The 59,911-nt window shown below is 38.7% G+C and overlaps 1 protein-coding gene across 1 annotated transcript; it reads left to right on the top strand.

Annotated features, from left to right (window-relative positions):
* Nucleotides 1–23,163: 23,163 nt before the first annotated feature.
* Nucleotides 23,164–41,786, top strand: VCAM1 (vascular cell adhesion molecule 1). The gene is made up of 9 exons (XM_032302034.1): nucleotides 23,164–23,392; nucleotides 23,920–24,195; nucleotides 26,349–26,669; nucleotides 28,207–28,473; nucleotides 31,823–32,098; nucleotides 33,888–34,208; nucleotides 35,121–35,387; nucleotides 36,864–37,130; nucleotides 40,821–41,786. The coding sequence occupies exons 1-9, from the start codon at nucleotides 23,302–23,304 to the stop codon at nucleotides 40,979–40,981; spliced, it is 2,247 nt and encodes a 748-aa protein (XP_032157925.1). The 5' UTR covers nucleotides 23,164–23,301; the 3' UTR covers nucleotides 40,982–41,786.
* Nucleotides 41,787–59,911: the final 18,125 nt, after the last annotated feature.

Genomic DNA, 59,911 nt, shown 5'->3' with positions numbered 1-59,911 from the left:
AGTCTTCCCATTTGAGGCCATTAGACTGCGATGGATAAAATAAATTTATTAGCTCCTTACTTCCACTTTACCTCTATTGCACTTTCTGATTTTGAGAAATCCATATGAGGATAACTTTTACTTTTATGGTAAAAGATAAAAAAGCTAGGACTTTTTTTTTTTTTTTTTTTTTAATTCTCATGTCTTACCTTCTGCGGAAAGGTCTGAGATTGAAATGTGTTATTTAGGGATGCCAGAGTGGCTCAGCTGGTTAAGCCTCTGTCTTTGACTCAAGTCATGATCCCAGGGTCCTGCGGTTGAGTCCCGCATCAAGCTCTCTGCTCAGCAAGGACTTTGCTTCTCCCTCTGCCAGCCGCTCTTCCTGCTTGTTCTCTCTCTCTCTCTCTCTCTCTCTCTCTGACAAATAAATAAATAAATAAGTCCTGAGATGTGTTATTTCATTATAAAATATCATAATTTATGTTTGTTTTTCTCCTAATTCTGGCTCAATCACTCCTGGCCTAAAAAAAGCAAAAAAATCCAAAACAAAAACCAAAAAATAAAAACCAACCAAACAAAAAACAGCAGAGCTGTATACTTCAATAGACGAAGATATAAATTTCCTCTTTGTGGCTGGTAAAATAGGCCAACTACCCCAATGGAATTTTTTTTTTTCCTTCACTGACAGGTAACCACACAATTTCCTTCCTCAAAAGCCTCAGCGGGTAAGCGGTGGGAGCTGGAGCTCACAATCGGCAAGTGAAAAGGGAATTGTTCATTGCTTTGCCCTGCAGTCCTGGGAGAAAAAGTCAGCTAGCCTCAGCTCTGAGATCTCAGAGGCCTGGGGGGACCCTTCACTTTTCCTGCCCAAATCTGCTCCTCTTTCTCTGCACCGTTCCTCTGAAGAGGTGATTGAGTTTCCCAGTCAGTGATTATAATGATGTTTTAGAATATAAATGAGGTTCAGTGGCGGTGGGGGGGCAGTCTAGAGCTGATGACTAAGAAAGAATTCTTGAGACATCTTTGGTGCAAAATAGTGGTTTATTAAGGCAGGGGGACAGGACCCGTGGGCAGAAAGAGAGGTCGCTGGGGTGGCGGGTTCTGTAGGATCGGGTTGGGGGAGGGGGTAAGGAAAAAGGGAGGTTTCTATAGAACTTTCATATGCTAAAGAGGACCTGTAAGATACCAGGTGCCTTGAGGCCTTGTCATTGCCAAGGTTTTTCCCTCTAGCAAGGTATTAACATTAAGATAGTTGGGAGATTCATAAAGAATGTCACAGATGTCCCAGCCAGGAGTGGGGGTGGGGGAAGGTTGCAGGGTGCCCGCTTTTGCTTTGTTTTCAGCCAGGCTTCTGTTCCTTCATCAATTAGAGACAAAGCTTGAAAAGCAAGTGATCCCGGAATAAAAGCTTTTGTTTTTACTCTGAGGTGTAAAATACCAAAAAGAGGTCGGTCGCCAGAGCAGTAAGGAAGCGGGAGAAAGTGGGCCAGTGAAGGCAAGGGGAAAGGGGGATTTCCCAGCGAGAAGATTCTGAATCTGGGATGGGGCTGGGGGCGAGGAGGAGGAACTTATGTAGCCCCCGTCGCTGTTTTAACTAAGTTCTGCCTTTCACTAACACTGAGAAAAGACGCTTGGCAGAGGGAGATGCCTTGGGTATCTTCCAAGCAATTCCAACACTGAGACTCTTGTTATCTTCTTGTCTCCACTGCATACAGATTGTTCTTTCCTGCCTAGAAAGGGAGCAGGTTCCTGGAGGCTCTTGATAAATCAGAAAAGAACAGAGCCTGGATGATTCAGTTGGTTCCACCCCTGCTCAGAAAGGCCATTCCTTTGTTCGTGCATCAGGTTTCATTTTCTGCTCTCTGAGGAAACTCCAGGGCTGAGAGGAAAACGTTCCCATACGTTTCTTCTGAAACAGAGCGTTGTGTGGAGTGGTTGACTGTATGAGGCCTTTCTGGGCCATTCTTGGCTGCCATTGGCCGAAGACTCAGGAGCTGGACGCCTCATTGCATTTATGACACTGCAGTTTCTCTCACGCTCTGAGCTGCAATGAAAGCTGACTGCCTCTCGATTACTTCCTTATGCCCTCCACACCTCTTCAGGGATTAAGGAACTATTTCCTCCTCTAGTTATAACTCACTTCAGAGAGTTACTATTTGGTTAGAATGGTGAATGTTTTTTATGTATATCTTTCTGGGTAAATGTAGTGTTCTTTTGTTTTTCGGTTTTTTTTAACATTGGAGTCTGAAAGATACGAGTTCAACCAAATTTCTTAACCGGGTGCCTCTTGTCCAGTTCATGGCCTCTCTGACTTACAGTGCCATTGTCTCTACAATGGAGTTATCAGTACCTACGTCTTTGGGTGGTGAGAAATAATGGGGAAATATGTGTGTTCAGTGTACATGCATGATGGTATTATTTCACGGGTTCTAATTTTTAGAACAGTACAGCTGAATGGATATCCTTACCAGTGTAGAACATCACATTTTCCCAAACACTTTGAATACATTTTAAATTTTAACTAAATAAATTCTTTTCTTTAAAAAAAATTTTTAATTTAAATTCAATTTAGTTAACACACATCACCCAGTGACCCCATCCCCCACCCACCTCTCCTCCACCAACCCTCAGTTTGTTTCCTATAGTTAAGAGTCTCTTATGGTTTGCCTCCCTCTCTGTTTTTATTTTCTTTTTCCTTCCCTTTCCCTGTTCATCTGTTTTGTTTCTTAAATTCCACATGATCAAAATCACATGGTATTTGTCTTTCTCTCACTGACTTATTTCACTTAGCATAATACACTCTAGCTCCAGCTATGTTGTTGCAAATGGCAAGATTTCATTCTTTTTTTTTTTTTTTTTTAAGATTTTATTTATTTGACACAGAGAGATCACAAGTAGGCAGAGAGGCAAGGAGAGAGAGAGGAGGAAGCAGGCTCCCTGCTGAGCACATAGCCCGATGCGGGACTTGATCCCAGGACCCTGAGATCATGACCTGAGCTGAAGGCAGAGGCTTAACCCACTGAGCCACCCAGGTGCCCCGATTTCATTCTTTTTGATGGCTGAGTAATATTCCATTGTGTATATTTTTCAAACTATTTACTTATTTATTATTTTGCTGACCTGGTGAGTTTGGCAAAGTAGGTATTTTTAAATCTTTACTTTAAAAATTAGAAGTTGAGAGAGAAGCAAATTTAAAACCTCCAGTAGGTTAACTAGGTGTAGTATGTCCTATTGTTAAGAGGAGCATGCTGATGTTCAAAGATAAGCCCCTTGTTGAAAGGAGCAGGGCCAATAAATAGAGATAAATAGAGATAAAAACTAGAACCCAATAGAAATGATATCATTTGGAATTGATATCAAATCCCATGCTCTTTTCATCATAGAAAGTTAATTATATTTAACCAGAATTTTCTGGGGGCTCCTGGGTGGCTCACTCAGTTGGGTGTGTCTGCCTTTGGGTCCTGGGTTCTGGCCTCGCATCAGAGAGCCTGCTTCTCCCTCTGCCTGCTGATCCCCCCTGCTTGTGCTCTCTCTCCCTCTTCCTCTCTGTCAAATAAATAAATAATATAAAAAAGAATTTTCTGCTTCGTGTATCACTTTCTGAGAGGGAGTGCTAATATTTCCAGTTACGAATTGCGACTTCTTAAACTACTGTTCATCTTCTTGAATTATAAAACATCCCTTTTCAATTCTTATGATATTTCTATTCTGATGCTAAAATTTCTACCCTGGTTTTCTTTTGATATATATTCTCCTTTTCTCTATTTATTTTAAACTCTCTTTATCATTTTTGAAGTAACTGTGTGATTCTTATAAACTACTTACTCCTGGTCTTGGTTTTACAAACACAAACGGAGACTTTCCTCTTTGGATCATTAAGTTTATCTATATATTCTTATTTTAATTACTCTTATATTACAACTTACTTCTAACCCATTTCATATCTTCCAATTATCATCTTTTCCCTAAAAGTAATCCCTTCCTGACTCTGTTTAGGTAGGCTAAATTCTGTTTTGGCCATCTAAAAGTTTTTATTCTATTTTTGGCTTCCGTGTGGCTTACTTACACACACTTATTTTTTCCTATCAATTTACTACCTTTTATATTTCCCCCCATGCAAGCAGACATGCATCAACCCATTTTCACATGCATCTCTTTAAAAAAAGAAAAAATTTTCCTTTGTCCTCTATCTTTGGTTTCCCCCTACTTAAGGATCACTATTACTCACTCTCTGATTCCAGTGTCTCTGATTCCAGTGTCTATTACTCACTCTCTGATTCCAGTGTCATATATTTTGTCCAGTTTGCTTGTTTCAGATAAAAGAGTAAATCTGTTCCTTGTCACTCCATCTTTGTTGGAAGCACAAGTCCCTGCGGCTCAATCTTCCATCAGTAAATATTGATCCTTTGGACAAATAGAATGCCTTTGGAACGAAATTCCTGAGAGACAATTCTCTATGGATCTCTTGCATTTCATTATTTCTTCCAAACAGAGGCACTGACCACATTTGTCCTAGACTAATTTTTTAAAATTTAGATAGAGAGCATAGAGGGGAGAGGGAGGGGGAGAGGGAGAAAGAAAGAATCTCAAGTCAACTTCACGCTGAATGAGGAGCCCAATGTGGCACTTGATCCCAAGTGCCATCCCAAGATCATGACCTGAGCCAAAATCAGGAGTTGGATGCTCAAATCACTTGTGCCACCCAGGCAAACCCCACCCCCAAACCAAACTATTTTTTGAAGGGTGTTTGAATAATGAACCAACTTAGAAGACAGAAGAGTATTGTCTCCTGGAGGAAAGGGCAGGGGTATTTAAGGTCTTGGAGAGTAAGATAGCATCTCTCTCCGGAGCAAAGGACAAGAATGTTTCCTGTCCAGTAAAATCTATTTGAGTTTTTAAGCTCAGTGCTCTTCTGCAATACAACCCAGTGTGTAAGAAGTCGTCACTGGACCTCTTTGCATCACCCTGTGGGAACTGGAGCTCAAGGAGTCAGTGAAAGAAAAAGGTTTTTTCTCTGTCTATGGCTGTTGCTGCAAGTAATGAACTGTCTTTTGTCTCTGAGCCAGGAGTCTGGTGCCCCTGCCAATGATCCTGGAACTGTGGCAGCCTAATATGTTAGCTTGCAAGTAATGTGCAGTCTCATCCTCTTCATAGTTCTTGACAGACAAGATGGAACAGACTAGGTTAAAAAGCAATCCAACTTCTGTCTCACTTTCTCTCGAGGCAAATACCTCGGGAGTCCTAAGTCAATATGTTATTTGGCTACTTGAAAGCCACTTGGCTGCAAAGATCACCTGGAGTGTCTACATTACATTTGAGATACAGAAGGGGCTCCAACTGTTCCAATCCCCCGCTGAGTCTCCTTAGCCCAGATACCAGTCATACAAGGGAATGGGCTTTCAGATCATTCCTAACACCAGGCTTAGAGACATACAGCGAAGGAGACAGAGCTGTCCCCGCAGCCCTGCCTAATTTGCAAATTAATGGTCAAAGAGATGCTACTGTTATTTTAAACCGCTGAGTTTTGTGGAGACTAATCATGCAGGGCTGGATAACTGAAACACTGTTTATAACAACCTTCTGGATTTCTTGCTCTATTGGCTAGCATGCTTTCTCTGAAAGATGTTTAAAGAAGTTCTCGTGTAGTGAATTTCTGAGATCTTATATGCCTAAGAAGATATTTTTCTATCACATTTAAATAATACTACCCGAGTTAGTTGTGAAAGTATAAACCTAAAATTCTTTTCCTTCAAAAAAGGATTTATTGTTTTCTTGTATCCAGGTTACTGTTGTAAAATCTGACATTAGTTTTATACCTATTTTTTTAATGGGTGACCTGTAGTTTGTGCCAGCAATATTTGAGATTTTTTTGTGTTCTTTCATTTCTTTAGTATTTTATTATACTAAAAAAAATACAAAAAATATATATATACAAAAAATATACAATATAGGATGTTTAAGTGCATGTTTTTCCTTATTTATATCTTTTTGTACTTTATGAGCCTTTTCATTTCAAGGTCTTATGCCTTTCTCTAATTCTGAGAAATTCTTATCTTTATTCCCGCAAACATCCCTTTACTTTTTGTTTTTCTCTCTAATTCTGTGACTCTCATATAAATGTTGATTGTTCTAATTCTATCCATCGTGTCCCTTACTAATTTTTAAAAAACTGCTCTCTACATCTTTACTTCTTCTTAGTGCTCTCCTAGATTTCTTCACTCTCATCTTCCAGCTCAATAACTTCTTCCTTATCTGTATCTATTCTTTATTTTACCATGCACTGCATCTTTTATTTCAAGTCTTATATTTTTATTACAATATTTAAAATTTTGCATTTCTACTACAGTATTTCCATGTGTTTATCACATATAACTGCTTGTTCTTTGTGTTATTAATATCTCCCTCATCTTTTTGAAGGTAATTCTAATACTTTAAATCGTTTATCTCTCTGATTATTTTTAAGATATAGATCTTGTTGCTTAATGCGAGTATCAGATGTCCTACAAGTGTGCCTGTGAGCTCATATTCTCCTGAGAGTATTAATCAACTTTCATGGAAAGGTGAAATTCTAGGTCAACTGTGATCTTTGCGGTACATTTCAGGAATAGGGGTTGGGTGGGAACATCATCCCAGGAGGTCTAACTGGAAATATGGGTAAATTAATTCTTAGAAATGTGGTTTATCCTAGCCAACCTGGCACGTTGCAAAGTCACCACGACCTCAGCTTATGGAAAGGGAGGCGCAGAAAGAGTTGAAGGAAGTCCCAGGAGCCCCTGTTCTGTCTGCATCTGTTGTTACTCATTTCTCTAGCTGGGCTCTGGCACTGCTCTCTTGTTTCTGGCCAGCACAGCATTGACCTGGCTGATTTTTTTTGTCCTACATTGGCAATATAGCACACTGGAACAGCCCTTCTAATGCAACAAGGTGTGGGTGGTGGGGGGGAAAGAACACGACTCCTAATGGCTCTCTCAGCTTCTTTCTTCCCCACGTTTTCCAGCTTTCTTCAAGCCTTGATGGTTTCCCAATCTCTGCTCCTTATCATCTCCCTTAACTGCAACACAACTGCCTCCCAGTGGGGCCCTCACTCAGTTCTTAAGCTAGTGTTTGGCTCCATCTTCTTCCCGATCACATGTGTGATGACATCAAGGCTGGTGGGGGAAAAGCTAGTGACCCACGCGTTTGCCATCACATCAGCTGTAATAACATTTGAAATGTAGGTTTTGAATTTCCTTGTACAAAGTTATTAAAGTAATATGAAGAAATGATAAAAGAAACGATCAACTTTGTTTGTTATGTTGCTTAGTTTTACCAGAGATCTGTTTACCATAGTTCTTTTCTGACAAATCTTTTTTAAGAGAAAGGGACAAAGGGGATTTTGCTTTGAATTAGTAGAGTTTTTAAAGAATTGTATATTTTTGGCCCAGGTATCAGAGTAGAAATGCATTTAAGGAAAACTGTTTATCTCAATTGCTTCCAAAGATAATAAGGTAAGGGATACCATGACCAACACCTGCTCTTATTCTGCAATATTAGTCATCTAACCAATTCTTCCCTTTGGGTCCATAAATTGCAACAGTATTTCCTTAGAAACCAAAAGGAAAATAAATCCTTCCTGTATCTTTAATTTCTAATCTGGTCTTATGACTGGTTAGAATGCAGCATCCTGCTTGCCCAACACATTTCTGAGTGTGTTTGAGTTGGATTTTCCAGTGCCCCGAAATACTAAGCCATGTGAAATTTAGACAAATAATAGAGATGAAATTTTATTCTTATTTGGACATCATAAGAGAATTTAAATTCCCTCAAATTACCAAAATTAAATTCAAGCACTTAACACAAAATGCCAGGATTAGAAGTGACTTCAAATTGTTTATTTTTTTTTTTAATTTAATTTTTTTTTCAGTGTTCCATACTTCATCATTTGCACATGCAGCTAACAACTCAGTATTTGGATCTTTCTCAGAAATCACAGAGCATGTGGGGCAAATAATTATTACAGAAATGCCCCTGAATCGATTAAAAAGAGAGGGAGAGAAAGAGCGAGAGGGAAGGAGAAGAGATGTCAATACTCTTACTTGTAAATCCTCTTATTATAATCTATTTTTGGAAGATAAACCTATTGAGGGCAGGCTGGATACTATGCTCCTTCATTGCCTTAACACACCTGGAAGACTGAATCATCAAGATGGAGCCAAGGACAAGAAGAGCATCCTAATATCTTAAACTTCACAGAGAAGTTATCAGGTAGAGGGGACAAAGGCAGTGACTGATCTTCCTGACAACATGACAGGGTCTTGACAATGGTCATGAAAGCTTGATGACCCTCAACATCTTGTGGAACAGAGGAGTCAGGAAAACAAGGTGAAAATGTTAAAGGGGGAATATAAGAAACACAAAAGAAAGATGACAAGTTAAACATAATCCACAGAATAAGAAACGTCAGAAGCCTCCTCCGCAGTACACCTACAAACACCTGCCCTTTTGTTAATACATAAAAGAGAGCCTCTTGCTGTAACCCCTTCACGTCCTTGGTAGGGGGAATCCAGACGCCTAGGCAGTGTGACATACTGTGGGGAGAAGATCTCACAGGACAGCGATCTGGACAATGCATCCAGCAAGCTGTGTTGGATCTTAATCAGTCTTTTATTTGTTATCCCCAAATCCTGGGGATAACTTTATTGCTCTACTTCAAAATTCTCAAAGACAATTAGTACATTAAAGTGGACATATTCACGGAATGACCCATGTGTGTGCTGGGGAGGAATGATGGGGGACCACCTTGACGTGAAAACGTCGACTCTGACCCAACTTTCAAAGAGAGAGAGAAAAAATAATCTGTCACTTATGAGATTCTTTTGTTAATCATATGAGATGCGATTCAAATTTTCAGTCAACACACACAGATCTCTGAAGACCTTTGATGTCTGTGACCTGCCTTCCATGAAGTACTCTCTATGGTCCCGAAGAGTTCACTCATTCATCTTGGCCTTAAATCCACTGTAAAGGGACGGGCCTTTTATTCGAGCATTTCTTTCTATCTAGGAGTATAATTGTATTCAGGTGAATAAGACAATGGGATACAAAAAACAATATGAAAGAGTTATTCATATTAGTTCTCTAATGGCAGAATTGCTCTTGTTGATGAATGAGGATCAGGGGAAAGGAGATTCCTCAAGGAGGAGTTGAAAGAAAGAGATAGAGAGTTTGAAGCAGACCTGAAACAAATTATACATTATATGTTAACTAAAAAAAAAAAAGAGTTTGGAGCAAGAGGGTAGCACTTACCTCAACAAACATCCTTTGTGTAATAATTGTTTTTCTTTTCCTGGATAGCAGATGCAAAAGATTGAATTAATGATTTCCTCCATTTATGGCATATGATCATCACTGGGCTAAGTAAGATTCCTCTTTTGTTTAAAAACTTGTTCCATTTTATTTCTATGCCTCATTCCTATTCCACCTTCCCACAGGTAGCCATTCTGATATATTAGATGTGTCTATGTTTTCCCCACATGTTCTTGCAGAATGGGTATTTTTTTGTATATTTAATTTACAAAAATAACATCTTGTTTTATATTTCTATTTAAAAATTTTCGGGGCGCCTGGGTGGCTCAGTGGGTTAAAGCCTCTGCCTTCGGCTCAGGTCATGATCTCAGGGTCCTGGGATCGAGCCCCGCATCGGGCTCTCAGCTCAGCAGGGAGCCTGCTTCCTCCTCTCTCTCTCTGCCTGACTCTGCCTACTTGTGATCTCTGTCAAATAAATAAATAAAATCTTTAAAAAAAAAATTTTCTTATACTCAGGACCATATACTTTAGATTCACTCATGTCACTTCGTATACAGGTAGTGCTTTGATTCTAACCACCACACAATGTGTACATTTTCTCTATGATAAATTTTCTTAACAATAAATAATTTTCCCTATGGCCTCTCCCAGGTATGTGCATCCGGATTTCCTCTGGTTAGGTCACCCCAGAGGTTGCTGAAGTCCATATCCATGTAAATGACCCTTAAGGACCTTGTGTGAGAATCTCTTTGGACTTTATAATTCTCTTCCAGCAGTAGAATTGTTTATGTTAAGGTTAGAGTATATTTGAAACACTCCTGGTTTTTTTGAGGAGGTGCCACTTTTTCTTGCAAATGAGGTTGGTAAGTAAATGAGGTGAGCAGACATTAAGGGAGATGCCACAGTCACTAGTAAGAGCAGAACTTACTCTTCTGACTATAGGGATTTTCTCTGTTCTTTGCACCACATCACATTCCGTCCACAAACTTCTCCCATCCTCACACTAAAGAGTGGGTTAGAATCATTGTGTTATATTTCCTGTGAGCTGCCTAACCACTCTCTCCTTTGTGACTATAATGTAACTAGCAGCTCACAGAGCTATGTTAGTGATGTAGGATATACGAATTTCCTGTTGGCCAACAGCAATGCTTAGTGATCTCATTTAATTGTTTTCTGGTGTACTGGAAATAGTATTAAAATCAGGGACGATCAAATGCATACAACTGGCTGGCACAGGTCTTAGAGGTGAATTTCTAATAAGATGGCTGACTTTTCAAGATCTGCTAAGGCTAAAAAGAACAGTGAAGCATTGAATTAGTATCCTTTGTATGTGAAACACATGGAAAGCTTGACATCATGGGCTTGGTGAAAGAGAGACTGGTTTTAAATCTGCTGGGAAAAGAAATAGGGCAAAGCCAACTTACAATTGATTCCTCAAGATTAATTCATAAATACTTAATGATAATCAGAGTGTTAGGGCAACTGTATTTTGTAATTCACTCAATTATGTATATATCATTTTGTTTGTTTTTATGAGACTGACTCACTACCTACTGCGCTAACGAGGCACCTCATTTTGTTTGTTTTTAATGTTGTTTCACCCAATGCCCCCACATTCTTCTGTTACGGTCACATGGCAGCTCCAATGACCACACTGCAGTACCTCTCTTATCAATGTGAAGTTCTCAGTCAAGAAAGCCTGATACAGTCATTCCAGACATTCTTACACAGACATTTCTATCTTTTACAGGGGCTTTGAACTTTGATGCTAAATCAGTGGCCTCTTACAAGGGAGAATGCATTCTATAATTCACAGTGGAAACTTACTCCATCAAGAGCAATGACCAAGGCTCAACTTGGGGGAAGGGAGAATGAGACTCCTCTTAGAGTCTCCTGGGATGCAGGTACATGTTTGGGGAGTGGGAAGTTTTAAACACTGTAAGCCTTTACCTAGGAGATTCTCGTCCCCCTCCCCCACCATTTTTGACCCATCTACTCACCACCTAACCTCATAACATTCAGGACAACTTTTTCCATGACTACTTGGACAATCAGCCCCTTATAGACATAATGGTGCCATCGATCACTTGAGCAAATGTCTTTTGTCTGTAAGACAGGCATTAGGAAATTCGGTTAAGTGATTGCCCAGATGAGAATTTTTGAAGAAAAATTCTTTTATGTTCCTTCAGTTGCCGTGACATTTTTGTTTTTCAAAAAGTAGCACAGTATATTAATCCATTGGGAAACCCGCTAATTTTAGGCCAGAGGCCTGGGTATTAATTGTGCTCTCTGGTGCAAACAGCCTTATTTGGTAACATGATGGCTCTTTGAGGCTTTAGTTGGATTAGAGAAATGTCAAGATTTTGTCTAGTTCATAAGTTATTAAACTACTAAACCTACAGGAAAAGCAAACTACAACAGGAACTTAGAATATTGTGGCTCTTTTTTCCTTCATTTTTGAATTTTTTGGATCAAGAACACAAAGTACTCTTTCCTTTCATCTTAACACATTTTTCTGTGGTTAATCTTCTCCAAAACTATTAACACATATGGAGGCTCTACGCTAACAAGCAGTTGGCACAGCTATGTGTTTCTGGTCCCCTTTATTGGATAGCCTAAGCAGAAAAAGAGATCTCCTTGGGATAGTCTCTTTGGAGAGTAGTGGTTTTTATACTTTAGAGCATCAGAATCACACAGATTGCCTTTCCCCTCTGCCCTGCATTGTCACTAATTCAGTGGATTTGGGGTGGGGTCTGAAAATTTGTATTTCTAACAAGTGTCCACCCAGGTGAAGTTGATGTTGCTGGTCAGGGACCATACTTGAAGAACCACTGTTCTAGAACACCATTTGCCCAGCATTGAGGCATTGATCTGAATCTCTCTCCATGTCAACCTCATACCCAGGTTGTAGTATGTGATGGGTAGCTTTGAGATGATGCCTCAACCTTTTGTTCTGGATTCCAGAAAATTCTGTTTTCCAAAAATAATCACCACACACACACATACACATCCCAGCAACACAGAAAATGGAGAGTGGGACAAACACATATAGCCACTCAATTTCTCTATTCTTCCTCTCTTTATGACCCAAACTGTAGACAGTCTGGTTCACATAATTGGTCTAAGATAATAAAAAGATCTGATGTTTTTTGAATGGTGCATCATCCGTTTTCAGCAGAATCCAACAGAGAAAGATAATCAGAGTTCAGATATGATCTCCTTTTCTTTCTGGAAATCCGATATTTATATTTTCTGTTTACCATGAAATGTGTTATTCATTCTACCTGTAATAGCTCATGCAACCCTTGAGATAATCCCGTTGGGTAGGTAATACTTTTTATCCCCATTTTATAGATGGGGAAACCAAGACCTAGAGAGGCAAAGTAACTCACCTGAGGTTGCTCAAAAAAGACATGGTGGAATTAGTTTTCTGTTCTATACTGCCTCCAACTGTATAATACTGGAAAACCATGACACACTTTCTTTGCTGTTTACACAGTTTGTAAAATGGGCCTATCTCCCAGAGATAATGTGGAAATAAATAGGATAATAAATGTATTAAGTGCAACAGAGAAAGGATGTCTTGTGGCTGCTAAATACTAATTTTTGAAATATTTTAGATGTTACTTTCCTTTCCCCAAGAAATCAAGTTACATTATGTAAGTTTATTATTACCTGTTTTATTCTTTTGCATGTCTGATCCTTAAAGATTATTTTTACGTCCTTTCTCTCAAAATGGTCATGCATTTTGTTGCACTTCGGTGGCTTGGTGGGTTAGGTATCGGACTCTTGGTTTCTGCTCGGGTTATGATCTCTTGGATTGTGGGATCAAACTGGCTTGGAGTTCTGTGCTCAACGAGAGTCTGCTTGGGGATTCTCACCCTCTGCTCCTCCCCCGAATTGCTCAGGGGCTTTCCCTTTCTCTCCCTCAACTAACTAACTAACTTAATTAATTAATTAATTAAATCTTTTAAAAAAATGGTCATGCATTCCTTTTTCCTGTTGACATTTAATGGAACGACTAAAAATTATTTTATTTTCCATGTGTGACACTAAAGGCAGATGTTCTGATGTCATCAGCAGTTGGTGGAAAGAGAGGTCTCTCAGGATCTGAGTTCCAGCCCCAGCTCTGCAGCTACTCACCATGATTCTGGCAGTCCCTGAATCCTGCATTACATCTGATGGTGTTGGGTTTGATCAAAAGAACTGGAATTTTTCTCACCATAGTTTAGGATGGATGATGTTCACATTTACAGACCCAGGTAAGGGTGAAACCCATTAATACTTCACAGGGATGCAAAACAAAAATGATTGCAAACACTTTTTTCCCCTAATTGCAACAACTAGAATAATTAGCACCATGTTGGTTATTTTACTCACCCTGTCGTAGCTGAGATAGACCAAGAGTTAGGAGCAATCCAAGGCAAGCTGGCTGTGATCCCACCTCCTTACTCCTAATCAGGAAAGCACTTCAGAATGCAAATGGGGAAGCAGGATGTGTTTGTCATGGGAATCACCTGCAATCTAATCTATTTTTTAAGAATAAATCATTTCCAAATGGCAACACATTATTATGAATGATTAATTACTGGTGTTAGCACTCGCACCTGCTCACCACTCTTCAGTTGAGAACCACAGGTTTAGATCATTTGCAGATCTCTTCCAGCATATACATGTCATTTATAGTCTTGGAACTTTCATCCAATAGACTGTCTCAGTGGTCTTTCTGGACTCATTGCCTTGACGATGAGTTACACGGCACAATTACTTCTGAATTCTGTACAGTTTGCTAATTCAAAAAAAAAAAAAAAAAAAAAAAAAAGGAGGGGGGTGTTGTAGCAGTTCCTTGAAAAAAACATAAGAAAAGCCCTGAGAGGAAAATAAAATTTCTACCTGAATCATTTCTCCTGCAGAATCCTGAAAGTCATGGAAAATGTCAGGCTGCCCAGTGCCTGTTGGCTTCTGAAGATTCCTGTCGTCTGACACAAACAGGGCCTCAGCCCTGGAATGGAGGAAATATTGGAGTCCACTGACCTTAGGTGCCCAAATCCTCCTGATGGGAAATCTTTTAGGTCCAAGCTGTCTACTTTTATTTTTATATCCAGCGTTTCTCCTCAATTATGTATTTATTCCCTTTGGGATTCATTAATTTTCCCTTTGGGAATTCCTGAAAGACTGCCTTGGGAATTTTTAGAAAGTGTTTTAATCTCCATAAGGACAATGCAATATTTGTGTTATAATTTCCCTTTTAAACATTCTAATCACTTAGTATTTACCCTATTTATCCTGGCACAAAGTCTTCAAAAACAGGATATTCTCCTCAAGTCCCATTTTAGTTATATTGTGGCAAATCACAAGCAAGCTTTTCTAATTTTTTTATATGGAAGTCTTGGAATTTCCACAGCTTGTGCCCTGAGCCAAAAATAATAGAGAGAGATCGAAAGTAGGGAATTTTTGAATTCAGCTGATTTACTTCAAATTACTTTTTGCAGATACATTTGCTTAACAGGGCTGTGAATTGTAAGTGTGACTAGGGAATGGAAAGTTTTGTGAAATCAAAAGAAAAAATGGCAAAAAATAGTTTGCATCTGACAATATCAATCCCAGGAAAAGGTGATGCCCAAGTTATTTACAAGATTTCCTGGACAACTACTAGATAGGAAGACCAAAAAAGGGCTGGGGTTGAACTGAATTGAGACTGTTTTGAAACTAGGCAATGTGTTAGAGCAAAAAGAACACCATAGAATAAGGAAACTTAACTTCGAGCCCTGACTTTCCTATTACCTAGCTGTGTGATTTCAAGCAGATCAGCTAATCTCTCTGACCCTCAGTTTCCTTCTAGATCTAATGGGAAAAATAAATAAATAAATAAATAAATAAACTCGCCCTGTGTACTTAGAATTGTTAGGAAGCTCATGTGAGATATAGCATATTAAAGAATTTCAGAAATTATAGGAGCACTTGGATGGCTCGGTTGAGTGGCTGATGTCAGCTCAGGTCATGATCCCAGGGTCCTGGGATTGAACCTGGCATTGGGCTCCCTGCTCAACGGGGAATCTGCTTATCCCTCTGCTCCTCTCCCCTCCTTGTGTTCTTTATTTTTCTCATTCAAATAAATAAAATATTTTTAAAAAAGAATTTTAGAAATTATAAAGTACTTTACAAATGTGACATGTCTTTATAACATCTTTCAACAATTCAGTTACTCTTTTGAACATGTGATATTTGAATTGGAAGAGATGATGAGATTAATGGGGCATTTTAGCAGGCCAGGACATGCTGTATTATCATCAGTACTTATACATACCCTCAGAAGTTTTTACAGACATCTCTCTTTGGAGCAGAGTCAGCAAATATTAATGATTCTTTTACAGGACTTCGGAGAAACCTACTGATTTCCTAGTATCCATTTCCAATGGATAGTGACCCCACATGCCACTGAGCCTGCACGTTAGTTTAGGGGTCCTCCTTCTTCTCATTGCCAATTCCAAAACATAGCTCCGCTCTGCTACTGTCCAAAACCTGTCTTCTTTATCCTCCTGATACACCCGATCCTGCTTCATTCATTAGTGATTTTGATGGTTGCTTCCATCACTTCTTCTCCACTCCTATCTTTATTCTTAAGAATTTGAATATCTTCATGGACCTGGTCTCTGAATTCCTTGATTTTCTGGTTTGTAATAATCACTGCCTCTACCCAACCTTCACTATTCCCTCGTGTAGTCATTTTCTAGAACTTGTCATCACTCCTGATATTTATTCTTCTTATTATGTTCAGTTAGCCAACATATGGTACAACATTAGTTTTTGATGTAGTGTTCAAACTCCTAATATTTCTAATTCAAATCCTAATATCAAGATTTAATTGAAATCCTAGTATCAAGATTTTCACCCAGAAAATGAAGGAATTCAGAAACTAGGTCCATTTTCTGGTCACTCACTACCTCCTTGTTTTTTTCTAATTTATTACTACAATCCCAAGGTAGCAGTTCTTTGTCTCTGTCTTATTGTTCCTAGATAGGATGTTCCAGACTCACCCTCACCTCCTGTGCCTCTCTTTTGTGCCATTGTCCTTGGCTGGGAAAATCCCAACTTTGGTATCCAGCATTATACCATGTAGAACCTGCACTGCTCTAGCTAAAACTGACTGGGGCAAAACCAGTGACTTCTTAAGATATTTATTTAGGTGTGTCTTCTTAAGATATTTATTTCATGCCACTTTCCATATCTCAGGCCACTAACAACACTTTAAATGTCTAAACACACACACATACAAGTACACACATTCACACACACGCACACACTCATACTGAAGAAAGGGGAAAGGAGAAGAGAAGCTTCTGAAAGAAATTCATTATCCTCTTGTTCAAACACTTTGTGCTTCTACCTGGTGTTTACTTTGCTTCGCTGCTGATAATTTCTTTGTCTCATTACTCTATAATAGAAACTCCGTGAGAGTAGGGATATTGTTTGCTTTGTCACCGTTGTATTCCTGAGTACCTGGAACGGCGCTTGGCACATAGAACAGAAAAAAAATACTCATTTTGTCACCAACCTTGGCTGTGGAGGGGAAATAGACACGTCCATGTCTAGGGTGCAAACACAAACATTGGGGAATGAGTAAATCCTGGAGCCCAGAGCCTCAGCCAACAGCAGAAGGTCTACCCAAAGCATAAAAAGCAACAGCAATGATCTAAAGCCATCAAGTAGGGTTTCCATGAAGTTTCTGCAAAGAGAACGTGCCTTGCAAGAGGGTCAGTGTTGGTTCTGCTTAGAGTCGTAGTAACTGACCAGGTGATATTTGGCCAATTTGTCTACAGTTCTTTAGTAGGTAATTTTTAGCCCAGAAATCATACTGATGAAAGGGAAGAACTTTGAGACCACCTATCCTGCCCCATTCTTCTTCGCAGGTGAAAAAACTTGGACCTTAAAAGTTAAGACTCTTATCTTAGATTACCCTTTTATTTATAGAAGAGAAGCAAGAATCCAGGTGTCTCTGCTCCTGGCTACTTTTCTCTTCATGGTACCCTGTAAATGTCAAGATGTGTCTAAGCAGTTTAACAGTGCAGGGCTGAGCTACAGTTCTTGAAATGGCACTGGGTTCCAAAAGAAAATCTTACGCATTGTTTATGAAGACTGAGACTTTAATTTAGCACAGAAATTTAAAATATTTTAAAGGGAGATTTCCAAAGTGTTATGCTTTGGGAGAAAGTTTTCTGAGCTTTCGTTAAATGGAAGAAAAGTCTTTCCTTCTTTTCCATACAAAACTCTGATCATTGTAAATTGTGAGATCATTCCCAAATTAAATGTTTAATTAATAGACCAAACACATTTTGGTTTAAAGTGATTTTCTCTTGTGGTATTTGTCTCTTTTATCTTTTCTGTGTATTTGTTTGTCCCTATTTACCCCAGTCTCATAAAATGTCCTCTCCAAGTCTCCTCTCACAGTGTAAATAGATGTTTCGTAATCATTCTGGAATGAGAGGAACCCTGAATATTTTCATCTCCTCTTTTCTTAGTGTGGCCCATGTTGCGAGTGAAGAATGGAGTTGGATTCTTTTGGGGCCAGAAGGTATGGTGGGCTGGTCTCACAGTCTGGCTGCCAAGAAAATCTCCCTTAGGGCTAACAGGAGACAGCTATAAGAACCTGGGTGGAAAGTGTGTTTTGATGCTCAGGGTTCCATTATTATTATTTTTTTTTCCTAAGCTCTAACAAGAGACAAAGAGAATTCCTTTTCTGGAGTTAGACCTTGGGCCCCCAGGGAAGAATCCAGACAAGGTGCGCCCATACTCTCTGCTCATTCCTCTCCTTCTTGTACACTTGCCACTGAAGGTGTGTTTAAACTTCAGAAATGGCCCAGAAAGCGGTATTGAGAAGCTTACACTCATCAGCTTGAGGAGAAGTGGGCACAGTCTCCTGGATCACGTGTCATATTCATTGTGTCAAACTGGAGTTAGACTGGGAAGCTTCTGGGTCCTCTAAATGACAACATCAAGGGGAAGGTATGTCTTTCAACCAACACGGAGACGGAGGCGCCTGGGTGTAGGGGTGTAGGGAACGGACGGTGAAGGGGGTGAGCTTAAGACCCCATCCTCTGTCTGGGCAGTCTTGCTCCATCAAACTTCTTTGAGGCTCAATTTTCTGAGCAACGCCATGAAGACAAAAAGAGTCACATCACTCCTCTCCTAGGGTTGCTGGGAGGCTCAAAGAAATAATCTCAGAACACTCTGGAAAACTCTTCAGGGAAAGAGTTACATAAATGGGAAGTGTTACTAATAACTGAATGAATTGTCCTGATTATTGCCTCGGCAATTAATTATCTATGGATAGGATAACACCCAGCAGCCCAGAAGGCGTGCACTTTTTAATTTCTTTTCTCATCACAGACATTTGGGGGCTGTCAGAGCATCAGACCAGGTAATACGTAAAAAGGCAAGACTTCTACACCCTAAGTGTTAAAATTTGTTGGGAATGCAAAGCCCATGCTGGAAATAGTAAGTACGGGAACAATTTCAAGGCCAGGTATGAAAGGCCAGAGATGGGGATTAGTAGAGAATAGAGGAGGGTCATCCCAACAGGAGAAATGGAAAACACAAAGGCACTTTTGTCCAGATGAAATGCTTGAAAACATGCAATAGTCAAAGCATAAAGGATTAACATTCTGAATTCTGCTAAATAAATTTACAAAAAGGGAAAAGAGAAATAATTTCTATAATAGCAATCTTTTTTCTGTTATTATTTTATGTAATAATTCAGTGCTATATTAAAAATTTCCTAAGTCACTCATATCAGGTACATATGTAGTATTAAATATGCATTTTTCTACTCCCAATCATGAGTAATATTTTTCTCACAATTCCAGAATGCCACAATAAATCCACGGTGAATTAGGCTTTGAACCAATGATTCTTCCAGTAGCTTGTTTTCCAGAAAACTTCAAACTTCTGTTTGTTTGTTAAGATACAATTTATTCCCTAACTACAGACAAGAGGTAAATAAATGGCTCCTCTTCTGAGTCACAAGTTGAACTATGTGAAAGTTCTTTGCAGATACTATGCAGTTCTTCATTCTAATAATACAGGAACTGAGTCCTTGTCTTCATTTGTATATTCCCAGGGCTGGCACAGTGTCCGTGCAATAGTTCCTCAATAAACACTTGTAACTTGAACTGAAGTAGGAAATTGTGACCAATACTGCTAGTCACCTAACCATCATCCATTCTTCCCTTTTTTTAAAATAAACAACATCCTTATTTATTTGGGAGCAACAATGTATTCAGTTAAAATATTCAGTCTCCCACCTTTTCAATGAGCTGTAAGAGGAAGTCACTCCCTGGAATTTATTGAAAGCTCTTTTAGAAGGGGATAAACTCCACTGGCTTTGTCCTCTTGTCCTTCATTTTTCTCTAATTTTCCTGCTTGAGATACAGATGTAATGTTTGGAGATAGAGCAGCCATCCTAGGATCATGAGGATTAGCCCCATGCCAAGCATGACATACTTGATCCGATAAAGAAAATCTCAAAGGATGATGAGGTGAAATTTAATATTTTACATATTTGATTCGATAGTCATAAACATCACGTGAATCACTTCAGCTGGGACTCTTACCCATCCGAGTATGTATAAACAAGTGCAGAGACGCTAGCTACACTTGTGCAAGGATTTACAATTCCTGAGCAGAGGATCTGCATTTGAATTCAGGACTATCAGGCTGTGAATTAAGTTCTCTTTCATATTTAGTTATTTATCCATTAGATATTGATTTACTGAGCCCCTACTCTCTACTGGTCACTATGTTCAGGGCTGAAGCTCTCCCGGTAAAAGGATACACATATTCCTGGCCCTCCCACAATTAATTATCTAGTAACCACATACCAGTGTGTGCTACCTTTAGCTCTTGGTATAACACAGAGTAACAAGCGTATTCCTTCCTCTGCATGTCAGTCATTTGGTTATTACATAACTTACAGTTTTCTCTTATCTAAACAAAACATACTCATCCTTTAACAGCTGCCGAATCAAGGATTTTGGAGCTGTCTACCATCCTCATCACTTTCCTCTGAACACTCTCTACTTTTGTCTCAGTCATAAGAAATGACTGAATCAGACACCTTTGTTCCCAGCATGGTCCTGGATGGCCTCAGGTGATCTATACTCTGAGTATAGATTGAGTTTACTGCATCTATTTTCATTTCTCGTGGCAATGTTGGCTCATGTTCGCTTTATGGATCACTGAAATCTGTCTTCCTACGGACCGTGGTCAATCAACTCTCCACTACCCTGCACTCAAGAATTTTATGTTTCACATTTAAATACTAGATTTTTAATGCATTCCTATTAAATTTCACTTCATCATCCTTTGAGATTTTCTTTATCTTGATTCTGTCATTTCTAAGGTTAACTATCTTTAACAGTCTTTTATTATGAATAAATTAGATAATCATGTCTTCTATGCTACTGATAAAAATGTTGAACTGAACAAATTTTAAAGACAAAACACAGTAACACCCTTTCTAAGCAGAGTAGTCCCAATCCATTGTACTTACACTTACAACTCTATTCATTCATTCCTTCCACAAAACTTAATGCTTTATCTGCCTTCAACTCAGGTCATGATCCCAGGGTCCTGGGACTGAGCCCCACATAGAAGCCTGCTTCTCCATATCTCTCCATATCTCCATATCTCCATATCCCCTTGCTTGTGTTCTCTGTCAAATAAATAAATAAGATCCTGTCAAATAAATAAATAAGATCCTCAAAAAAAAAAAGAGTGCAATCAATTCAATCTGGAAGAAGCAGATGGGACCTCAGCTGGTGTGCAACTCAAAGATATAATGAGGGACTTCAAATATCTTGCTGAAAGCACTATGAACCAATTTAACAGATCGGATATTTCTTCAATATTCAAAACTTGGAATCATATCCAAACTCAGAACTGAAGTTATTTGCCATAACTTGATCTTTGGGATCCCATTAGATCCTATCAGTCTCTTGTTTTTGTACCTCAGAGAAATGCATTAAATATCCTAATCCTTGCAAGATTTCTTCCCAAAGTTAAGCAGTCAACATAAATGGTTTGGATCACCTTCCATGATGACTGCTTTGTGAAGGACCACTAGGTTACTAGTTTACCAGCCACTTTTGCCTGCAGCCACTCGGAATCGCTTCTCCCACTTCTTTTTCTTTCCTTGTCCATTAGTGAGTCTATCCTCATCAGTATCCAGAAGGATGTCCGGAAGCCTCTCCAGCCATGCAGGGACAGGTGCAGTTTCCAAACCTTAGTTGTGGCCTTCGTTACATAGCTTGTTACCACCCCCACCATGAGTCAATGAGCTCAGGTATTTTCTGGTAGAATTCAATTTTTTCTCATGCAGTATTTACATATGATTGCTAGCATCTTGAAATTCTCCTTCCCAAATTTTAATTTACAGTATTTATTACCTTACTTTTGTTGTATCTACTAAGTGTAAAAGCATGGATTAGACACCAGAAAGGCAGAGGTAGATACAAGGATGTATGAGAACTATTGTCCCAGTCATTTAGGGAACTGATGATGATCCAAAGGAGGAGGTAAACCAGCACGTGTGTAATACAAGGAAGTGGCTATTCCATTCCGGTTTCTTTTTGATTAGCAAGCATTTTGCGAAGACTTGAGCTATGTGTGTGCAAGACTCAAACAATCATTTTTAAAACAGCTTTACAAAAATAATTTCACTGGGCAGGGATGGGGTGGGGTGGGGTCAGAAGAGCATCAGATTGGTGAAGATAACCAATATATATATATAACAAAACCAAATTATTTATCAATATTATATATTAATATTATAACCAATATATATAACAAAACCAAATTATCCCATATAACGAAATCGAATTATTTTTCATGTTTTGACTATGTCTGTGGTCCAGTCCAAGAGAGTCACCACTTCAGATGAATTCCATACATTTGCATTTAAGTCTGTGAAAGACTTTCAGTTCTTGTTGAAGTAGCTGAACCAAAGGATTGGTAACTTTTCTGAAACAAAAGGGAAAAATTATTTCTCTTGTTTTAGTACTGTTCCTTTATTTTCCACTCCAGAAATCATTTCAGAAAGTTGATGTTTGTTGTCAAAGGAATTAATTTTATTAATATTTTTATGACTAGAGGGGGCGCCTGGGTGGCTCAGTGGGTTAAAGCCTCTGCCTTCAGCTCAGGTCATGATCCCAGGGTCCTGGGATCGAGCCCTGCATCGGGCTCTCTGCTCAGCAGGGAGCCTGCTTCCCCCTCTCTCTCTGCCTGCCTCTCTTGCCAACTTGTGATCTCTGTCTGTCAAATAAAAAAATAAAATCTTAAAAAAAAATTTATGACTAGAGAGAATAAAATTAAGAGGTTATGTGGTCTCCCTTTTAAAAAATAACTCATCAAAAGATAAGGCCTTTTCCTTACTCTTGTAAGTGAAAAATTAGACCCAAGTTAAAAATTTGCAAATATGACTTAATGGAGAATAATCAGTTTTTATGACATAGTGGTTATTTAGCCGCTTCAAAATCCAGAGTATAATTTACTGTTCTTTCTCTCCTCCCTCCCTTTCTCTCTCTCTCTCTCTTCCCCCACCCCACCATCTCTCTCTCTCTCTGTTCCCTTTTTGTCTCTCTCTCCTCCTCTCTCTTTTTATTCTGAAATGAGCATTATTCTGAAATGAGAGTTCCCTTGTATTTTTTCTTGCAAAGATATCCCTTTAAAAAAAACCTTTAATTTTATCACCTTGGAAGTGTTTCGTGTTTCCAGGGCAGAGAGAGGGAGTAGTTACCGAAATGAGAGCAAATGAAGGGGTTAATCCTGGGCTTGGCTGAGTGTCAGTGAAACTTTTTTTCTGGCTCTGCTCCGGGTTTCCCCTTGAAGGGATTTCCCTCCGCCTCCAGGCCTCTGCAACAAGACCCTTTATAAAGAGCAGACTTTCCATTTCACTCCTCACTGAGCCTCCCTGGCTTTAGGGGCTAAAAGCTCTTTCAGGACACTTTCAGGTGGGACGGAAAGAAGGGTTTGGGGACCCCTATGTTCTCATCACAGCAGAAACGAAAAATGCCTGGGAAGATGGTCGTGATCTTTGGAGCCTCAAATGTTCTTTGGATGGTGTTTTCTGTTTGTAAGTTCTTTTCTTTGATCTGTTCCAAATGCTCACATTCCATTTCAGCTCTGATTTTGGCTTCAGTCAGTTGTGCAATGGGAGTGAAGAAAGGCACTAGGATTTTTAAGAAGTGGGAAAACCATTTACTGTAACATGTAATATGCTAGGGAACATGGCTCTGTACCATGGTATTATCATAGTTGGAGCTATAAAGAATGTTTTTCGGATACCTTTTTCCAGTGTCAAATAAATAATTGGATTCTATCTCTACTGAGGTCTATCGCTTCAGTTTCCTGTACTTGATAATGAGCTTAAACTTAGCAAATATCAAAACAACTTTCATAAACGGGCATCAAGGTCAGGACTGAGAGTTCTCCATGATTCCAACACCTTTGGCAGCGACGCCTATGTTTTTTGGCCGCCTTGTAGTTAGTTCAAAATTTAGGAAAGAGATCAGCCAGACTGTATTCTGGACATTATACTAGAACAGAGCAAAGGGAGTGGAATACTAAACAAAGTTCACTTTTCTCTTTTTGTCCTCACAGCTCAAGCTTTTAAAATGGAAATCTTCCCTGAACACAGAGTTATTGCTCAGATCGGTGATGTCATTTCACTGACTTGCCGTACAACGGGCTGTGAGCCCCCATCTTTCTCCTGGAGAACCCAGATAGACAGTCCGCTGAATGGGAAGGTGAGAAATGAGGGGAACAACTCCACGTTGACCATGGATCCTGTTAGTTTCAACAATGAACATGCTTACGTGTGCACAGCAACTTGTGGATCTAAGAAACTGGAAAAAGGAATTCAGGTGGAGATCTATTGTGAGTACTTTGGAGGATCTTTGATTTTCCTCTTAATTTTGCTTTTAAAGTAAGTTTTTTTAGAAAGGATATTTTTAAAAGAAAAAAAAAATTAAAGGCTATTCATGTCCAGCTTCTTGACTAGAGGACATACTGCTCCGGGAAAGTTAAGACCACTAGCATTAGAAAAGGAATACAAACTTTGCCTTTGTTTCTAACTCTGCCACAAACATAGTGACCATAGGTAAGACTCAACCTCTCAAGGCTTTTCTTTTCTTGGCCATAAAATGAAGATCTCTGAAGTTTCTTAATCTTCTTTTCCAAAAATTTCTATTTAATTATATCCTTACATGTTTACTTTGTCATATGTCTAAATATTTTATGACTTCCATTCTTTGGGGATTTTCCACTTACTTATTCTTATGCAATTTCGTATAAACAGCCTAAGTAGGAGATCTACAATTGAGCAATAGGCTTCTGTTGAAGAGTTTTCCCTTAGACAGAAGGAAAGTATCTACAAACATTCCACTCATTGACTTTGGTACAGATAAATTTAGGAGGGTTGTTTTTGGTTTTGGTGCCATTAAGCCTTAATGCTCAACCACTCTTCCTCATGGTTATGGGTGTAATAATTTTATTTGCCTCATGAATGTTCATGAACATCCCTAGTTTGCCATTCTACCAAAATGCATGCATTCTTGACCCAGCATATAACGTTAGCAAGAGGAGTAAAGAATCACCTGAAATAAAAATCTTGCCTTTGGTTACTGATGACTACTCTTTCAGAAAAACAAAACAAAATGAAATAAACCCTGAAATCCTTTATGACCATCTCTTCATGAAGACCCCATTTGATTATCTTATAATTATTTTGGTTCCCATCTGCTATGGGGGAGCTCAGCTTTGCCCGGCATCCGTAATTGATTCTCCAATAAGCCCCATGTGCTGTTAATGCATCCCGAGAAACCGTGCCTGGCCCGCTGCTTTCAATTACGCCGGTTGTATGTGCATAGTTCTTCTGTGCAGCCCCCTGAGCTCCTTGAAAGTCCCCTTATGTAAATACAGGGAAAAGTAGCAAGTTCTCATATTACCTGACAGCAAACTACGCAGATTATAGGCACATTTTTTACAGAATATGAGAGGTTGAAATTATTGGTGGAAAAATTAAAAATACTGTTTGTTTGTTTTTTGTTTCACGTAGCAAAGCATTTCCATTTCCTTTGCCTTTGCTTTCATGTATCAAGCAGTTGAAGACTTAAAAAAAAGAGAAATAAAGACCCTTCTGGCTTTAATTATCTTTCCTGCGTTTTTTCTTTAAGAATATCTGTCTCTCGTTACGTTTAACGAGCCCGTCTCTCTTCCACATTTGATTGTAATATTCTTTAGAGCTGGGACCTTTGTGTTCTTATTGTGCAGAGTCCTGAGTCCAGCCAATATGTTACCATCTTGACAGTTTGTAGTGAAAAGGTAACCCTTGCAAAGGAAGCAATGGCTGACTTAGATCGAACGTTCCCTGTTCCTTTGGCACTGGAAGGTTCAAGTGGAGTGCTAGTTCAGATGCTGAGTCAGGCATTGTGGGAGTCAAATCTCCTTTCCAGAATTTGTAGATTGCGCAGGTGTACCCATGCAATGATATTCTGAGCTTCAGTTTCCTTATCTGTAAAGTGGATGTATCTCGCCCTAAGATTAGAGAATGTGATATAATGTAAATCTTCAGTGGCAGTACAAAATAATAGAAATCCTGAGTGAAATCCCGGACTTGCCATTTATTAGCTGTGTGACTTTGGCAAGTTATGCAAATGTGCTAATTCTATGTTTTCATATCTGTGAAATGTGCTATGTCTTAGAGTTACAATAAAATTATTTATATTTAAGGAATAGCACAGTGACAGGCACATATATGTATTTAATAAACATTAATTTCTTCTCCCTTCTTTTACTCTTAATATGCAACCCTTAGTACATGTAGGATCAGTGTTGAAGAACTCCCTTAAAGATGATTGACTCTGATTGGTGAACCCACCCAAAACTATTAAAGGTTATTTGAACAGTGAATTAAGACTGTATCCACAGAAGCATTAGACTTGGTTTGCATTGCATTGAATCAGTAAAAGACCTTGTGTTACATGAACAGAAAGCCTTCTCATGTGTATTTATTTGTTTGACCTTTGCAGCTTTCCCTAAGGACCCAGAGATCCATCTGAGTGGCCCCCTAGAACTTGGAAAGCCAGTCACAGTCACGTGTATGGTCCCTGATGTTTACCCATTTGACAGGCTGGAGGTAAATTTGATGAAGGACAATAAGCTCTTAAAGAATCAGGAATTCCTAGAGCCTATGGAAAGGAAGTCCCTGGAGACCAAGAGTTTGGCGGTAACCTTCATTCCTACCAATGAGGATATTGGGAAAGCTCTTGTTTGCCAAGCGAAATTAAACATTGATGAATTTGACTTTGAACCCAAAGAAAGGGAGACTACAAAAAAACTGCAAGTCTACAGTAAGTACTTGTGTGATAGTGTCTAGTCTCTGTGGGAATTTAGCTAAAGCCAGGAAGGCATTTGTTTATAGTTTTTACTCCATTTTTATTCATCGAGAACATAGTATTTGTCAACAGCATAATTCAATGAAAAGAGCACAACATTTGGGTTGAGAAGACTTCTGGCTCCATTAACCATGTGAACTTGGGTCACTTAATTTCCTTATTTCCCAATCTATCAAAGGGGAATGATAATACCAGCTGACTTGGTAGCAGGAAGTGGGCTCAAATGAGATGTTTTTAAACACCTCTTATTTTTGCAAACTCTTATAATATGCGGTGAAATATTAAGTTATAGAAATTTCACAAGGCGAGCACTTGTTCTCTGTGTGCGTGTGTTGTGTGTGCACATGCTCATGGGCTCATCTGCATGTACGTGTGCTCACGCATACCCATGTGCACTGGGAGGGAGAGTAGGGATGAGGCTTGATTACCTCCACATTCCCTGAGACTGCGGGGAGATTTGAGGCAGGCTTGTAGTCCCAGAACTGTATGGGAGTGGACATACTCTACTCCATTCTAGACCAAAACACTGTGTTCTGCTTTGGACACTACATTTCAAAGGAGTATTGCCAACTATATAGCATGTTTAGCTGAAACGGAATGAGATGGAAAGCCTTTAATCAATATTTTGAAAAGCATAGTCAAGATAAGGGGTATTTTTCCTAGAGAATACAAAACTTGGAAAAGAGAACTATCATTAAGTATTTGAAAGACAGTCATGTGGAGAAGGGATTTGATTTATTCTGTAACAGCAGAGGACCGAACTATGGCCAATGTGTGGAATTTGTTTACAAAGAGGAAGTTTTCAGTTCAATTGTTCTAATGATTAGAGCTGTCCCCAAATCAAATGGACTGTTTTGTAAGGCAGCAATTCCCTCAACCAAAAGTGCTGAAGCCAACTTAAATGAGCACTTGGCAAGGGTGCTTCTCTTGGTAGAAGACGACTTCTACCTTATCTGGGAGATTGAACCACATTACTCTAAAGTAATGTAGCAATTTTCTTAATTTCTGAGTTTCTATGGCCATCTGAAAACACCAAACATCAAAAAAAGTATCTCTTGGGGCACCTGGGTGGCTCAGTGGGTTAAGCCTCTGCCTTTGACTCAGGTCATGATCTCAGGGTCCTGGGATCCAGCCCCAGAGATCCCTGAGCAGGATCTCTGCTCAGCAGGGAGCCTACCCCAACCCACCCCAACCCACCCCCCCACCCCGCCCCTCGCCTGCCTCTCTGCCTACTAGAGATCCCTGTCTGTCAAATAAATAACTGAAATCTTAAAAAAAAAAAAAAAGAAAAGAAAAGTAACTCACTTAGATTAGTCAGAAATTGGATTAACTGATTTTTAGGACCCCACAATACTGATTTTATATTAATTTAACAGAGTAAGTTTGTCAACTTTGTGAAAGCATATGAATACAGCCTGCAAGAGAAATACCTTATCCTTGTTGGATCAAGATGATGTCTAGCAGTTACTAATCTTGGGTCCTGCCTTTTCAGTCTCACCCAAGAACACAGTTATCTCTGTGAGTCCCTCCACGAAGCTGCAAGAAGGTGGTTCTGTGACAATGACATGTTCCAGTGAGGGTCTCCCAGCCCCACAGATTTTCTGGAGCAAAAAATTAGATAATGGGAATGTACAGCTCCTTTCCGGGAATGCAACTCTGACTTTAATTGCCATGAGGATAGAAGATTCTGGAATTTATGTGTGTGAAGGAGTCAATCAGGTCGGAAAAGATGGGAAAGAGGTGGAATTAATTGTTCAAGGTAAGTAGACTGTGAGAAAGGAATGATAAAGGTGCTGTAACTGGGGTTTGCACAGTAGGGAAACAACTCAATCCCTACATTACTTCCTTAAGTTTTACTGATGACCCATGTGATGTCATTTCCTTTAGCACTCATACCTTGTCTTACTCATACCTCTCAGAAGTCTTTCCTCCCAGGGCATAAATGGCTCTGCATTTCTCTTTTCCATCTCTCACCATTCCTTCCCTGCTTCATCCTCTGGCTTTCTCTTTTCCTTCTACCCCCTGAATATTAGTATTCTCAGGTTACCACATCTGTCCTCATCTCCACTCTGGATTCCCAGTATTTGGGCTACTATATGCTGCTTATCCCCAAATTCATGTTCTCCTTCCATATCACCAAACCTGTCATTTCTTCCTCAAAAAGATCCTTAGATTTGTCCTCAGTTTTTCAACCCCCTTGCCATTGCCTTATTTTATCATCTCTGACTTAAACTCTTGTAAGATGTTTTAAAATAACAGCATTCACTGACCACCAGCTATATGCCAGGCACTTTATATATGTTAGCTGTAATCTTCAAGAAATAACTAAAGAGTAAGTGTTTTATACTCATTTTACAGATGAGAGTGTGTTGTCTCACGGAAATGAATAATGGCTCCTACAGATCTTATACCTCATACTTGCTTGGAATTCTACTTTCCACTTTATATATGTTGTCTTGTTAGTCTTTACCACTACCTTATGAGGTAAATAAAAACACGAGTTCAGCATCCTTCATACTTCTCCTAGAGTCAAGTCGCTCACTAGGGGTATTTACTATGATTTTAAAACAGGCACATTTTAATCAAAACTCTATGACTTTTCAACTAAATAGCTAATTGTCTTCAAATGGTCATCCTGCTCTCATTCTGTCCACAAGATAATCAATCCTATGCAATGCTATCAGAGTATATACCTTAAACAACAAAAAAAAAATGCTCGTTATATATGACTTCAACCAAACCCTAATTGCATGTAATTTAAAATGTGCATTTCTTAAAATAACTCTCCATGATCTGGTCAGAAACTACTTTTGTAGCTTTGTTGGTGTCCCTGTACCTCTGTCTGTGTTGCTCCTTCTGCCTGGAGTGCCCTTCCTTTACCTGGTAAAGCCTTAGCCATCCCTCAAGACAAAGCTCATGTTAGCCTTCCAATTCCAGATTGTATTAAGCAAAGCTGGGCATTCCTCCCTTTGTCTACACTCAACCCTTCTTATCGAAGTTTGTGTACTTCTGTTTAGTTCAACACATATTAATCAAGAGCCCTTGTCCAAGAATCCAAGAATTATGTTTGGCACTATGGGGGCAGACATGAAAAGTTATGGCGACTACCCTTTAAGAGTTTACAATATAGGGAGGAAGGACAGACGTGTAAGCAGATAATTTAAATATACGTTCGTAAGAACCAAAATAATGTATCTATTTAAATATGTCTTTTCATTAACTTACAAGTGCCTTAAAGTCAGGAATTGTGCATATGTGTGTTTTAATATTTGGGTGTTTACCACAAAAACAGGTGCCCAGTAAATACTGATTGCATAAATTGTAAACATGAGCAACACAAAATTTTAGAATACAAAAACACAGGGTTTAAATTTAGATGGTCAAAACAATAAAAGTGAGACTCACCATCAGTAGATTAACTCAGATGGGTGTTAGCTTACCATTCTCAAGAGACCAGGAAAGTATTAACCTAATAAAGTCATGGGAGACTAATCACCCATCCTGGATAACGTCACCCCATAATAAACTAGATCTCAGTTCAGTGTGGAAAGGAAATGCATTCTGGGATTCAAGAGGGCTGTTTTGAATTTTGCATCATGGGACACTAACAACCTTAGGTACTGAAGAGAGAATTGAACTTTGAAAGGACCTTTCAGTTACTTAAGAATTACTCCACAGGGACCTCGGGTTTGCCTGGTAACACACGCAGCCATTGGAAAATATGATTTGAGGGCTCTTCACAGGCAGGAATTGGGTCTGTTTTCAAGTTCCCCATTCCCACACTAGCATATTGGAAATGATCTCTCTTCTTCAATAAGAGCATATCGGTTCATTGAGATAATTTGAGGAAAGCCTTCTTTGGAACATTCTACAATGTCACAGTGAGACAAACCAAAGAGAAAAACAACTTCTCCTGGCACAGATGAGAAACCTGTAAAATGTGATGTATTTGCATTTCTTATATGTGGAGATTTCTTTCCTCCACCTCAAGTCTGCTATTTGGGGGAACAATTTTAGTGATTTTCTGTGACGTCTCATCTGTTCCTTTCAGGGTTGCCCAATCATTCCCAGTTTCTTCAGGGAACAGGGAGTGGAAATTTGAAATTCCCTTTTTTCCCCAGACAGAAAGCATCCCAAAGCAGCCTGTGGGTCCAGCAAGGATGGCCTTGGCAGCCAAAGAGCTCCTCTGGATAATTTGAGACTTAGCAGTTTGCTCTCCTATCTCAGTTTTCAACCCCTGAATTAATTGAAAGTATTTTTGTATTGCATCAGACAAATTTCAGGGGTGACTTTTGTATCATTTTCATGTTTAGATTTTGACTTTACTTTCAATGTGATTCTGTGTGCTTTCAATGGCATAACTTTATATTGTTGGCCCAGAGACTCTAAGCTCTGGTCCATTATGGGTATTGGATCTAATCGGAAGATATATTTCTGTAACTTTTTTCACAACCTCTCTTAGATCTTCCTTTATCTCCACATGAGGATGATTTGATTTAGTTGTTCAAGCAACTGAAAAGCTGGGATCACAAATCAGACCCATCTGGCTTCAAGTCCTAATTTTGCCACTTGCAAACTAGATAAAATTATTAGCATTTCTGAGCCTAAATTTCCACAAGGAGAAAGAGGCCAAGGAGGGTGATGGGAGAAGAAAGAAGAGGATGAGGAAAATAAAAAGAAGAAGCAGGAGAAAGTGAAAGAGAAGAATTAAGTTATGAGGATTAGATGAGATAATTAATACATGCAAACTGGTTTACATAATGCTTACACACTGGAACCTCTTAAGTTGTTGGAGCTGTTTCTTAGAGGGATTTGATAAACTACCGTTGAGCAGAGACTGAATTATTGTCATGAAAAGATGCCAGCTTCTGTCCTGACAGGTTTTTATCCACATTCATTCTGTTAAATGAATGAGTCAATGAACTCTTGTGGGTTTGTTCTTTAAAAACATCTCTCCGGGCAGTCCCAAGGTGGAAAAGGAGTAATTTCTTCTTGGCACAGATGTTAGCTTGAAAAGAGATGGGGGTGGGGAGGAAGACCATATATTGCAATGTGGTGAAGGAAGAAAAAAAACTCATCTTCTCTTTGTCTTGTTCTTTTTCCTCCAGAGAAACCATTCATTGTTGAGATCTCCCCCGGACCCCAAGTTATTGCTCAGATTGGAGACTCAGTTGTGTTGACATGTGGTGTCACAGGCTGCGAGTCCCCATCTTTCTCTTGGAGAACGCAGATAGACAGCCCTCTGAGTGGGCAGGTGAAGACTGAAGGGAGCAAGTCCACACTGACACTGAGCCCTGTGAGTTTTGAGAATGAACATTCTTACCTGTGCACTGTGACCTGTGGCCGGAAGAAACTGGAAAAGAGAATTAGTGTGGACCTCTACTGTAAGTGCTTTCCAGAATTGTTTGCTGTTTTTATCCCCTCGGTTTTATTGAAAGAAACAGAATGCAAGTCTGTGATACACGGTGATATCCATGTGTTTAGAAAGGGGAGTTTGCCTTGGGAATTGTTCCTGAATATTTGAACCAGAATTTTCTGATACAAATTAATGGACCCAAATCTTAAGTATATATTACATACGTACACAGCACCCGCAGTCCTTAGTTTGCGTCTTGTCCATGCTCTGTCATCATGCACTTGAACACACTACACGTTCACTGCTTCCCATCCCCTCTGTGTATACAGGGGCTGTTCAGAAGTAGTAGTGAGCAAGGAGTGGGAGTCAGTGCCCGTTCGATGACTGGAGAGGGATTACTACCGCTCAGCTATTTGAACAGAGGTTGAGGCCCCAGGCTACTGTTTTGAAGGTACATTTGGGAAGCTGATTGGCAGGATGGAGGGGGGAAATGAGGCAAAAATGAAAACAGGTAGTTATATTGGCCCCAGGGGATGGACAGTGACAGCTGCTCAGGTGGAAAGCAGAACCAGACATCAGTACTAGACCTTCACCTTGATGACGCTGCATACACCTGCTGTACCTTTTCTTGCTGTTCCTGTCACCTTAATAAAAATCATTTACAACCTCGAATCTATATGAATTTGACATTGCTGGAATTCCTCTGCTGTGATGAATGAATGACAAAATATGCAAAGTGACCTGAAAATGGATTACTTTAGAAGGCTACTCTGCCTTGTTTTAGTCAGCAGATTTCAAGAGAAAATAGAACATTTGCTACCAGAAAACCTGCCCAAACTTGTGTCACCCATCAGGATTTTGTTCTGCATGAGTTAGAGTATGTCTGTGGAGGGATTTGAATCTCTCAAAGTAAGGGTAAATTTTATTGTGTTAACATATTACCCAGAATCCAGCATCTGCTGATGTAGGCACATTCCCAACAGAAATGAGAACCAGAGGTACAGCCTTATTGCAATATGGAAATATTTGAAAATTTAACAACATTTTTTTGAAGGAGAAAAAATTTTGGCATTGCTTTTATTCTTGATAACTATTTTAGTCTTATCTTGATTGGTTTACATAAGACATACTATAATTATTTAGAACCTAAATCTCACAGTTTTTTGTTAACTATAAATATTGTCTGAGAAATATTTAAGATTTTCTGTCTAAGCCTGGCCATTGGAAACTAAAATGTCTAAATTGAGAACTGCCCTATGGCTCTTATTTGAAACCATGTCTGGGTTCTGAGCTCAGAGAAATATGGGTTCTGATCGCAACTGATCAGTCACTTGATAGATACAATACCTAATGAGAGTCTCTGAGCTTCTATAAGGTTTATAAGTTTTTCTACCTACAAAGTAAGTTAAATGAAACCCATTTTATCAGATTAGAAGACTGAGATAATGCATATTAAAAGAGCAATACATCATGGGAAATATTTAAAACATTTGAAATATATAGTTGCTAAATAAGATTGTGTAAACTCATGTTCCTTCCAAAATACCAGTTCATGGGTGTCAGACTGCATCACTAAGAAGAGAAAAATAGGAAGTATATTTATTTCTTGAATGATTCATGATTAAGTATTTTTGTTGATAGCATTTATATTTAGTATCATAAATATGTAGGCTTAATTTCATTATTTATGTATTGGTGATCATTCTATCCCAAGTGAGTTAAAACTATCATTTTGAGGTCTTTGCATTTAATAGAGATTAGTTCCATTTTTCCTTTGAATGTTTACATATAAACATCATTTATCATGATATTTGCAGCATTCCCTAGAGATCCAGAGATTGAGATGAGTGGTCTACTAGTGAGTGGAAACCCAGTCACTGTGAGCTGTGAGGTTCCTAATGTGTATCCTTCTGACCGGCTGGAGATTGAATTATTTAAGGGGGAGAGTGTCATAGAGAGTAAAACCTTTCTGGAGGACATGGACAGGAAATCTCTGGAGACTAAGAGTTTGGATATGACCTTCATCCCCACCACTGAAGATACTGGAAAAGTTCTTGTTTGTCTGGCTCAGTTACGCGTTGGTGAAATGGAATTTGAACCCAAACAAAGGCAGAGTACACAGATGCTTCATGTTAACGGTAAGTACATGAGTGATGTAGCCACAACTTAATATGGATTTCTTAGGTTTGTCAGGCTATAGTTAACATGAGGTTAAGAGCTAAAACTTCTGTGGAAAAAAAAAAAAAGTAACTTGGGAGGAAATTTTAAAATAATTATTATAATAAACCACTCCTAACACTTAAAACAACAGTCATCTACTAGCTGATGATTCCATGAATTGGCAATTCTAGAAGGGGTCAGATGGGCAGTTCATCTCCTCACTGTGGTATCAGATGAACTCACCCATTCATTTTCAGTCAATTGGCAGGTTAGTGGGAGATGACTTGTCACATATGGACTCATTCCTATATCTGGAACATTCTTGGGGGTTTCTGGGCCTCCCTTTCTCCATGTGTTGTTTCCCCCTGAAGGAAGGTGAAATAGGTTTTGTCACCAGAATGCAGCATTTCAGAGAGGTGACAATGAAAGCAGGCTCGAGCTTGGAAGTCCTACAGCGTTACTTCTTTCATATTATATTGGTCACAATGAGTCAACAGACCAGCCAAGATTAGAGAGCTGGAAAAATAAACTCCACCTTCTCACAGGGGGTTCAAATAATTTTTGGTCATGTTTAATGTACCATAAATGTCTATGTATACTATCAATGATCATCCATTCTTTGGTAGTAAAAGACTCTCTACAAAACTTATTTCTATTAGAAAACATCCATGATGTGTTCACATTCTACTCTCTATCATTCTGTCTGCTTAAGTAAATGGGGACAGAAGCCTTCCTTTGGTAAAGTTAATAAACTGTTAATAAGTTTATTAATAAACATTAATAAACTGTTCTAATCCATTGGTTTCATAGTTCAGTTCTGCAACATTATTAAGACTTTCGGAACTCAGGGTATAAAGGGTCAAACTTAACAAGTGTTCCTACTTTTTCAGTTGCACCCAGGGATACAACCATCTTGGTCAGCCCCTCCTCCATCCTGGAGGAAGGTAGTTCTGTGAATATGACGTGCTCTAGCAATGGCCTCCCAGCTCCGAAAATCCTGTGGAGCAGGCAGCTAAGTAATGGGGATCTACAGCCTCTTTCTGAGAATTCAACTCTCACCTTAACTTCTACCAAAATGGACGATTCTGGTATTTATGTGTGTGAAGGGATTAACCAGGCTGGCATAAGCAGAAAAGAAGTCGAATTAATTATCCAAGGTAAGTAAAATGTGATTAATGAGTTACTATTGCCAGTATTATTTTAGTTGTTGCTGGGTTTGAACAAAGTCCTCCGTGGAACTAAAATTTTTATTAAAAACATAGATTGAGGGTTTTGAAGAGCTCCTGATGTTTCCTACGCTTGGAAAGTTCCTGGAATGGTGCTTCCTTATAAACCATTCCACATCTCTTATCCTGAAATTGTTTAACCTCTAGTGGAATGCTAGCTGTGGGAACGGTGCCAGGAGCTCCGGTTACACTTATGAGACTTATGATTATGGTGTTGAAATAGGGATAGGATGAGAAATTTATGTATATGGAAATTAGTTAGGATTAAAGCCACAATATCTGGCACAAGTGGACTCTGAGTGGTACTCTCACAAGCTACATGCTAGCATTTGCTTAGAAGCCTAAGAAGGCATGGAAACCTTTTGTAAATTCTGAGGTTAAAAGTAGCAGTGTCTGTGCCTCAGGTTCATCAACTTGATGACATAGAACCACTAGAATGGCTTCAGTTGTAAGATCCATACCCCCCTCTCTCCAGGACAGAGAGCCAACACTGAAAACAAAACAATTTCTAGGTGACAAGTTAAATCCATAGGCTGTTTGGGGCAAAAGCATTAAGTGATATATTTGGATTTCTCTCATCCTTGCCCTTTGAAGATTAAAAAAAAAGTCCCCCCTCCCCCGGCCCTAGAGCTGTCCTATCCTCTCTTACCCCCTGGTATTATTTCCACTAAGGTATTAGTGATTTTCTTGCTACCTCATTTTAGTGATATTTGTATTTTAAAGAAACAACCTTGGAAGGGCAAAGCACAAGCTTAAAGAAATGTATGTCATGGTTCTATAGCTGTGTTTGAGGGAAGAATCTCAAATCAAGTCACAAAAATAGATGAACTTAATGGGAATCTCACTTATAAAATGGCAATATGATACCTTCTGCCATGGGTGGTGTATTAATAGAGATGTTGCATATCATATACTTAGCCCAGGGCCCAAACAAATGGTAGTTATGGTTGTTAAGAATAGTAAGAAGGGAAAAAAAAAAAGAAAAGAATAGTAAGAAAGCCATCTCTGCATAACTTGATCCAGGAAAATCCAACTCAAAACTCAGAAGCCTGTAAAGACCTTTATGCTTCAAAGAAAAACTTTGCACAATACTGTGACAGAAAGAAATGTTTTCTTTTTCCACATTTGAATTCTATTACTGTTTATCAACACGATTTTTTGATTAGTCTAGATAAAGAATTAGATTAGGGACATGAGAGAAATATAGACATATCTTCTCTTATTAAAAACACAATCATTTATAACAAACCAGTCAATCCTTGACTTCTTTACTTGCTCCTGTAAACATTTAATGCAAACAGTAAGCACAGATAGGTTCCTGACAGCTAATTGTTGCTGTCATTAAATTAATATGAAAGTGGTTTATATTTCACCCAATCAGAGGTGCCTTTTAAATTCTCTTTACAGTTGCTCCGAAAGACATACAACTTATAGCTTTTCCTTCTGAGAGTGTCAAGGAAGGAGACACTGTCATTATCTCCTGTACATGTGGAAATGTTCCAAAAACTTGGATAATCCTGAAGAAAAAAGCAGAGACGGGAGACACAGTGCTAAAGTCAAGAGATGGTGCATATACCATCCACAAGGTCCAGTTAGAGGATGCGGGAGTGTACGAATGTGAATCTAAAAATGAGGTTGGCTTGCAATTAAGAAGTTTAACCCTCGATGTTAAAGGTTAGTTAGTTTTTTGGTTTTGTTTTTGATTATTTTTTCTAATAGTCAGAGGTTTGATGGAATGTAAAGATTTTCTAGGATCAGGTGAGTGAGTTGGCAAAATGGAGTTGAATTCCATGTTGACTGTGGTTATTTCTCAGTGTTTCTTAAAATAATCATGCACAGCTGCCCTATCCCGTGGAGTTTAGCCAGGAAGTTGACATTAATCACTGGTGAGTACAGGATTCCCATTTGCTTTTCTCAAAGCTGACAATTCATCATTGGTCTCCGAAGTCTTGCATTTCCTAAGCGTTTAAACATACATTCAAAACCTTTCTCTGGAGGTTATAAGGAAACTAAAGAAGTAGGATTAACCCAATGAAGAAAAAAGGTTCTACCCAGGCTCTTGTCCCTCCGACCACAAGAGAATTCTATTCTCTGAACATGGAGTAATTGCCTATTTTCCGGATTGACTCCTTTCAAGATGATAATTAGGAGAGGCCATCTTGAAGCTGAACAACACTGAAGAATGTTTAGACTACAAAACTGCCTTCTTAAAAATACAGACCCCTTGTCCATCCTACCCTATTCTGAGCAAGGGGTGGGTTGAGCAATGACATCAGCAAAGAAACTTTAGGGGCCCTTTATCTTCCTAACTCCTTTTGTGAATGCACAGTAGGATCTGTTGCTCTTATTGGTGTAAGCAGAATATGTTAGCCTTCACTAATCAGTCTCCACACCTTGTGTGCTGATGAGTTCTCACTGTGTGTTGGGAACTACACTTGGAATGCAAACAAATGCAACTCTTGGAGCCCATGAACTTGGCTATCAGAGTTTGCAACCATGTGTCGGTGTAAAGAAAATTTGAACTCAGAAAACATGTAATTTTACTCATTTGACCAAATTTCTCAACACTGCAAGCCTTACCATATGTTTTCTGTCTTCACAGTACCTCCTCAAAACATGACAATATTAATACACCCATCTAGAAATGTTAAGAAGGGGGAAATATCATGATTATATGTGAAACTTTTAGTCATCCACCCGTAGTGATTATCCTGAGAAGAGTTGATCTGGCCAATGAAATTACTGTGTTCAAAGAATGGTACACTTACCTTGTTTCATGCCACTCAAAATGATAGTGGGGTGTCTATAATCACTGCTTCTAATGAGGTTGGGGATGAGATTGAGATCTCAGTTATGACTAGGCTGAAATTCATTCATTCCTAGTTCTTTCGATCTTTGATGCCTCTAGTCCCCTTTTAATTAAGTCTAGGCCCAGGAAATTGGACATCTAACATTTTTGTAATTCTGTTTGTAGTTAATGATTCTCTTTTAAAGATATATCAAAGCTTCTCTACTTTTTAAACTCTATCTCACACATTGTTATTTTTTAGTTACTTTATTAAATGAATAACTTACATATGTGCCACTTTTATTCATTACTTACATGAACTCTCAAAGCATTTTAGGCACTCAACTAAGAAATTCAGGCCCCCAAACTATGGTTTAAAATAACAGTAAATGAATGGAGACAAAAATTTGCCATTTTTCCTTGCTTTTTTGAACTAGCTTACCTTGCTATTTAGCTTACCTTGCTATTTTTTTTTAAGATTTTTTAATTTATTTGACAGACAGAGATCACAAGTAGACAGAGAGGCAGGCAGAGAGAGAAGGGAACCAGGTTCCCTGCTGAGCAGAGATCCTGATGTGGGGCTCGATCCCAAGACCCTGAGATCATGACCTAAGCCAAAGGCAGAGGTTTAACCCACTGAGCCACCCAGGCACCCTTATTTAGCTGAGTTTTAAAATTACTTTTATTTTTCTTTGTTTTGGCTTGAAAGTATTCCAATGATAGGAATGACTGGGAGTCTAGGATTTTCAGTGTTTATACAGCTAATAAAAAAATAGTGTTTGAAGATTGCCCTGGTAACCGACTCAGCAGCAAATTTGTGTTTGACTGCAGATGCCTGAAGGAAAAACTGAAGACAAAAGATAACATTTATTAAATTGAAAAGAAAACAATAGGAGTAGAAATACCATTGTCCAACATGTTGTCAGTATTAATGCCTAACCATAATTATGATAATGGACATCCATTAAAATATTATGTTTATACTTTGACTAGTTCTACTCCGCTGAAGAAAGTAGAAAGATGAGGCAGTTATCATTATGTTTAGGGTTAAGTGTTTTTTTATTTTAATAATTTGAAAAAATTGACTTCCTCTCATCTGACCATCATGATCCTTTTCTATTTGGTTGATCTCCAGTGATTAGAAACTTCTAGATGGAATGTAGTCATTCCCAAAATCGATTTCTTCAAAGACAGAAAACATACATGCTACTTTAAGAAATTTAATACTTGTGAGGTCATATGATGCTGGGCAAACACAAATATAAATAGAGATGAGCCTCCAGTAAATGCCATGTTATCTTCCCCAGATCGTCTTATAAGGTTAAGATGGGGTTTTTTTTGTTGTTGTTTTTAATTTTTTTTAAAGATTTTATTTACTTATTTGACAGATCACAAGTAGGCAGAGAGGCAGGCAGAGAGAGAGGAGGAAGCAGGCTCCCTGCAGAGCAGAGAGCCTGATGTGGGACTTGATCCCAGGACCCTGGGATCATGACTTGAGCCGAAGGCAGAGGCTTTAACCCATTAAGCCACCCAGGCGCCCTAAGGTTAAAATGTTAAGTAATAGTGCACCTGTCAGATGATTTTTAGTAGATTGGAAAAAATACTAATTTTAGTTCTATAAACTTTTACCTTCTGTACCCAATTTACAGCTAAATGACAAAGTGACAGGATGCAGAAAGAAAAAAAATGCATTACTTTTCAAAAAATATTTACTGGGGGTCAACTACTCCAAGCAATGAGTCAGGTACTAGCTATTCGGTGGTGGACCAAAAAGAAAATTGATATATCATCTAATGTAATTTGTAGTCTGGAAGAGGAAAGAAAAGTTAATAGATAACCATACAAATAAATGTTTAATTACAAGCAGTGATAAGCGTTATGAGAAGAAAGTGTAGTGAGTTATGAAAGTATATCAGGGTTCCTAATTTAAGCTGGGAAAGATGTGGGTCAGAGAATGCCTCTGAGTAAGCAACAATTGAACTAAAATGTACTATCCAAAAAAACTTCAGTTTATCAAGAGATGATATAAATGCTGAAGAGACACCCTACTTCAGAGATATAAAATGTAAAATTTTGTATTTATCTCTGAAAGAGCTGTCAGCAAGAATTCTTTTTCTTACTATCCTATATGGTGTTTGACTATAATGGTTACACTGCAGGATTTTCTTGGAGAACTAATTAGTCATTTCAGTTCATGGTCAGCAGAGCCCTAGCTCTTCAGTGGATTTTTATATATTCCAGAGCAAATACTCTTCCCCAATTCTTGCTTTTGTAAATGAGCTCCAGAAAGTTGTGTCCTTGCTTCCATTCAACAATTGAACCTGATTCTATTTGGACCCAACTTTATGTAAGTCAACAGCTGTCATCTTTAGACTCATCATGACCATGGCAACTGCCAACTGATTATTTGGGTAATTCAGAGAAATATGCATTTTGGTTCTTGCTGGCCCTTATCACTGCTTTGATTCACTCCAATTTAGAGAAGTAGTTGTACTGTTAAAATAAAACATGTATCTATTACTATCAAAACACTTTTTGTTCTAGACATTAATTACAACCATTTTGTTGTTTTCCAGGAAGAGAAAATAACAAGGATTATTTTTCTCCTGAACTTCTTGTGCTCTATTGTGCATCTTCCTTAATAATACCGGCCATTGGAATGATCATCTACTTTGCTAGAAGAGCCAACATGAAGGGATCATATAGTCTCGTAGAGGCACAGAAATCCAAAGTGTAGCTAATGTTTGAAATGTTCAACTAGAGACACTATTTATCCATCCAAATGCTTAATACTGCTCATCATTACACGAGGAAAACCAACTAAGAGTACAGACTTCCCTGGATGTAGTGAATGCTTGGAAAGAAATGTCTTCTTATGCCCCATGCTGGGAGCAAGAGGCCAAAGGAACACCTTCTGCCTGAAAAATAGGCACTACCATTGAGATGTGTTGACTGGAGCAGTTCTTTGATGTGTATATACAATAACATGATCTGTACATATGTAAAATAAAATTACGCCATAGCAAGATCACTTGGAATAGCAGCGTTCTGTAGTCAGATCTTCAAAATAATTCAACAGTGTTGCCTCGGCTGATATAACTGAATGCATCTTAAGAAAGATCATCATCTTAATATTGACTGGCAGCTAACCTATGTCAACTTTTTAATATTTTATTTTCTTTAACAAAAATTTTATTTCTCTAAAGTTCATTGACAATAATTTCATGTCTTATATAGATGCTAAGGTTTATCTTTTTATAGGCAAGTAATAAACCAAGAAGGCACTGGGTTCACATTCAGGTACTAAACACCTCAACCTATGGTATAAGGGTTGACTGGAATTCTCTGGATGGTACTAACATGGTACGGAGATGTTTTATGATGTTGTTTATCAGACATTTTTGTAGCTTTTCCAATGTGATCTAAAAATGCAACTTCTTTTGATTTTCTTTTGTAAATGTTTAGGTTTTGGTTTCGGTTTTTTGTTTTGTTTTGTTTTGTTTTGTTTTTGTATAGTAAAGTGATAATACCTGGAATTGGAAGAATTGTGTGTTTATTTATTATAAACTGCCTCCTTTCACTGTGGTGTTTGAAATGCCAAGTTCCACAAGTAAAGAATTCAGGCCCGTAGAAATAATAAACAGATACTTGAAGTGCGAACCTCAGAGTACTTTTATCAGAATCGAATTATGAGAACTTGATAAAAATTCAGATTTTTTAAGGCTACACTAACCTATTGAACTTAGATATCTTGTTTTGTGTCCTTGGCCTATGCAATTAAATTTATTTGCAATTAAATTTTAAAAATAGAAAACACAAGAAGAGTGAAGGCAGATGAGTGTGTATACATCAAAGTGTCACAAATAAACACCTGTGTACATACCACTAAGATTGAAAGGTAAAGCATTTTTGCTTCCATCAGAGCCCGTCTTATCATCTTTGCAGAGAAGTCAAGTCAGTCTTCATCACTGCCAAGACAGGGCCTTCTGATTAATAAACAGCTATCTGTAAACCTTTTTCATTTTCCAGAATGTTGCCTGTTCATGACCTAAAATCTCACTGATCCCCAGCCTTTGTCAAAGTGGCCCAGGCCACTGATAAAATCCCTTTAGGAAGAGCTGGATTCTCTACTCCAGAAGTTCAATAATGATGTGGGGGAAAAGAGTGATTCTTTCTCCCCTAGAGACAGGAAGTTTTCCACCTCATTTCCTGATCTTGTTTATGAGCACTTTTAAAGGGAAGTAGCAAAATGAGATTGAAGACAGGTAAAGAAGACAGATCTTCTACCTGAGAGTAGGTGCCAGATCTTGGGGAAGAAGGGAATTTTCTGCCCTGGTTCCTGGTCTCTGAAGTGGGTATGATTTGTCTTGGACACTATTGCCAAATTTTTTTCTGATTGACTAGTGTTACAGTAAAGCATAGAAGCCACCTACCAGAGCTTTCCGCCTCAAGTAGAAATCCTTCAGATTGTCTATAAATCTGAATGTGAAACCAACTCTTTCACTGGCTTAATATTCCAGGGGGAAAGAAGCAAACAGCTGATTTGGAGAGGTACATAAGCACTTTCAGGATCTTAGTAAACTTTCATTTCCCTCATAATGTTTCATAGTCTGATTGTTTCAGAAATAGGTTCAAATCTTGCTACTGACCTTTGGTAGTATTGGTTCTCAGCTACGTGTACACTTTTTTAATTTCGGAGACTGGCAAGTTGGCCATCTCTCTCTGACACTGTGATAATTAAGCCAAGACTAATTAACAGGTTGAAAAAAAAATCACGACAGTCCACATCTTCTGACCATACTATCATCTTTCCTGCTCTGGGTGAAGGGTATGGGGAAATTATGAATATGAGAATGACTGGGGAAGGTAACAGCTGGGGTCAATTACCTTATGCACTAAGGAGCTTTAGTTTCCTTAAACATAAAAAGAAGACTTTCTACCAGTAAATTTTAGGGTCCTTCTAGCTCTCAAGCACAATGGTTCTTTGAAAATTTACACATGTCCTTTAGGTAATTTTTTTGTCACTTATTTTAGAGAATCTTTTTGCATTAAGTCAAACACAGATCTAGGGATCTTCTCACTATCTTTCACTTACTCAACTTTAACAGAACTGGAAACCAAAAAAATCAAACGTTTAAATTAATCCCAACAATAGGAAGTAGTTTCTGCAAAGATTTCATAATAGCCACTCTTCCCTGCAAAGAGGAAAGGGACATTTATAATGTCTTTTGAAATACCTTTTATTTTAGCTATAATGGTAATGAAAATTTCACTTCTGAAAAAAAAATGTATGCAGTGGCTTTTCAAGCTTTGTTGCTATTGAAGAACCTGGTTTCTCTCAAAAGACTAATCTGTAAGACTTGTTTGAGAAAAGTGCGATGAATTGAATGGAATCAAACGTCTGGGTTTTTGAGTGAAGGACAATGCTATCTGGAGACAGTATGTTAATTGCTTTTAGTTCTTCTGTCACTAGTTAGGACTCTTGGGGGCTTTGTGAAGGAGAGCAGAAGTTGATTCAGTGGCTGAAAAAGCAAGGGTTCAGTCCTGAAAATGAATAAGAAGATGGCACTGACTTTGTGGGGCTAAGGGTAGAGGATGAATAGTTCCTATATTGAATTGCGTCGTGAAGAATTTCAATTAGCTTCCTCGAATGAAAGTTTCGGTCTGTGAAAAAGATGTTTAAAGTCACAGTTTGTAATTAAGAATGTTATTACTGTCTCTCTTTAGTCCAAAAACGTGTGCAATTAATATTTATTCAATTACCAGGACGTTGAATACTATCAGGCTGAAAACCCAAAAGAAGTGGTATTAAATGCAGAACTTCGAATGCACGATAAAAATGAACGTTATCACTCTTGCTGGAGGTCATATTTACTAGTTAGAAATTTAAGAATAGTCACATGAAACCCACTGAAAAAGTAGCAGACTCAAGGAGTTGCTTTTTATGGGAGTTTCTATCACTGCTTTGTCAAGGTTTGTAGACATTTTCTATATTGTCATGAAAATCACTTTATGTTCCCAGGCAGAAAACTGAACAAGTTCATTTTCCCTTGTGACAATCTCATAAGGGCCAGCTTCTCCTTATTGGTTTGAGTTCCTCTTATGGAAGTGGTCAAGTCATCATAGAGTTAACCCTTAGTGTTACTCACTTGCATATTCTCTGTCAGTGTCCTGGCAGCATTTCCCAAACTCTCTTCATCATGGGAAGTCCGTAAGGAACTCTTAAAATACACAGAGTCATGGACTCTATCCCAGACCTACTGCAATCAGAATCTCCAAGGACCTGAAAAATCCAAATTTTTAATGAATATCCCTGATGATTCTTATTTGGGAAATAGTCTTCCAGTAAAACTGTTTAGCTATTCAGGAGGTTTTCATCCCCAGAAAGCATTAACTGAGCCTCGAATTTTGGAAGGATTTCTGCTGTCTGCAACCATCTCTTCTCAGCTTTTTTGGAAAATCGGTCTATCATTCAAACACGTTTCCCCATCTTCAGCCTCCTATCTCTACGAGCTCTTACTAGAGTCTACTCTCTTCCACCTTAAAACAAAACAAAACAAAACCTAACAAAAACTTTTTCTAAAGCCTGCACTTCCTGCTAGATACAGCCTTATTTTGCCTCTCTTTTCACAGCAAGATTCTAGAAGGAATAACCATTGAATGTACTGCTTCTCAATCACTGTGCGGCGAACTCTTATCTAGCTTCTAAATCGGCCCCTACTAAAGTCAGTACTAATCTCTTAACTGATATAATGGAGATAATTTTGAAATATGAAGCCAGCATGTTTCCATTTCTGATGTTCTCTAATCAAAAGGAATTATCTCCTGCTTGTTCCAAGGCTTCCTCACTCACCCTTTCATTATCTGTGGAGGCAGAGAGAACCTAGGTGAGAAAGAAAGAAAGAATCAAGGCTCAGTTTCACATTTCAAGCCAGGTTTATTTGAATCCATAGGAAGACCCTGGTTTTAGAAGTCAGGCTATGTAGAGAAAATAGAGTGCTTTCCTGCATTCCAAAAATTCCCCCTAACACAGCAAGAGCTCACAGTGTGGAGAAGTCAGAAGTTGTGTGGTAAGCCCCAGACACACAGTTGGCAAGAAAGCTGTCCTAGATTGAGAGAAGGAGCCAAGAAAGACAAAGGAATAGCAAGATCTTAGACATGAATGTCCTTGCCACTCTCTGCTGTGAGATCAAATGCAGGAGGATCACTGCTGCAGAATCACTCAAATAGGTGTGGGGGAACCAGGAAAGCATAGGACTATGATCTCCCTTCCCTGGAGATTGAAGCTTCTCAGAGAAGACCTGGGTTCAGCATTCTCTCATAAGGTGTGGTAGCAGAAGAGCAGCATTGGAAGAGAGAGCTGAGGAAATTAGTGAACCAGAAGTGGCCTAGAACCATAATTAAGGAAACACAATGTGTGGGGACATTAGGGCCAGACACAACAGTGGGTCTACAGGTCTCAGTAGTTAATAACATGATGCCTAAAAAAGACAAGCAGAACTAGCAACACCAGCTACACAGAGAAGGGTAAAGTACATTCAGCAGACCTCTGGCCAGAAAGAACCAGCCAATGGCATGGGGACCACAAAACTCCCTATTGCCCCCATATGACATCTGAGAGGAGAACAAAGGGCAGTCTGAAAGGCTGAGTAAAAATGAAACAATTTAAATTAAAAGGAAATGGTTTCAGTTATTAAACAAGTTTTTTTTTTCTGATATCAGGAGAAATGGTGACTCAAGGGCAAGAGTAAATCAGTATTAGATAATAAAGTTACTTTTTAAAATTTTTATGTTTATTTATTTATTTATTAACATATAATGTATTATTTGTCCCAGGGGTATAGGTCTGTGAATCATCAGGCTTACACATTTCACAGCACTCACCGTAGCACATTTCCTCTGCAATGTCCAACACCCAGCCACCCTTTCACTACCCCCTCACCCCCCAGCAACCCTCAGTTTGTTTCGTGAGATTAAGAGTTTCTTATGGTTTGTCTCCCTCCCGATCCCACCTTGTTTCATTTTTTCCCTTCCTACCCCCCATGATCATTGCCCTGCCTCTCAAATTCCTTACATCAGAGAGATAATATGATAATTGTCTTTCTCTGATTGACTTATTTCACTTAGCATAATACCTTCTAGTTCCATCCACATCATTGTAAATGGCAAGATTTTGGTTTTTTGATGGCTACATAGTATCCCATTGTATATATATACCATTTCTTCTTTATCCATTCATCTGTTGATGGACATCTAGGTTATGTCCATAGTTTTGCTACTGTGGACATTGCTGCTTTAAACATTCTGGTACAGGTATTTTAAATACCTCATATAAGTGGAGTCATGTAGAATGTCTTTCTGTGATTGGCTTATTTCACTTCATACAATATTGCCAAGGCTCACTCATGTTGTCACCTATTGCAGGATTTCCTTCATTTTTAAGATTGAATAATATTGCAGTGCATGCATAAACCGCATTTTCCATATCCATACATCTAGATAGTTTTGAAGATGCATGCATAGTCTCAATCAAAAACAGGAAGCTTAATGATTAACAGATTGGAAATTCTGGGAGATCTCTGAAAGACAAAAAACAAATAGACTTTGAAAAAAAAATTGTAATTTAGGCTGTTTATAATTATGCTATAGAAGGTTGAAGGAAACACGAAGGCCAATAAAGGTAAAAATGTCAAATCTCAAATCTAAATACATATAGTAAAATTTTAGAACATTGTAATAGAAGGAAAATCCTCAGACTTTCCTTACAATGTTCTAAAATTTTACTATTTGAAGCATTCCCGTCATTTAATTAGCACAATGCTATTATTTAAGTGTTATTATTATTATTCTCATTTTACAGATGAGGAGCTAAAGCACAGAGAACTCAGGGCACCTGGGTGGCTCAGTCTTTAAGCATCTGCCTTTGGCTCAGGTCATGATCCCAGGGGCTGGGATAGAGTCCCACATCAGGCTCCTCAGCAAAGAGCCTGCTTCTCCCTCTGCCTGAAGCTCCCCCTGCTTGTGTTCTCTCTCTGACAAATAATTTTTTTTTTAAAAAGTCTTAAAAAAAATTCTCTCTCCCTCTCCCTCTACCCCCTCCACATTCTCTCTATATATAATAAATAAATAAATCTTAAAAAAAAAAAAAAAGCACAGAAAAGTCAAGTAACTTCCCCAAGATCACATAGCTAGCAGATGACAAGGCACAGAGTGGACAAAAGTGTGCCATGCTGAGTCAGAATCATGAATATATGTTCTTGCTGGTAATAGCTAACATTTCTTCCAGTTCTAATAATCCATAATTATGTAATCCTGCTACATTTAAGGTGCCGTGAAGGAATTAAAACGAATCACACACCAATCTGGACTCGGAAAATTAAAAACTTCAGTCAAGGTCTCCGAAGTCTGTAGTCAGGATGTGGTACATGAAAACACATTTCTAAAAAACTTCAATAGTTCATGATTTATTTTCACCTTCTACTTTGGGGAGTCATAGTGACTTTTTACTTTTGAGAGGGATATCATGTTCCATTAACATGAGTTTATTTGAGGGACGCCTGGGTGGCTCAGTTGGTTAAACTGCTGCCTTCTGCTCAGGTCATGATCCCAGATTCCTGGGATCGAGTCCCACATCAGGCTCCTTGCTCAGCGGGGAGCCTGCTTCTCTCTCCCCCTCTCCCTGCCACTCTGCCTGCTTGTGCACTCGCACTCACTCTGTCTCTCTCTCTGACAAATAAATGAATAAATAAAATCTTTTAAAAAAATGAGTTTGTTTGAGTAAAAACAATGTAGATAATCTTACATTGAGTATGAAGGTGTGCCCCAAATCATGCAGATGGTATGTAAAAACGGACTTGGAAAAGCTGAATTTGGGGGTGATTCTCCCTAGTACTTACATGGAACACTAATATATGCAATGCATGCTTTGCTGTTGGACCGCTAGATTTTGATCAACACATAATATTTATTTTTATTTACTGTTATTATTACTTACTATTATGGTGATGCATTTCAACCATTCTTTGCCAAGTGGATTCTGAGACAGGAAGGTTATAACCTGGGGCTCTTGGGTGGCTCAACTGATTGAGCAACTGCCTTCTGCACAGGTCATGATCTTGGAGTCCCAGGATCAAGTCCCACATCGGGTTCCCTGCTTAGCAAGGAGTCTGCTTCTCCCTCTGATCCCCCCACCTTTTTCATGCTCGTGCGCTCTCTCTCTCTCTCTCTCACTCTTTCTCTCTCAAATAAATAAAATCTTAAAAAAAAATAAAGTTATAACTGGTATAGAATAAGAGCTAAGATGGACAGAGTAATACTGAAGCATTATTTGTATTAAGTTGAATGACATGAAATTGCTCTTCAAAAACTGTCCAATATCAATAATCTGCATGGTTTAACTGGTATGTTGCTGCTGGATTTATCTGCAGTGTGATACACCCCCAAATTCTGTGGTTTAACAACAATCACTTGATTATGTCTACTGATTCTTGGGCTGACTAGGGTCAGCTTCATGGATTTGGATTCTTCTGCTCAAGACACGACTGTTGGCAGGTCAGTCTTCTAGGGGCTGCACTGGACGTGAATATTCAAGCTAATTCACATGGGTGGTGATTAGTGTCAGCTGTCAGCTGTCAGCTCCCAGCTCGGCTGTAGCTGTCAGACACAGAACTCTGGTTCTTCCCTGTGTAGTGTGGGTTTCCCACAGCACAGCCTGGACTTGGAAGCCCCAGACTATTATTTCCACTGCATTAGATTTGTCAAAGCCAATTTACAAAGCCAGCCCAGTTACTGAGGATTGGAAGTGGGAGGTAGCACTGTTTCTTGAGGCGTGTGGGAGTACGTGTCTATAGAGTGAAGAGAAAATATTGAGGAGCATCCTTTTGGAGACTATTTACCACAAAGAAAAAAAAAATTCTCTGAGTAAAATGAGAGAGATGTGTCTGGGCAGTTTTTTTTCAAACAAGGACGCGCGATGTGACAAGTGAGTAATATAACTGGATGCTGTTATTCCTTAGTGTGTGCAGACAGGAATTATAATGCTCAAAAGGATACCGTGACACAAAAATGTCCAAAAGCCTTGACCCAGCAGGTAAGAGGGTGGTAAGATGTGTATCCACACAGTCACAGCTCAAGTTAATTTGTCGCCGAGGTAGAGATGAGAACTGAGAGGAAGAGAATACTCGTTCTGACCAGGAGAAAATGAAGGATGCACGTGTAGCTCCATGGTGCTATTTGAGCTGTGTCATGAATCAATGGATAAGAGGTAGACTAGCGGCTACAAGAGTGGACATTCAGGGGAAAAGAGTGAGCATAGGGAGGGAGGGAGCAAAAGCCTGAGACTTCCATGCAGCGAAGAGAATATTGGTCCATTGGGCAGAAATACGAAGGAGTGTAAATGTAAGTTGAGAACTAAGGTTGGGGAAGTGAGTTGTAACTGTGGAAGGCCTTGAAGGTCAGAATTGGGAGTTCGGGCTTTGTTCAGGAGTAGGAGTCATTGAAAGGGACTAACAGGATCAGGAGGTTGGCACTTCATGATTGTTTGGTGTTTTCTCTCTCTACCTTTATCCCTTGATTATTCCCAGAGACTCTCTTTCCAACTTGCTGCCTGTAGGGGTAATTTCCTTTCTGATGCTTAGTTCCAAGGTCACTACATGAGCGAGAGATGGAAGGACCCCTTCGCTTATGCTGTGCATGGATACAACACACTATTATTTAGCTATTTAAATAAAATTTTCAAAAAATATTATTTAGCTAGTAAAATGACATATTCAAAAAATATTTATTGGCATGAGGAAATGCCCATATCCCCCATTATGAAATAATAAAGAACATATTAAAAAATGAGAAAAAAAGATACATAAAATTTGGAAGCATCATAAAAATCTGAACGTTGTGTGTGCACATACATGTACGTATACAGAAAGAAAACAAAATCAAAGTTGGCCTGGATAGTGGTATGATAGCTGTCCTTATTTTCTTATTTGCACCATTCTCCCTTTTCCAAATTAGAAGGTATTACAGCTTGTATCAGAAAAGTTATTGTCCAGTGTGTTAACCACAGCAATTAACCCACTGAGCCATCCAGGCGCCCCCCCCCCCATAGCAATTAAATCTTCAAACAGCAACCAAGTAAAAATAGCCTTCTACCTGAACTTGAGACTTGGAATTATCAAAGACCTATAAATATTCAGGACTTTGAGAGACAGACATGGGGTGAGAAAGCCGCTTTGGCCTTCTAAGTATGTGAATGTTCATTCCTAAGAGAATAAAAAGGTGAGGAAAGTGCTTGACCAACCCTTTGCTATGAAGCCACCTCTGGAATTTCTAAATAAGGCCACGAGCTCCTGGAGGGAGGGGGGATGACATGAGGAGCCTGCACACCATCACTCTGCTGTCATGGGGCTTGGAATCAGGAAGAACCCAGCCGTCGCTGTGGGTAAAAATGCCACAGTGAAGTGAGATATTGAGGTTTAAACCTCCAGGTACAGGGACGATTTCACTAGTTATGCAGCCCAGTACCAGTGCCTCCTGCAAATGTTGACTTTCTGTCCCAAGAATCAGTTGTTCACTCTTTTCCGGTCTTGCAGTTTACTACTGTGGACATCTGATAACTCACTTAAGCAGATAAAGAAGGACTTTAGGAAATCCTGAGAAAAGAGGAAAACTGTCACGTCATTACTTTAAGTTACTGTTTGAGCAACTAGATTTATTCATTCATTTGATTTGCTCAGAAATGTCCAGCCAAATAGCTATGGAATTTTGTTTATGTATCTGACATAAGAAAATTACCCTGTGTCTCTTTCGGGTTTACCCTTACTATCAAAGTCTGGCTTTTGACCCTTCTTTCTGCCAGGCACATCCTCCAGGATCTAGCTGAATAGCTAGTCCTAATTTTCAGGCTCTCCAAACAAGGCAGAGAAACTTTAGCTGTCTTTCAACAGCAACAAAAACAACAAATTTTCAAGATTTATTTATTTATTATTTTCAAGATTTATTTACTAATGTATTTATTTATTTATTTGACAGAGAGAGAGAGCAAGCAGGAGTGGGGGAGGCAGAGGGAGAGGGAGAAGCTGCCTCCTGCTGAACAGGGAGCCCAATGTGGGACTTGATCCCAGGACACTGGGATTATGACCTGAGCTGAAGACAGACACTTAACTGACTAATCCATCCAGGTGCCCTCAACAAAATTTTTATAGTTTTACCAGGAAGAGAAAGGAGAAGCATGGATAATAGTAACAGAGAAAATCTAAAGGACTAAGTCTTTTTTTTTTTTCCCTACTGTTTCCTTTTGAAGAAATATATTCTCAGGATCTTAGGATAATGATAACATAAACCATCTTGTTTCTTCTTAATCAATAAAAGAGCCAATATTAATGAAATGCATCAGGGAGTCTGGGCCCTGGTCAGTGGTCGCACTACATCGCTCCAGGGTATATCTGTTTTTCAGGCTGAACAAAGCTAGAGAACAAACCTGGTTGATATGTCTGGCACATTTTTAATGGGAACTGATAAAAAGAACTGATGGCTAATATTTATTGGGAATTTACTACATGCATGTTCTGGATTAAGTACTTTGTATGAATTATTTTATTTAATACTCACTCACCACCATCCAACTAAGTACTGCTATTTGGACAACAGATAATCTAAACTAGAATACTTGAATAATTTGTCCCAAGGTCAGTATTAAATGAAGCTATGGTTGACCACAGTTTGATTCCAGAACCTGTTCTATTATTCTGTGTGGTGCTACCTCTCATTGGTGGACATAAAATAGTCTTCCACAGGCTTAGACATCTTTGAAGGACAGACGGCAAGTAATCTAAAAAAGGGAAATTTATCTTAGGTCCTTGGTTTGTTATGGGAAGGAAGAAGGGCTGATAATATTGCCCAGATAAATTTTTACCTCATTTTTACCTTTGAAGAGCATAAGAATCCCAGATTACTTATGTTAAATATCCAGCTTTGTTCACTGGACACTTACTTCTTTCTGTTGAATTTAAAAGAAACATATGGGTTACTATGTTTAAACGGCCATCTGCCATCATAAGCAAATTCTTGAGGAAATTGTTTTGGACCTAAAGTACAGGACATGTTTGATCTTTATGTCTATTTGTACTTTTGAATTTGGAAACTTTTAGATAAGGAGGTACAAAGGTAGCAGGAAAGAAAATGAAAAAGCAAAAAAAAAAATTATTTTAAAAAGCAAAATGAGTGCTCTGTGGTGTTCTATACCAGTAAGAGTAAGAGAGAAAGAATTAAAACTGTCCAAATAGACACAGCCTGATACCAAATTGGTGGTATTGCATCAAATAGAATAGTAACAATATCTAGTTAACATGTGCTGAGCTGAACTGATCATTTTGGAAAAGACTCTTGGTCCAAATTTCTGTGTGGTAGGCTGAATAATGACAACCCCCGCTCCTCCAAAATGTCCATGTCCTAATTCTTGGAACGGGTGAATACGTTACCTTACATGGTAAAAGGCATTATTCAGATACAATTAAGGATCTTGAGATATGAAGGTTATACTGGCTTACTGAAGTGGGTCTAATATAATCACAAGGATCCTTCCAAGGTGGAGACAGAAGGAACATGGAGGGAAGAGCCACAAGGCAAGGAATACAGGTGGCCTGTAGAAGCTGTAAAAGGTAAGAACATGGTTCCTCCCCTGGAGCTCCAGGATGCAAGCAGATACCTTGATTTTAAACCTGTAGGACCCATTTTGCATTTCTCAGCTCTAGATCTGCAAAATAATAAATTTCTGCTGTTTTCAGCCATGTCATCTATCATAGTTCACTCTAGTACTGATAGAAAATGGTTATATATGACTCAGAGAATTCTAAGGAAGTGGCAAATGGGAAATGGGGAAAAGATCAAGAACTCCTTAGTCATCTCTCTCACCCTTCCTATCTAGTCCACCACCGAAGTCCACTCCCTGTTTCTCCCCTTCTGAGCATTTCTCTTTCCCATTCTAGCCCTGTTGGTCCCTGTCCCTCCCTCTCAAAGGACTGAAGACAGCAGTCTCTTGATTCTTGCCCCCACTCCTTCCAGGGTAATTGGAGTGTGCCCCACACCTACCATCAGACTCACATTTATAAAGGTCTCAGCCCCAACCTTGGCTAGATCCACATTATCTATAGATAAAAGGCCCAGGCTCTTCACAGTGGTATCCCAGACCTTCTATCCCTCCATATTTTCTATCTTCTCCCACTGTGACACACACATGCAGCCTCTGTGCCTATGCTCAGACTTGGACCTCTGCCTGGAAAGCTTTCCTCCCTCTTTGTCATCCCAACATCCTACTGGGGAAGGAGGAAGTGTGGGAACATCGAGAATAGTGTTCTGGTAGAAGGATCCTTGTTTGGGGAAAAAGTCAACATCTTTTTTTCATATAAATAGTAAATTAACACATGCCTCATACCATGAATAAGTGAAAGAAATGTAACCATTAATGAAAGGTAAAATGCAGTAGAATTCCAAATTAAAAGGGAAGAAACCAGAAAAGGGAATGAAAAAAATCACTCTATACAATAAATAGCCACAAATAAGAGGGACAGGTCAGAGTTAAGTTATGCCTTTCATTACTCTAATGTTCCAGACTGCTTAAGCTAAATGAACAATATGTAGCAATATACCGTTTATAAAAAACAAATTTAAAACAGAAATGAAAAGAGGTTGAAAAATAAAAGAGCTGAATGGGTAGTTCACAGAAGAGCAAAATGACAAACATTTATGAAAAGATGCTCAGACTGTTGTAGTCAGAGAAATACTAAATAAATAACTGAGATATCACAACATTCCTATTGGATGGTAACAGTTGAAAATAGCTCTAAAGCTATTTTGTTGGAAAGGATGTTGAAGCAACAGGAACACTCTTCCTTTGCTGATCAAAATGTAATACAACCCTTTAGATGGTGAACTACATATATCTATTAAAATTTTAAAAATATGTATTCTTCAACCCAACAATCCTATTCTTGGGAATCTATCTCATAGAATTAAAAGTCTCTGGATACAAAGTCATGTGACTAATGATCCTTTATGGCAGCAGTGTTCATAACAACAGAACACTGAAAATAAACTGAATGACCATCAATAGGGGATGAAAAATAATAAAACATCCTGAGGGAATATGTTGTAGTCATTAAAAAGAAGAAATTAGAAATTAGAAATTCAAAAAGAACATGATAAAAATACAATTACAGTGGAAGACATGAATATATCACTGTCAGAACTGGTCACTTATAATAGACAAAAGATTAGCAAAGTCATAGAGGAATTGAATAATTTTGTTGAGATAGGTACAAATAAAGAAACTTACAAGTACAGAGTATACATTTAGTAGAATAGAGAGGATACATTTAGTACTGTACTTATAAGCTTGCCATATATGTTTCCAAAATAACTTCATTCTGGGACTCTCTACCATTTAGGAAAAAAAAAAAAAAAGCATCAGTCCATGAGGACATATATGTTAGAATATTGGTTGCAACAGCATTCATGGTGGAAAAAGCAATATATATATATACATATGCAAAATATATGTGTGTGTGCATTCTCATTCATCCATTCAGAAAATGTGTCTTTATTAAACTTCTGCTACATGCTTTGTTCTGCTCTAGACACCATGAAGTTTAATAAAGGACCCCCACCTTCAGAGAACTCTGGTTGTAGCTGAGGAGCCGAAGCATACAGACACAGTTACATAAAGGCACCAAACAGGATATTTTAGACAGGGGACCCTATAAGCAAAGGCCAGAGCAGGAGGCAGAAAAAGCAGGATGTATTCTGGAGATGAGGAAATGTTATCTCATCGGAGAAAAGAATCACATCCCACTTACTAATAAAAGAAAGATATGTAGAAAGAAATCACTAATTACCACGAATTCTTAACGAATTCTAGTGAATGGAGGCAGATTGCCAAACAGCATTTAATAGGGAGCTTGACATGGACCTTTTTAAGATTCTAAAGCTTTTAAAATAAAAATGGAGCAATAATAACTAGGATTTGAAAGGGCAGATAAAGTTATGCCAAACTAAATTAGTTTTCATTTTTCATGAAGCTTCTAAATAAGAATGTAATAGACATGAAGAAATCAGAGTTTTGGCAAGGGTTTGATAGTTCTTTTTAATCTTTGGGGGCAGATGTAGGACAGTTAAACTGACTGAATGACTCCAGAAAACATGTCGTGGGTGAATGACTCTGTTACCTACAGGAAGTTTCATAATGTGGGAGAATCTCTTTTGTGACCGACACACTGGTGGGTCTCAATCAGTGTGTGTGAAAAGGAATCTGCTACTAATACTGAAAAGTAAACTGACATGGATTCAAGGTTTCCCCTCGAATAATCTCGTTTACGGGTATTCAGATGGTCTAAGTGAACAGGAGAGGAGTGGATGTTAAAATGAGCTGGAGAGCAGCGTGCATAACCCTAAAACCCTCCAACCCTCAGAACATATCTGGACATACCTCCAGCAATGCACAGATACACTGCCTCAGAGAGTAATGGAAGCTGCAGCCCGTGGGGGTAAGAGGCATGTACTCTCTGATCCCAACTTTGATTTGGATCTGAGATGAGGCTGAGGCTGAAGCAGGAAGTAGCTAATACATTGATTCACAATCTGCGTCATGGGAAAGATTAGGTAAAAGTTGATAGAAAATAATATGAAACATGGTTCTAGTCCAAATTGGACAGAACATAATTGGGGCATTGTTTTAAAATTTTGTCCACCATCCTTTATTTTTAAAGGCAGTAATTAAATTCAGCTAATTAAAAGGAAATCAATCAGGTTGGAGACAGTGACTAAAGGAACTGAGATGTTTAGATTAGAAGGACTCAGGGACATTAAATCTCCCATCAAATATTTGAAATCCTATTATAAGGAACAGCAAAATAATGGAAAGAACATAGGGCTTTTTAACTCAGATAGAGGTTGTACTATTAGAGACTTCAGAATTCCTTTGAAACCTCAGATTCTAGGAAATCTATAGTAAGATTTTATAGTAAATTAGGAGGGCTAGGTTCGGAACACGCTGGGCACACCCCTCTGGTATCAAAGCCAAAGAACAGAGTAGAGCCCAAACTGCTGGGGTCAGTGCCAGCAGGGTTTCCTGGAGTGGTAATTCTAACGAGGGCATCCAGAGGACAAGCCAAAGGGTTAGTTAACAAACAGGAAGACTGGGCAAATGTCATGATGATGAGAAGACAGAACTAAAAAAAAAAAAAAAAAATGTGGCAAGAGGCAACCAAAGAAGCCGAAGATTCAGGATGCCACAATCATAAGGACTAAAGAAGAAGGGAAGTAAAATAATGAGGCTGGTGGTTGGGTGGGATGACAGAGGGACAAAGCAAGAGTCAGGTCAGGACCAGGATTACTTCAGGTCAGATCTTGTGATCACCCTGATAAGGATGACTTGTGTTGGACACAGAGTAAACACTCAATAAACATGAGATGTTATTGTACGACACTGTGCCCTCATCGGCTGAGTTGGAATCAAATATTCAAAGTGATGGGGACAAACTAAATTAGGACCTGACCAAGGAATGTCAACCTAAGAAACATGGATGTTATCCTACAGGCATAAAGAAACACAAAGTTATTGAACTGGGATGTGCTTTGGGAATATTTCTTGCTCAGCACTACAAAGAGTAGAAGGGTATTATAATAAATGAGGCAGAGCCATTAGGTAAGACCCCCCCACACACACACACACAAAAAAGGACTAATGATGGCCTTAACTAGGAAGTGGTGGTTTGGGAATGGGGTATATAAGAAAGGGCCTAGGATTGGAATCCATGAGCACATTGCCTAATTGAATCACAGAGCTGGCTCTGTATAGAGTCAACATGACCAATACAAAGATACACCATGATGTAGTTACACTTATCTAGTATAGGACAGAGCAGGTTGGGAATACTCAGTCCCATTAAACACTACTCACTCCAGCTGATCTTAAGCCAAGGGAGACTCTTTAATGACTATGAAGTTTCAAGCACCTGAAACACAAGTTTTTGTTCTTTTCATGGCTTCTTTCTTCATTCAAATGTATTCAAAGAGAAAGTTAAATTTAAAGTCTGCTTGAGTCTGAGCCTATCATGGTCCATCCGCTATAGAGGTAAAGGAAAAAAGAGGTTCTCCCAGAAGCTAAGAGGGATTTTTTCAAGAATATGGAATGATCCAGTTTCACATGCTATAGAATGGTAAAGGACTAAAAATGGCCAATTATTTAAAGTCAAGGCATATGGCCCACAGATTAATATGTTAATGCCAAAATCATGAGAAATAATGTGAATATTTTAACCCACGGTAGTAAATAAAATCTTATAATCATTACTGAGATTCAAATAGGTGGAATTTAAAATTAGAACGTAACAAAGGAAGGATATTTTTAAACGTAAAACGCAACTTAATAGGGAAGAAAACTTTGTCAAGAAGACACAGGTCTGAGTAGATACCCATGGACTTAAAGGCAAAAGGATTTTGGAGAGTATTTAGATGAGTATAAAGTGGATAATAAGTGATTTAATGCATACAACATTGGCCGCTGACACTTTCTTAAAATAACAAGCAGTGTGAGACCCATTCATTCATTTCCTCTTGTATTTATTCAACAAATTGTGTATGATGTTAAGGAATAAAAGAGTCTCTTTCATTAAGTCACTCAAAACATATCAGAGACTCCCAAGAAAGTGTCCCAGAGATGGTGATACATAGTTTGGGTCTTAAAAGATGGCCAAATGTTACAAAACGAAAGAGACTAGGATGAACTCTCCAAGCAGAAGGCCAAGTTAAAAGAAATGGATGGGGGCACCTGGGTGGCTCAGTCATTACGCATCTGCTTTTGGCTCAGGTCATGATCCCAGGGTCCTGGGATGGAGCGCCGCATCAGGCTTCCTGCTCAGTGGGAAGCCTGCTTCTCCCTCTCCCACTCCTCCTGCCGTGTTCCCTCTCTCTCTCTGTGACTCTCTCTGTCAAATAATAAATAATCTTTAAAAAATTTGACGGGTAAAAAGCAAGGCTATAGTAGTGAGGACTCTGGTTACAGATAATAGAAAGCTATTTCAACCTGATAAAAGAGGAATTATTTGAACCTACCTTAACTAAACCGTGGGAAGATGAGGGCTAGATCACTGGAACCACAAATTCAGGACCCTTCTCCCCATCTTTCACCTCTGTTTCTCTTTATCAGCCAAATTTCTGCTCTCAAATGAGGTTCTCCATTAAGATATGAGCCCTATTGATAGAAACTCTGGACTCGTGAGATTATTGTCTTCTGACCTCAGAGGAGAGATACTTCCTCTCTTTACTGGTGGTGTGAAAATTCCTAGGAAGGAATCTAACAATCCAGATTCATCCTTCCCTTACTAAAACCCTAAAACAGAGAGGCAAGGTCTTCTCATCCAATATGCAACTCCCATGAGAAATGTATCTGGTCTCTGAAGGAATTGTGAGCAGAGCCCTCCATGTATGTCTTTTCCAATGGCACATTCAGGGTATTATAAGTGATTCGGTAAGACTGAATCTTAGAAAAGACTGAAAGCAGATTATTTCAGTTAAGAAGTCATTTCAGTGTACAATTCAGAAGTTGGTTCAGTATCCTATCAGAGAGGGCCAGAGGGATAGATATAAGAAACTTTAAAAAGAAGGTCTGCTAGAAGTTAGTGATAGATTGAATATGAAAAATGAGAGAAAAGTTAAAATAAAGGAAAATTCCAAGGTTCTCCAATTTGGGCTTGACAAAGGAAAGGCTGGGAAAAGTCACTAAAATAGGAATTACACAGACCTTCATTATAGGGATTATGTAAATAAAGATATCCAGTACCTAAGTGAATATATGGAGTAGAGTTAGGAAAGAAACCAGAGCTCAAGACATCAAGCTGCAAGTCATTAGCACAAAATGGCAGTTGAAGTTATAGCAATATGTGGGCTTACTCATCTCTTCCTCCTCTGATCACTCTCTTTGAACCTTTTCTACTCATCTTAAAGTGTGTCAAGCGTGTCTCCACCTTCGATCTTTGTACTTCTTCTCCCCTCTACCTGGAACACTCTTCCTTTGGTCATGGTGTGGTTTCTCACTTCCCTCTGAACTCTACTTAAATTGGACCTCCTCTGAAAGGCCTTTCTAATGCTATCTACAGTTGGGGTCTTCATGAAACCATGTACTCTGACTCTAACCTTTTATCCTGCTTTATCTTTTCTTCACAGACCTTACTAAGCCCTGAAATCATGGTATGTATTTATTTACTTAGGTGCTCTGCCCCTGCATTGCCATTCCTTAAGAACAGGAGCATTGTTTTGTGTTACTGCTATACTCTAGGGCCTAAGACAAGTGCTCAATAAAGATTTGTTGATTAGGTAACTATATTAACTATAGTTCTTCTGTTTTTGGTTTAATTATCTACTAACCAATTCAGATGAGAAAAAGAATATAAAAGAGCTTTCAATTATCTTCACTTTTGCCAAATAGGGTTTTGTCACATTTTAGATTCTCCACCACTAAATGGTATTAAGGAAACATCTCAAAGAACCAACCCATTTAGCCCGAGGAATAACTAACTATATGATTAACTTTTTGTTTATTGTAGACAATGCTAATGTCATGTAGAACTTCCATGAACTTCTTATTTGGCTCTCTGCCCTACAAATGAAAGGATATAGG

Source organism: Mustela erminea, chromosome 10 (genome assembly GCF_009829155.1).
Source record: "Mustela erminea isolate mMusErm1 chromosome 10, mMusErm1.Pri, whole genome shotgun sequence".
NCBI lineage: Eukaryota > Metazoa > Chordata > Mammalia > Carnivora > Mustelidae > Mustela > Mustela erminea.
This window is presented reverse-complemented; position numbering and strand designations above follow the sequence as displayed.

What these genes read in the sequence shown, in the direction of transcription:
- VCAM1 (XM_032302034.1), top strand. Translation starts at nt 23,302, where the DNA reads ATGTTCTCATCACAGCAGAAACGAAAAATGCCTGGGAAGATGGTCGTG. An exon ending in TTGGATGGTGTTTTCTGTTT is followed by an intron (nt 23,393 to 23,919) that starts GTAAGTTCTTTT and finishes TTGTCCTCACAG; the next exon opens with CTCAAGCTTTTAAAATGGAA. An exon ending in AAAAAAACTGCAAGTCTACA is followed by an intron (nt 26,670 to 28,206) that starts GTAAGTACTTGT and finishes CTGCCTTTTCAG; the next exon opens with TCTCACCCAAGAACACAGTT.